At 40.8% G+C, this 72,089-nt stretch overlaps 1 long non-coding RNA gene across 2 annotated transcripts; it reads left to right on the top strand.

Moving 5' to 3' along the window:
* Positions 1-22,659: 22,659 nt before the first annotated feature.
* LOC143663528 (uncharacterized) lies at positions 22,660-67,984 on the top strand. Of its 2 annotated transcripts, none has more exons than XR_013165990.1 (4): positions 22,660-22,744; positions 22,858-22,893; positions 24,131-24,285; positions 67,800-67,984. It is a non-coding gene; the product is annotated as an uncharacterized LOC143663528 (long non-coding RNA). The 2 variants fall into 2 exon arrangements; XR_013165991.1 differs by lacking the exon at positions 67,800-67,984 and adding an exon at positions 37,401-37,669.
* The last annotated feature ends 4,105 nt before the right edge of the window (positions 67,985-72,089 follow it).

Raw genomic sequence — 72,089 nt, 5'->3', positions numbered from 1 at the left:
TCTGTCCCCACTAGGGCAGGCTGCCCCACCCCTCTTAATAGGCCACTGCTTGATGCATAGTCGGTGCTCAGTGAGAATTATTTTCCTCTTTTCCCTTTCTCTTTCTCTCCCTCTGGGCTGGGGATGGCAAATAAGTTTCATACCACTTGAGAACTCTAATTGGTGAGGCTAGCCTGTACTGTTGGGTTGAGAAGGATTCTGGAGCTTAACCTTTGCTCAAAGCTAAGGAGTATCCTGCTGGATTAATGACAGACGTCATTAATCCAGCAGCACATGGGAATGTGGGAGGGAGTGTTTGCCATCCTAAAGTCATGCTCTACAACGTGCAGACAGCAACCAACTATGCTGAGCAACTAGGAACCATGAATCCAAAGCTCCCTCCCACCTAAGACAAGGAAAGAAGGGAAAAGGGAGAGAATTTCTGCCCATCCCATCACTGATCCCCTGCTCCTCTTTCCCACATCTCCTGAATGACCTGAGGCTGTGTACATAGAAGAGGCCTATGTGGCTAGGCAGGGAGGGTACATCTTTGCTTGGGGCCAAAGGCCATGGGCAGATTAATACTCCCTCCCACAGTCCCTTGCCATTTGAAGCCTTTGCATATGGCTTGTCCATAGTGTGACTGGAGACCTCAGCTTGCATGTGCCTTATCGGAAGCAGTGGAAAGGATTGCCTTTTCTTGATTTATATGTGTGTATGGCTGAAGAGCGGGCTACAAAATTGCGCTAAAGGCAAAACTTTCCCCAAAGCAGCTTCTTCTTGAATACAAACCTTCAGTCTCCTTAAACTCCAAATTGAGTAGCACTTGGAATGCTTTCTTGGTTGCTTTATTTTTAAATGATTTTTCCAGCTATAATTTTTCTTCAGTGTGGAATTTTGCTATTTCTCTGTCAAATTTCATTGTAAGTCCAAGTTTAGATGCAGACTTATTATGAGTAGCCCTTGTGTACAGCAGGCATTTGGGTGTGCCCTGTTTTAGTTTTGAAACCTGTCTAGATGACTCTACAATTCCTTGGCATCCCCAGTTTATCCTGCATGAAATTAGAGGTAGTAATAGGAAAGCTAGGAGCAGGTCTTCAGATGGAAGGAGTTGATAAGTTTAATTGTGTTGAAGGTTCAAGAGAAGGAATGCTCATAAAAAGCATTTGGATAGCTTCATGGATATTTAGTAGCTTTGGCAGTACCTTATTTTGTTGAACCAGGGTCTGTGGGTCTATAAATGGCTTCTAAAACTACTTGGCCATTTTTCTGTTGAGGTCTGGTAGAGTAAGGGGCAACCATCTCTCATGCAGCTGAAACCAACAACTAATTTTGTACAGAAGTTAGGATATGAAGGAGAATTTGTCACATTTTGATGATTCACAAATCGCAAATTTGATTTTTCTTAACATAGGGTTTCAAGAAAATGAGGCTAGACTCATAGTTTTGCTTTATGTTTTCAGGCAGATTTGGTGTCATTCATCATGCTTTTCCCTGGTTTCAGGGTCATTTTCTGTTGTGTCCTAACTCCCATCTTCCAGGCCACTTAGTTGGGTCTAATCACCAGATTGTCTGGAGCCACATTAATTCCTACCCTCTGAAACTTTATTCCTCCTTAAACATCTCATTGACTTGTGTCTCCCTCTGTACCTATCCCCTTTTTGGCCTTTTTAGTTCGAGATCCCCATGAGTCTCACATGAGTCGAGTTTTCCTTGACTTCTCCAACACTACATTATTTCTCCTATCTCTGAATTCCTGTTGGCATAGTCGTCCATATTAATATTTGCACTTCACCTCTGATGATCTTCTGCAGTGGTTCAAAGTTTTCCCGAGGGAAGAGGCCATATCTGATACTTTTTCTCTAGTTTCCAAAATGCCTCGCTCATGCTGGGTATATCACAAGCAATACTGGATTGATAAATGACTGGGGAATCTTAACTGGGCCTACAGTTTACGCATCTATAAACATGAAGCTTCCTTTCATCTTTTTGACCAGAGTTTGCCCCCAGCTTTACCTAATTACAGGAAAAATAGCATTCAAAATAGGAACTAGTTCTGTGAATCCACATTTCCTTTGTTGGGCAATGATCTAGCTGCATGTGGGATAACTTTTGCTGACACATACATATTCACTTTTTTTTTCATGCCAGTAAGAGACTATTTCCATTCAAGTCACAAGTGGTGGTTTCTCTGTGACCTTGGGTGAGTCATTTCACTACCTTCAGCTGCAGTTTCCTCTTCTACAATTTTTCCAGCTCTGAGGTGCAGAAATACAATCGTTGTGTGATATTCAACAACTCGTAGCATCTCATCCAACAGATTTGTTTGTATGACAAAAGGACTCTAAGAGCCCCTGCATTCTCTACTCTGGATCTAATTTTGATTGTATGGAGCTTATGAGGTTAATTATCAGTGGTCTTGGGCCTTCTCTCTATATCAACTATAGTTTCTGAGTCATTAACTAAGGCTCAGAATCCACCTTGAGGATGGTGGCCTTAATTTGTCCACCCAGGGACATATAGACTTTCCAAGTTTTGAGAAAATTGTTCTGCTGATCTTTTTCCCTACCACCATGTATGTCCTTGGTTGCATAGAATCTTCCATCTGCAGTTTTGCCACTTGGGTCATGTCAATTTTGTTTTTCCTTCTGTTAGAGACTTTGGAAAACTTGAGACATGTACCAGCAGCTAATAAAAGCTTTATTAAATGTCCTTTCTCTTTCTTTAATGTTGACTATAGCAACAGCCAAACGGTCTACCATTGTTAGCCATGATTTTATGAGTTGTTGCCTTTGGTGACCTGTTTCTCCCATGCCATTTTAGGTGCCACATCTTGAGGACAGATGTCCTGGGTGAGACAACAAGTTGACTTCACTCAGCAAAAGTTCATCCGTGTGCTGGAAGGGGAGTAAGCTTTCAAATGAATGCTTACATCCATATAAAGGGGCTAGCCAGTTTGCTTTCTACCCCAAGAGAAGAGAGACCTAAAGTTAAGGCTAATTAAGAAATACAGATACCTTGGAGATATTGCAGGTTTGGATAAAGAGGAAATCACAATAAAGCAAGTCACACAAGGTTTTTGATTTCCCAGTGCTTATGAAAGTTGTGTTTACACTACACTGCCATCTAAGTGTGCAAGTGTACAATAGTCTCACTGTCAATGTTATATCCTGATACTAATCTGTATAATATTAAGCAATGGTATGGTGTTATTAATCATAGTTTTAATTATTCTTCAAAAAGCTACAGATCAAAGAAACAGCCGAATTCTCAGTTGCAGTGCTCTGCTCTATTACATCTTGTGGAGCAGAGCAGGGCCTCTGCTATGATTTGTTAACATAAAACAGCTGTCTGGTAATTTGTTTCTGAAAATAGCTTCATTGAAAGATACTTATAAAGGTTAAAGTTTATGTTATAAACTTTATTATCTTTAAATTCTGAAGTACTTTTAATCTTTGTATAGCCCAGTAATTCCCTGGAACTTTAGGTGTCTGTGTGAAACCTAAAACTCAAATTTGATTCTCCAGCTCTGAAAGTTAGTATGGGTCCACACAGCAATGATTAAAAAATTAGAAGAAATCAAACTCCAATTAAGGATGTGATGAAATTGATCTTGTCAAAACCAAGGTAAATCAATATACAAGGGAAAAAATAATATTGTCTGTATTTTAAAGATTTAACTTTTGTGTGAGATAAAATGAAAATTTTTATTTTGTCCATAAGTTACACTAACTAATCTGTCTTGTCAGTTAAACAACCTAATTCGGCTTTATTTTGTATGAAACCTGGAATAAGGAACAAAATCTTAATGTTTTATACAAGTTAATGTTTTATACTCAGCATTTCAGAACATTTGGGGCAAAAAATGAAAAAGTGTTTGAAAAGTCTCTTGAAGAACTGGGAAGGACAGAACTAGTAGGAATTCCCCAGGTGGGCAAGGTTAACATTTTTTTTTAAGAAAAAGGAGCTCCCAATTTAATAAACCAAGACCTCAGTTTTAAGGCTTGCCCCTATGAAGCTTATTTTTATAATAGTAAACTAAACCTACTTAAAATTAGTGCCTAGGAGCCATCTCCAAAAAAATCTCTACTGTTGTTCAAATGCGGTCTCTCTCTAAGCCAAACTGTGAGCTTCATAATTTATAGGAGTATAAGCCTGACCCTGGCAGTATAAAACATAACGAACCCTGGCATTGCAAAACATAACTAGCTCTGGCATCACAGAACATAACTGACCCTGGTGCTGTGAAACAAAAGCTCCAAGGATGAGACTGTCCCTGACATCATAGATGAACTGACCAAAAGGGGGAAAAATAGAGTTTCAATGGATAAGAGATTTCAAATCAAGTCGAGATGTTATTCCGGAAGTTCATGCAAGTATAACAGCAAGTGCAAATTCATCCTAGCTAGAAAACTTTCTCTCAGATTTTCTTTTATTTTTCTCCACCCCTTTATGAGCTATTAATTAGGCCCTTAATTATCCTCATGCTAATTTTCCTTCTAGTCTTCTTGTCTCTTACAATGTCCATCTAAGTTTGTTCACAGGTCAATAGCAACCCTGACCAACCAACAAAACTCTGAGAATATGCTTCTGCTACAACAGAAATTTGAAACCTATGTCTGTCACAACAAGAACATCACTACCATCCTGTTCCAACTGAAAATGCCCCAAAACCCAATTAATGATGCCCCTGCCCAGCTCGAAGCAATTTATCCCCTCCCCCAACTACACCCTTTTGTCCACAGGAAGTAGCCAAAGAAAGAACACAACACCCCTGCTCCTTCTAAAAAAATTGCTTCGAGCTAAGCTAAGGCAGTAACTCAAAACCAACCCCCAGCTTCATTCAGTTTTATTAAAATAAAAAGGCAGGAATGTCAGGTCTCAGAAAAGGATCTTTACATATAAAATGGACTCTGTAACCTGGAGGCCTCTCAGTTTCTTTCTTTCAGCTTCTTTCCCTCAGCTTCTTCTGCAAAGCCTGATGTTTGAGAGACAGAGCAGTATGTCAGCAATAGAGCAGTGTATCAGAACCCCAGCAACCAATCAAAGCATAGGTTAACAAGCCCCCATCCAGTCAAGGGATGACACACCACCTAGTAGGCACCCTCACCTCCCGACATCACTGTACCTTTAGAATTCAGCTCACAGAACAAAGGTCTGGAGCCATTTTCTCTTTCCTTTTGCTATCTCCCCAGGCAGGATTCACTTTCAGGCTCCCACCTGCTTTCTCTCTTTTGCTCTCCTACCAACCTTCTCCCTGCTTCCTTACCCCAATAAACCTGTTAAGCTTTGGGGGGTGGGGAAGACTCACACAGAATGGGTGGAGACATGTCTCCATCTAAACAAGTTTAATCATTGAGTCACATCTCCTGGGAGATAACTTAATCAAGTTTCCAACCTACAGTGCTGAATAGGGATTAGAAGAAACCATTGCTCCCACAAAATGGGATTAGGATTATGTAGCAGTTAGGTTCAGGTGTCAAGTTGGCCAGGTGAAGGTGCCTAGTTCTGTTGCTGTGGACATGAGCCAATGGTATGTGAACCTCATCTGTTGCTGATTACATCTGCAGTCGGCTAGGAGGTGTGCCTGCTGCAATGAATGATGTTGGATTTAATTGACTAGTGTTTAAATGAGAGGGTTCAACGTAGCACAGCACAAGCAGCTCAGCATACATCATTTCAGCACTGGCAGCTCCTTTGGAGATGCAGAAAGAAATCGCCCCAGGGAAAGTTGTTGGAAGCCAGAGGCCTGGAGAGAAGGCCAGCAGAGATCGCTCTGTGCCTTTCCACATGAGAAAGAACCTCAGTTGAAAGTTAGCTGCCTTTCCTCTGAAAAACTGTATGTTAACTAAAAGCCTTTTATTAAAAGCAAATCCATCTCTGGTGTGTTGCATTCTGGCAGCTAGCAAACTAGACCAGCTTAAAACATGACTTTTCTGGGATGCATAAATCCTTTCAAACTGGCTCAATGCTTTAATTTGAAAATATTTTATTGCTCAAAAATGAACCATTATCTCAGCCTTCATTGAGTCATAATCTTTTTTTTTTTTTTTTTTTTTGGTGAAGGGTATTGTCATTTCAATAATGTTCACAGCATCTTCACCAGGAGTAGATTCTGTCTCAAGAAACCACTTTCCTTGCTCACCCATAAGAAGTAACTCCTCATCCATTCAAGTTTTATCATAGGATTGCAACAATACAGTCCCCTCTTCATACTCCTCTTCTAGTTCTAGTTCTCTTGCTGCTTCCACTACATCTGCAGTTACTTGCTCCACTGAAGTCTTCATCTCCTCAAAGTCATCCTTGAGGGTTGGAATTAATTTCTTCCAAAGTCATGTTAATGTTGATATTTTTTACCTTCTCCCATGAATCATGAATATTCTTAATGATATCTAGAATGGTGAATCACTTTCAGGAGGTTCTCAATTTATTTTGCCCAAATCTAACATGGAAATCACTATTTATGTCAGCCATAGCCTTAGGAAGACTTTTTCTCTCATTTGAACATGTGGTTATTAATCAGTCTAATTTCAATATTATTGTCTCTCAGGGAATAGGGAGACCTGAGGAGAGGGAGAGAGATGAGGAACAACTAGTTGGTGGAGCTGTCATAACACACACATTTATCTATCAAATTCCCCACCTTATAAGGGTGTCCAAAAACAATTACAATTGTGACATCAAAGATCACTGATTGCGGACCACCATTATGTATATATAATAACAATGAAAAACGTAAAATAGATAGTCAGAATTACCAATATGTGGTACAGAGACACAAAATGAGCATGTGCTGTTGAGAAAAATGATGCTGACACATGATGTTATCAAAAGGAAATATAAGGAATCCCATGATAAAACCTTCCCAGAGATTGAATGAATAAAAGGACAAATCCCACTTGCTTAAAATTTGGAAGATGGTAGAGACTGGAGAAGGACTCCACAAATACTGAAGCAAAGAAAAAAAATACCAGGTAGGAAACTGTTGTCTTGGAAAGCTAGTCCCACACACTACGCTCACTCAGACTTGGGCAGCTTGGGAGCATCTCAGAGACAGAGAGGACAGGATCCCTCCCTCTGACAGACTTTAGAGCTACTCACAGGAGCATGCTCAAACCACATGCATATCTAGGCATTGGATCTCAAGTCTTCAGAGACCCAGGGAAGAACACAACACATTTGAGAATGTTGCATGCATAAGGGTCCAAAGAGTGAAAAAAGAAAGAAAGAAAGAAAGAGAGAGAAGCCATGGCTGGAAAGTGGTACACTCACTCAATCCAGTTTTTGTTGGCTGGACCACCTAAATGCAAAATGGATTTTTCTGGGGTTACCCACCTCTCTGGATTGACCTCATCTGGCTCTGTGGGCAGGATACCCTAGTGAAGAAGAAACCAGAGACAGAAAAACTTCAGGAGGAAAAGAAAAGGAGGGAGGGTTAAATCCAGCTATCATAAGGCAGGAGGTCCCCAGAACTAAAAAGTGCAATGGAAATGGGGCACTGAGTGAGGAATAAAATTTAAACAAATCAAGGGAACTGGGAGAAAGTTTTGCACAAAAGTAAACAGAAAAGATTGAGATCCCCAGAAAAGGAATAGAGGAAAGGAAGCTTTCTCCCTGTAGGTCAAACAATTTCATACAAAAAAATTCTGCCTCAAAAATTGTACCACAAATTAATATTTTAAATTTTTAACTTATGTGTGAGACTAAAGCAAAAAATGTTTATTTGGTACAAAATTTATATTTTGACTAGTGCAGTTCCTAATATAACTTATGTGAACAGCTTAATTGAACACCATAATTACATGGAACCTTGAGTAGGGCATAAGATTTTGTAGGTTTGTCCAAAGTGATGCCCCAATAAATCCCAGAGTGATTTGAGCAGTGAATAAGAAAGTATTTGCAAAGTTCCCTTGGGAGGATGGTGAGAAATGGGGAAAATTCAACTTCCCCAAGTGGAGAATTCTTGATATTATCACAAGCAATGGGGACAACCAAAACAATAGGCTGAGCCCCCAGTCTTGGGGTTTGTTCATATGAAACTTAACCCCACAAAGTATAGGTCAAGCTTACTTAAAATTAGGCCTAAGAGTCACCCCCAAGAGAACCTCTTTTGTTGCTCAGATGTGGCCTCTCTCTCTCTCCAGTCAACACAACAAGCAAACTCACTGCCCTCCCCCTCTCTATGTGGGACATGACTCCTAAGGGTGTGGACCTTCCTAGCAATATGGGACAGAAATCCTAGAATGACCTGGGACTCAGCATCAAGGGATTGATAAAACCTTCTCAACCAAAAGGGAGAAGAGAAAAATGAGACAAAATAAAGTGTCCATGGCTGAGAGATTTCAGACAGAGTCAAGGGGTTATCCTGGAGGTTATTCTTATGCATTAAATAGATATCACCTTATTAGTCAAGATGCAATGGAGAGGCTGGAGGGAACTGCCTGAAAATGTAAAGCTGTGTTCCAGTAGCCATGTTTCTTAAAGATGACTGTATAATGATATAGCTTTCCCAATGTGACAAGATTGTAAAAACCTTGTGCCTGATGCTCCTTTTGTTAACCTTATCAACTGATGAGTAAAATATATGGAATAAAAATAAATAATAGGGGGAACAAATGTTAAAATAAATTTAGATTGAAATGCTAGTGATCAATGAAAGGGAGGGGTAAGAGATATGGTATGTATGAATTTTTTTCTGTTGTCTTTTTATTTCTTTTTCTGAATTGATGCAAATGTTCTAAGAAAGGATCATGATGATAAACATGCAGCTATGTGATGATATTGTGAATTACTGATTATATATGTAGAATGGAATGATCATAAGTTAAGAATGTTTGTATTTGTTTTTTGTTATATTTAAGTTTTTTTTAATTAATAATAAAAAAAAATTGTACCACATATTCAGGGGAAGAATCAGATGAAGAAGAGATGAAAAAAGTATGGCCAGAGGCTATACTATAGGTCTAGAATAAGGCAGATTAAACCTTAAAGAAGATCTTAACAAAAAGCAATCAACAATAAAACACTGGGAAAGAGAGAGAAACTAACCTTCAGGGTAAACTCATCAATATAATTGGATGCCTAGACATCAGCAAAAATTACAAGCCATACCTTGAAATAGGAAGATGTGGCCCAAAGAAGCAAACCAAAACTTCAGAGGAGATACAGAATTTTGAATTTGTTAAAGAAGTTCAAACAAATCTCCTAAATCAATTCAAAGACACGAAGGAAAATATAGCTAAAAAGATAAAGGACATTAGTCAGAAGAAAGAATCAGCATGTTGGAAGATAGGACAACTGTAATCTTACAGGCAGCAAAACAAACAGAGAAAAGAATAGAAAAAATTTAGCAGTGTCTCAGGGATATGAGTGACAGCATGAAGTGCACAAAAATGCATGTCATGGCTGTCCTGGAAGAAGAGAAAGAAAAACAGACAGAGAGAATATTTTAGGAAATAATGGTTGAAAATTTCCCAACTCTTATGAAAGACATAAATATACATATCCAAGAAGCATAACATAATCTAACAGAATAAATCCTAATAGACTTACCTAAGGCACATACTAATCAGAATGCCAAATGCCAAAGACAGAGAGAATTCTGAAAGCAGCAAGACAAAAGCAGTTCATCACATACAAGCTATTCTCAACAAGACTAACTGCTGATTTCTCATCAGAAATCATGGAGGCAAGAAGGCAGTGGTAGGATATATTTAAAGTATTGAAAGAAAAAAACCTATAAGGCATAAATTCTTCATCTGGCAAGACTGCCCTTCTGTAATAAGGCACAGTTTAAAAAATTCACAGATAAACAGAACCTGAGAGATCTTGCCAACAGGAGAACTGCCCTACAAGAAATACTGAAGTGAGTTCTGCAATTTGAAAGGAACAGACAGGAGAGAGTGGCTCGGAGTAGTGTGAAGAAATGAAAATTATCATTAAGGGTAGCTAAGGGGGTAAAAATAGAAACAAAAAGATATGACATATTAAAACCAAAGGGTAATATGGATGAAGTAAATCCTGTCTTTACAGCAATAACACTGAATATTAATGGATTAAACACCCCAATCAAAAGACATAGATTGGCAAGATGGATAAAAAGTCATGATCCAACTACATGTTGTTTACAAAAGATTCATATCAGACCCAATGACACTAATAGGTTGAAAGTGAAAGGCTGGAAAAAGATGTTGCATGCAAATAGTAACCATAAAGGGTTGGGGTAGCCATACTAATATTGGACAAAATAGACTTTAATGCAAAGCTGTATAAGAGAAAAAGAAGAACGCTACATATTAATAAAAGGGGCAACCCATGAAGAAGAAATAAGAATCATAAATATTTATGTACCTAAACATGGTGCCCCCATATACATAGACAAACACTGACAAAACTGAAGGGAGTAATAGATAACGCTACAATAATAGTTGGAGACTTCAGTACACCACTCTCTTCAATAGACAGAACATCTAGACAGAAGATCAATAGGAAACAGAGATGTGATAAATGAACTAGACCTAACAGACATAAGTATGACACTGTACCCTCAAACAGCAGGATATATACTCTTCTCAAGGGTGCACGGATCATTCTCCAGGATGGACCACATATTGGGTCAAAAAACTAGACATGATAAATTTTAAAAGACCAAAATTATACAAAACATTTCCTCTGACTGTAATGAAATGAAACTGAAAATCAATAACAGGCAGAGAACTGGAAAATTTAAAAATATATGGAAGTTAAATGATACACTCTTAAACAATCAGTGAGTCAAAAAAGAAATTGCAAGGGAAATCATTAGATATCTCAAGAATGAATGAAAATGGAAACACAACATATCAAAACATGATGCAGCAAAGGCAGTGTTGGGAGGGAAATTTATAGCCCTAAATGCTTACATTAAGAAGAAAGAAAGAGCTAAACCTAACTGTTTCTGGGAGGAACTAGAAAAAGAGGAGCAAATTAATTTCACCAAGCAGAAGGAAAGAAATAGCAAAGATTAAAGCAGAAATAAATGAAATTAAGAATTATAAAACAATAGAGGGGGTGTGAGGGTAGTTCAGTGGTAGAATTCTCACCTGCCATGCAGGAGACCCAGGTTCGATTCCCGGCCTATGCACTTCCCCAAAACACAAACAAGCAAACAAAAAAAAATTAAACAAGCAAAAGTTCAACAAATGGTGCTGCAGTAACTGGATGCTCACATGGAAAAGGAATGAAACATGACCCCGCCATACAGCATTTAAAAACAAAAACAAAGGGTGGGCCACAGTGGCTCAGCAGGCAAGAATGCTCACCTGCCATGCCAGAGGACCCGGGTTCGATTCCCAGTGCCTGCCCATGTGAAAAAAAAAACAACAGAGAGAATCAACAAAACCAAAATTTGATTCTTTGAGAAGATCAATAAAATTGAAAAGCTTTTAGCTAGACTGATAAAGAAAAAAGAAAGAAGGTGCCATAAACAAAATTAGAAATTTTGAGTGGAAGCATTACTACTGACACCAAAAAAATAAAAAGACTCATGAGGGGATACTATGAACAATTATATATTAACAAAGTAGATAACCTAGATGAAATGGACAAATTCCTAGAAACACACAAACAACTTACAGTGAGAGTAGAAGAAATAGAAGACCACAACCGACTGATCACACATGAAAAGATTGAATCAGTCATCAAAAAACTGCCAACAAAGAAAGCCCAGGACCTGATGGTTTCACAGGTAAATCCTACCAATCATTACAAGAAGAGTTAATGCCAGCCCTGCTCAGAGTCTCCAAATAACTCATTCTATGAGACCAACATCACCCTAATACTAAAGCCAGATAATGATACTACAAGTAAAGAAAATTACAGAATACACAACTTTGTGAAGATTTGTGAGCCGTTGATTGTATAATTTGGATGGACTGTGTTTTGCATGACGGTATCTCAATAAAAAAATTTTAAAACAAAGTATTTTGAACTCAGCTGATCTTTTGGTGTTTGTCTGATAATAAATGAGGTCCAAAAATTAAAAAAAGTAAAGACCAATTTCTGTAATGAATATAGATGCAAAAAATTTTCAACAAAATACTTGCAAAGCAAATTTAACAACACAGTAAAAAATTATACAGCATGATCAAATGGGCTTTATCTCAGTTATGCAAGGGTGATTCAACATAAGAAAATCAATTAATGTAATACACCACATTAAAAACAAAATGAAGGGAAAAAACATATGATCATCTTGATTGACGTAGAAAAGGCATTTGTCAAAATCCAGCATCTTTCTTGATAAATACATTTCTAAATACAGCAATAAAAGACAACTTCCTCCACATGATAAAAGGCATATAAGAAATGATGGTGAAAGACTGAAAGCTTTCTCTCTATATCTGGAACAAGACAAGGATGCCCATTGTTACCAGTGTTATTCAACATTGTATTGTAAGTGCTAGCCAGAACAGTTAGGTGAGAAAAAGATATAAAAGGCATCATATTTGAAAGGAAGAAATAAAACTTTCACTATTTCCAGATGACATGATACTATATATAGAAAGTCCCCCAAAATCTACAACACAGTGACAGACACGGGTTTGATCCCGGCCCATACATTCCCCACTCCCCACCCCCCAAAATCAACAAATGCTGCTGCAATAATGGGATACTCACATGGAAAAGGAATGAAATGTGACCCCCACCATACAGCATAAAAAGCAAAAAAAAAAAAAGAAAGAAAACTACAACAAAGCTATAAGACCAAATAAACGATTTCAGCAAAGTGGTGGGGTACAATATCAGCATGAAAAATCAGTAGTGTTTATATACACTGGTAATAAGCAATCTGAGGAGGAAATCAAGAAAAAAAATCCATTTACAATAGGAAATGAAAGAATCAAATATCTAGAAATAAATTTAACCAAGAATATAAAGAACTTGTACAGACAGAACTACAAAACATTGCTAAAAGAAATCAATGGATTTCTTTGGAAATAAATGGAAGGACATTCTGTATTCATGGATTGGAATACTAAATATCATTAAGATGTCAATTCTACTAAAACTAATTTACATATTCAATGCAATCCCTATAAAAATTCTAACAGCATACTTTGCAGAAATGGAAAAACCAATTATCAAATTTATTTGGAAGTGAAACTGGACACGAATAACCAAAAATATCTTGAAAAAGAAGAATGAAGTTGGAGGACTCACACTTCCTGACTTTAAAGCATATTACAGGGAAGATGGCGGCTTAGTAAGACGCGCGGATCTTAGTTTCTTCTCCAGGACACCTACTAGGGGAGTAGAAACGATACAGAAAGCGCCCAAAGCCACAACAGAGATAAAAAAGACAGCGTACCCCATCCTGGAACGGCTGGCTGGCTGACAGAAGCAGCTCGGGTGAGATCGCCGAGGCGCGCGGGCCTTACCGGGCGGGGTGGCAAGCGGCCGGAGTTACTCCCTTCCCCCTTCCCGGGCCGGCTGGGAGAATTGGAGAGGTGGTCCCCTGAAACCAAGGCGACTGGCGCCCACACCACGCGCAGCCCCCGGACCAACTGAGAGAATTGGATCGGAAACCCCCAGGCCGCGGAGAACGGTGACCCCGTGACTCCCGGGGAACGTGCACTCTCTCGGGCGGGCCGCTGCCGCTGGCGCCCTCCCGCCACGCTTGTTGCCCAGGGCCGACTAGGAAATTCGGACGGGCTCTTTCCCTGGCTGAGGGGACCAGCAACCCTCCCTGCGTTCGGACCCCGGGCCGGCTCAAGCCGCTTCGGCTAGCGAACCCCCAGGACGGCGAGAGTTTTCCAAAGTTTAAGGTCCCACAGCACCTTTTACTGGTGGGACCCGCAGACAAACGTGTGCCACGAGCGCCACCTACTGGGCAGGATAAGAAAAACAGAACCCAGAGATTTCACAGAAAAATATGACAACCTTGCTGGGTCCAACACCAAGAGAAATCTGAATAAATGCCCAGACGCCAGCAGCAGAAGATAACTGTCCACGCTCAAAAGATTGAGAATATGGCTCAGTCAAAGGAACAAACCAATAGCTCAAATGAGACACAAGAGCTGAGACAACTAATGCTGAATATACGAACAGAAATGGAAAACCTCTTCAAAAATGAAATCGATAAATTGAGGGAGGACATGAAGAGGACATGGGCTGAACATAAAGAAGAAATAGAAAAACTGAAAAAACAAATCGCAGAACTTATGGAAGTGAAGGATAAAGTAGCAAACATAGAAAAAATAATGGATAGCTACAATGATAGATTTAAAGAGACAGAAGATAGAATTAGTGATTTGGAGGATGGAACATCTGAATTCCAAAAAGAAACAGAAACTATAGGGAAAAGAATGGAAAAATTTGAACAGGGTATCAGGGAACTCAAGGACAATATGAACCGCACAAATATACGTGTTGTGGGTGTGCCAGAAGGAGAAGAGAAGGGAAAAGGAGGAGAAAAACTAATGGAAGAAATTATCACTGAAAATTTTCCAACTCTTATGAAAGACCTAAAATTACAGATCCAAGAAGTGCAGCGCACCCCAAAGAGATTAGACCCAAATAGGCGTTCTCCAAGACACGTACTAGTTAGAATGTCAGAGGTCAAAGAGAAAGAGAAGATCTTGAAAGCAGCAAGAGAAAAACAATCCATTACATACAAGGGAAACCCAATAAGACTTTGTGTAGATTTCTCAGCAGAAACCATGGAAGCTAGAAGACAGTGGGATGATATATTTAAAATACTAAAAGAGAAAAACTGCCAACCAAGACTCCTATATCCAGCAAAATTATCCTTCAAAAATGAGGGAGAAATTAAAACATTCTCAGACAAAAAGTCACTGAAAGAATTTGTGACCAAGAGACCAGCTCTGCAAGAAATACTAAAGGGAGCACTAGAGTCAGATACAAAAAGACAGAAGAGAGAGATATGGAAAAGAGTGTAGAAAGAAGGAAAATCAGATATGATATATATAATACAAAAGGCAAAATGTTAGAGGAAAATATTATCCAAACAGTAATAACACTAAATGTCAATGGACTGAATTCCCCAATCAAAAGACATAGATTGGCAGAATGGATTAAAAAACAGGATCCTTCTATATGCTGTCTACAGGAAACACATCTTAGACCCAAAGATAAACATAGGTTGAAAGTGAAAGGTTGGGAAAAGATATTTCATGCAAATAACAACCAGAAAAGAGCAGGAGTGGCTATACTAATATCCAACAAATTAGACTTCAAATGTAAAACAGCTAAAAGAGACAAAGAAGGACACTATATACTAATAAAAGGAACAATTAAACAAGAAGACATAACAATCATAAATATTTACGCACCGAATCAGAATGCCCCAAAATACGTGAGGAATATACTGCAAACACTGAAAAGGGAAATAGACTCATATACCATAATAGTTGGAGACTTCAACTCACCACTCTCATCAAGGGACAGAACATCTAGACAGAGGATCAACAAAGAAATAGAGAATCTGAATATTACTATAAATGAACTAGACTTAATAGACATTTATAGGACATTACATCCCACAACAGCAGGATACACCTTTTTCTCAAGTGCTCATGGATCATTCTCAAAGATAGACCATATGCTGGGTCACAAAGCAAGTCTTAACAAATTTAAAAAGATTGAAATCTTACACAACACTTTCTCGGACCATAAAGGAATGAAGTTGGAAATCAATAATAGGCAGAGTGCCAGAAAATTCACAAATACGTGGAGGCTCAACAACACACTCCTAAACAACGACTGGGTCAAAGAAGAAATTGCAAGAGAAATTAGCAAATACCTCGAGGCGAATGAAAATGAAAACACAACATATCAAAACTTATGGGACGCAGCAAAGGCAGTGCTAAGAGGGAAATTTAGTGCTCTAAATGCCTATATCAGAAAAGAAGAAAAGGCAAAAATTCAGGAATTAACTATCCATTTGGAAGAACTGGAGAAAGAACAGCAAGCTAACCCCAAAGCAAGCAAAAGGAAAGAAATAACAAAGATTAGAGCACAAATAAATGAAATTGAAAACATGAAAACAATAGAGAAAATCAATAAGGCCAGAAGTTGGTTCTATGAGAAAATCAATAAGATTGATGGGCCCTTAGCAAGATTGACAAAAAGAAGAAGAGAGAGGATGCAAATAAATAAGATCAGAAATGGAAGAGGAGACATAACTACTGACCTCACAGAAATAAAGGAGGTAATAACAGGATACTACGAACAACTTTACGCTAATAAATACAACAATTTAGAGGAAATGGACGGGTTCCTGGAAAGACATGAACAACCAACTTTGACTCAAGAAGACATAGATGACCTCAACACACCAATCACAAGTAAAGAAATTGAATTAGTCATTCAAAAGCTTCCTAAAAAGAAAAGTCCAGGACCAGATGGCTTCACATGTGAATTCTAAAGCATATTACAAAACTACAATGGTCAAAACAGCATGGTACCAGCATAAAAATAGATACATTGAGCAAAGGAATTAATAAATAGACCCTCATGTCTATGACCTATTGATTTATGGCCAAGTCAACTCAACTGGCAAAGAATAGTCTCAACAAGTGGTGCTGGGAAAATCGGATATCCATGTCTAAAAGAATGAAAGAGAACCCCCATCTCACACCATAAACAAAGAAACGAAAACACTCAAAATGGATCAAAGACATAATTATAAGGACCAGGACTACAAAACTCAGAAGAAAATGTTGGGAAGCTGCTTCAAGATCTTGCAGTAGTAATGGTTTCTTAGATTTTCAACCAAAGCACAAGCAACAAAAGACAAAATAGATAAATAGGATGTCCTCAAAATTAAAGGTTTTTATGCATCAAAGGACTTTTTCACAAAAGTGAAAAGACAATCTAGTCAATGGGAGAAAATATTACCAGTTGCATATCTGGTAAGGGTTTAATATCCTGAATATATAAAGAAATCCCACAACTAAACAATAAAAACGCAAACAACCCAATTTTAAAATGAGCAAAAAAAAACTTGCATAGACATTTCTTCAAATAGGATATACAGATGGCCAAAAAGCACATGAAAAGATGTTCAACATCACTAGCTATTAAGGAAATGCAAATCAAAACCACAATGAGATATTTCACAATCTCTAGAATGGCCACTTTTAAAACACATAAAACTACAAGTATTACAGAGGTTGTGGAGAAATAGGACCACTCAGTCATTGCTGGTGGGAATATGAGATGGTACAACCACTGTGGAAGATATTTTGGCAGTTCCTCAGGAAACTACGTATAGATCCCGCTACTAGGTATACACCCAGAACTGAAAACAGGGATTCAAACAGATATTTGCACACCGATGTTCTTGTTATCATTATTCACAATTGCCAAAAATTGGAAGCAACCCAAGTGTTCACTGGCTGATAAATGGATAAACAAAATGTGGTATATACAGCCAATGGGATATTATTCAACTGTAAAAAGGAGTGAAGTTCTGATGCATGCAACAACATGAATAAACTTTGAGAATCTTATGTTGGGTGGAATAAGCCAGACACAAAAGAGCAAATATTGTATGATCTCATTGTTATAAATTAATTATAATAAACAAACTCATAGAGTTAGAATCTAGAATATGGTTCACCAAGAGATAGACTGGGGTTAGAGAATGAGAAGTTGGTGCTTAACTTATACAGAATTTCTATTTAGGAAATGGCTGGTGGTGATAGTATCACATTATTGTGAGTTTAATCAACAGCACTGAACTACAGAAGTTAATGTGGTTAAAAGGGGAAACTTTAGAATGTATATATCACAAGAACAAAAATTAAAAGATAAAATAGGATTGTAGAACACAGTGAACCCACAATGGACTATAGTTAATTGTACAAGTATAAGAATGTTCTTTCATGAATTGTAACAAATGTACAATATTAATGCAAGCTATTAATAATAGGGTGGTATATGGTAAATTTACCTAATGTAAATTATAGACTATAGATAAAGCACCATTTTAACAATATTTCATCAATTGTAATGAAGATAACCACTGTTCAAAAAATAGTACAATTATAAAAAAGTGTTGTCGTCAATCATAACAATTATTCCTCATGAATGCAAGCTGTTGGTGGTGTGGTGATTTATGGGAATCCCGTATTTTATGCATGATTGTTCTGTAAACTCACAACTTTCCTAATGAAGAAATTTTTTTAAATATGTAAAAAAGAATAAAGTAGGCAAAATAAACCAGAAACAAAAAAGCAAATATTGTATGGTCTCATTTAGAAAATACTTATAAGAAAACAGGGGCCTAGATTGTGAGATCTTATAGCAGTTACATTTAGTCTGGAGTTGTAATTGTTACTTCTGGATTTTGAGAGACTGTTTTTATAAATGTATAATCTGGTATTTAGAGATAAGAATGAAACCTATCAGGTTGGGATTAAGATAAATCAGAATACAGGGATAAGGAAGACATTGTTTATATTTTAGAACCTCATCTACTCTTTGAGACCAAAGAAAGAAAGGATTATTTTGTTCAGAACCTAAATTTTCTGTAGCACATGATCTAGCTCAACCTGTTTGGATAGATCATTTAAACAATCCCAACACAGGAAGCCCAGAATAAGAACATGGGCCCTTAATCCCATATAGCTTAATGTAAAGCCTAGATACATCTCAAAGTATATTAAGCACATAATCAAAAAGTATGGGCAAGGGTGGTACGATGGTGGCTCAGTGGCAGAATTCCCTCCTGCTGTGCTGGAGACCTGGGTTCAAATCCCGCTGCCTGCCCATGTGAAAACAAAAAAGAAAGAAAGAAAGAAAAAGTACTGGCAAAGTCTCTTGAGGGATGGGAGAAGAAATATGGAAATTTACTTTACCACTGGGGAAACCCCTGATATTGTGTCAAACATTAGGGACACCCAAATCAATAGGCCAAGCCCTTGATCTTGTGGCTTGCTCTTATGAAGCTTATGTAGGTAGCGGAGAAGCTTAGTCTACCTATAGGTATACCTAAGAGTTACTTCTGGAGGACCTCTTTGGTTGCTCAGATATGGCCTCACACTCTCTAAGACCCGCTCTGCAAGTGAAATCATTGCCTTCCCCACTACTTGGGACATGACATCCAGGGGTGAAACTCTCCCTGGTGGTGTGGGAGATGACTCCCAGGGATGAAACTGGCCCTGCTACCATGGGATCAACCATGCCATCCTGACCAAAAAGGGAAGAAGAATGTAACAAATAAGGTATCAGTGGCAGAGAGAGTTCAAATAGAGGCTACTCTGTAGGTTACTGTTACACAAACTTCAGTTAGACATTGCTACCTACCATCACTTGCCAACCCCCAACCAAAACCATTCCTTCCAATCCTAAAGAATACCTAAGGTGTTATAGAAGAGTCTACGAAAGTTCCATGCACTGAGGTAACTTTCTAGAAACCTACAACACCCAGATGGGTCCCCTGGATCAGATAAGTCCTGAAATGTAGAGAGGCCAGCCTCTCCAGAACACCAACTAGTTCCATTCCCCTATCCCATATTATTGACAGCCCCTTCCAACATGAAAAAATTAGAATGGGCATAGCCCAAATACTCCTAAAGAGTGGGAGAAAGATCAAAGTTGATGGTGGAGTTATACAGAGAAGGTAGGGTTTAACAAATGAGTGTGATTACTGAATCACTATTTCTTTTAGTCTCCAGTATATTAGAGCAGCTAGAAGTAAAAACCTAAAATTGTGGAATTGTAATCCATACCAAACTCTGAAATCTGTCCTTCAACTAATTGTTGCAATATGCTTTAAAATTTATTGCTTTTTTTTGTATATACGTTATTTTTTCACAAAAAAAAGAAAGAAAAGTCAGTTGTGAAGATAAATGCACAGCTTAAAAAAAAAATGTATATCTTTGACCTTGCTTTCATATGCACAAGTTGTGCACAAGTCAAGGGTACAGGATGGAGAGAAAAAAATAACAATCCCCATCTTGACACCTGTGTCACATTACCTGGCTATGCTGTCTGCAGTGACCTATAAATTAATACTTGAAAATAAATATGTTAATTACTGTGGCACAGTTAAATCGCACCATTGTGTGTGCATGTGTGTTAAGACATAAGCTTATTGAATCTGCTCATATTAAATTTAAAAAATACTGTGCAGAAGAGAAGTATCAAATATTGAGGAAACACCATGTGCCAGATATTTTGTTATTTTTATTCCACTGTCAAATGTCACACGCTGGTGACTTGTTAGGTTTACTTTGCTTAACCTGGATTCTATTGCCTTTTTAGAATGATTTAATTAGTAGCTAGCCTTAGGAGAAAACTTCACATTAAACTTAAGGCCTTCTGCATTCCCTTGAAAACTAGAAGATCTATATACAGCATTTGGGCTTGGGCTAAGAACAGATTGTACCCTTTGCAAGTAGTTTAGTCTCTTCAGTTTACCTCCGTTTGTCATTTCCTATTTTTTCATGTTACCTACCCAGCCCCACTATTTATAAAAATTGAATCTTTCTCTAACATCACCTTTCAAAAATAGAGATAGGTAGGTACGGGTTGTAACATTTAGAGAATTTCCCAACCTATGGAACCAACTGGAGTAAAAAGACAATGGATTTTTTTCCCCTTGCTTTAGAATTTTGGATACTTTCAAGAAAAGGATGTGTGTTGGCTTTGGGACAATGATTAGAGTCCCCACTAACTGGCTTTAAGGAGCCAGTTCTCATATTGGAATTGGGGACTTTTGACTTTTAAGTATGATAAAAAAAAAAATACATTTTTTATGAAAATAAGGGATTCATTCTGTAACCAAGAAATTAGGATTTAAGTGATGATTATGGTTGCTGACTCATTATGTAACTATTCCTTTTTGCTTTCTGGTACACTGGAATAAACAGAGGGAAATGCCTGAAATCTTTGAACGGTAATCCAACTGCCTTGATCTCTGATAATGATTGTATAGACTTTATCTTGTGACCTTGTAATTGTAAAACCTTGTGACTAACCGTCAATTGTACCCATTTATCCAGTTTTTCAAATTTGAGTCTTGGGATCTCTGAAAACAGCTCTTAATATTTATTAATGAAGGGTCTTGGGTCAGCCCAGACCTAACCCACCCCAAGTTACAAGTTATACTGAAAATCGAAGCTGAAGCTAACCAAAATGGGCCAGCCTGACAGGCACAGTAGCTTAGACTTTAACCTATAAGTGACTTTACCTCATTATAATACTAAAAGTCACACCCATCATCATGTTAAGACCGCCATTTCCTTACATAAATATTCTGTAACTAAGCATGGAATCAATCTGTACTTGCTCAATATTTTGATCACCTCTAATTACACCATCTGGAGCCATTGTGCTCATTATCCTAAACTTGCCCATCCTTAATACCATAAAAACTATCAGAATTACTGCAGTTTGGGGAGACAGATTTTTGGGCCAATAGGCCATCTGCTCTCCTGCTTCATATCTAGCAATAAACTCTTTCTCTCTTTGGAAAAAAAGAAATAGAATAAAGTATCACCCTAGGAAAAACAAAGGGAAAAACAAAAACAAAAAACACCACCACCAAAAACAAACCAAAGGTCCCAGGAAACCTGTTCGACACAGAGTTGTCACAAACCTTCAATTTATACATGAATACCTTTTCATGTGTTTTTTGACCATCTGTATATTCAATTTATAAAAAAGCACAATATCAATGAAGCATAATAAAATGAGCTATGACTGTATTATCCAATTGCTTTTACATTTAATAAGCTAGTAAAGGCAGAGAAGTTATTTCATGGAATTGTTTTGCGGATGCGTTTTGCTCTTCTAAAAGATTTGTAGCATTTTGCCCTGAAAAGGCATTGCTCAGTGGAAAGTGACAGTGGGATTATTCCTTCCTTTTTTTTTTTTTAAAGGAAAGACAGAGAGAAGGAAGGAAGGATAGAAGGAAGGAAGAAAGGGAAACATCTTTAAACATTTTCTTGTTTTATTGTATTCTGTTTCTCCGTTTTTGTTACATGGGCTAGGGCCGGGAATCGAACCGAGGTCCTCCGGCATAGCAGGCAAGCACTTTGCCCGCTGAGCCACCGCGGCCCGCCCTATTCCTTCCTTTTAAGCAAATTCAATGTTTGATTTATATGCTTGTATTTCTGTGCCCCCTCAAGGAAGCAATTCTCCTTTGAAATTTACAAAATAATGATTCCAGAAAAAAGAAGAAGAAGGAAGAAGGAAGCAAAGAAAAGAAAATCAAGGTTTCAGAAGAAAGTAAACTGTTTGGATTAGAACTGAAACCATGTGGGGCCCAGAAATCTTGTAATATTCTGCCCATTAAAAGTTCTTCAAAGAAACGTGCACAAGCACAAGTGAGAGAGAGAAAAAAGCCATCCATTTAGATTCAACAGCGTGTCGGCCTAATTATATTAGACAATGGTGAGCTCAATAATTCCACTTTTGATCCATTGCTGCGTGAAGTTCATTATTATCTGTTTCAAATTATTGTTCATTTCAAGAGCTGTACAATCAAAAAGCATGTAAAGACTTTGAAAGAACACTTGGTGCCTTCCCCGAAAGCTTTGTGAAACATTTCTTTGGAAACATTTCTGCTGAGGCTGTGCATTGGTGATGAGTGGGTGCACGGGAGGGGTGTCTGTGCTTCCCCTTTTCAAATTTGTTTACCTTCACCATGTCTCCATGGAAACAGAGTCTGCTTCTGAGCCGATTCTAGGGCTGGCCATAAGAGGAACAAAGGAAAAAACATATATAGCTAAAATTTTCATAAAATCCATAAAAGGTCAGTCAAAGCAAGGGAAATTAAAATCTGTTGAGCGCCTCTTCAGGGACTGATGATTTTAAATTAATTTTCTCATTTAATCCTGAGAGTTTGATGGTATCTGTTTTTTACAGCTGAGGAACTTGAACCTCTGAACATTTACTCAAATAGTAAGTAACAAACCCAGATTTGAACCCAAACTTGTCTGATTCTGATGCCCACGCACCCTTTCTATAAAACCACATGGCGAGTCTTTTCAACGCTTCCCCCCACTTCCCCCAAACATTTTCCAGATTATACAAAAATGGGCCAACCCTAATGTTACCTTCTTTGGGCTAAATAAAGTGCTTGTGAAGAAACAGATGCCTGGATAATCCAAAGACTAAATCATCAGCAGCAGCAGCTTAGACAAATGCCCACCACAGATCCAGATTGCACACTGATCCAGCATAGCCTAAATTTACTAATAATCACTTAAGTGGGAAATCTTTACTTGACAAATTGTTGGCTGTGGTCCCCTTTGAAAAGAAGACAAGGTGATGGACTGAAAAAAGTCCCACAGACCAGAGTTCACTTCTCAACCCCTGTGTTGCTATGTGGTGTGTCATGGAACACAGGGCTCAGGGCCCAATAGGAATTTTCAGCAAATGACTGCTTTATTACTTACGCAGCACGTAGGGTCCAAAAGAGCAGGGGAAGAGATCCCATCGTGGCTGTTCTCCCAGGATGCCCCAAATTGCTCATTCGGTAACTCTGCACCCCCCACTTTGCATCAGTGGATTTACTTATAGCGTGGTATTTATCCACCCTAAGGGGAGAAGGCCCTACCATGGAGAATTGCTGTCTTAATTAGATCTGGGGCTGCTTGTTTAGGATCTGGTTGGGCCTTTTTATTAGGCTTAACATCTTTCCCCAAGTTGTGGAATGGAAACAGCACAATAGAAGGGGGAGTAGGCAAGGGTTGGGAGATGGCTGTTGACCATGTGACTGTGATTTCCCAGTACCCCCAATGGGTTGCCCTGAGTAAGTTCTCTGAGAAGTGTATCTTAAAGGGGTGGTATCTGGCCCAGCTGTCTCCATCTAGTGGTGGTAAATACATTCTTTACACATGCATTTTTATCTCTGAGGTCTGTTTCAGACATATACAAACATTCGGTTTGTAGGGAGGATCAACAAGAACTCAACATCCTGGAAGTGGTCTGGTGTGGAGAGAAAAGTCCAGCAACCAGGCCTGATGCTGGAGAGGAGGTGTGGCTAATACTGGAACTCAATCCCACCCAGCGATTAAAATTTCTTTTCAGAAATGGCATAGCACTTTGGAGCTCAAAGCAGCTGACTGTGGGACACCTTAACTGCCACTGAAATCAAATATAATGCAAAAGGAGCATTCTTTCCTTTTAATTTCAGGACTGACGCTGATCTGTGGAATTGAGGTACTGGGATTTTCAGCTCTGATGGTACCCAAGCAATGACAACAGAGGTGGGACCACCGGCTTGGAGTGGCCCATTCATGGGACATTCAGGGCCTGAGGCCAAAAATCCTCCCTCTCCGAGCCATCCAGGTAAGTATCAGGTAGGATGCATGAATACATCCAAGCAGCCCTGAGTTTCCCCAGAGATATCTGAGGGTGAGAGATGACCCATTATATTTTGGACTTCCTATGGTCAAGGAAATAGGTTTTGGAATCATTGATATTTATGTGGAGATGATAATGTGGTAACTGGTCTACACTCACTGTATTGTAAAACCTAAAGTGCTTTGATACAGGTGACTAAAGGATAAGGGAACTTATCTTCTAGGTGACTGGGATGATAAAGTTCAGTGTCTGGCACATAGTAGGTCTTCAATAAGTGTTAATTATCTTTACCTGCCTGAGACACCAGCAGGGAGTGACAAAGTGGGTAAGTCAAGGGCACTAGGCAGTGCCCAGTGGGGCTGCCCTAGGTCTCAGGGGACATTAAGCCAGAGGGATGAGCTGTCGGGGTGCATTCTGAAAGAAACATCAGACTCAGGGAGAGAAGACAAGGTGTGAGAATCTGGAACAAGGGAGGCCAAGCCATGAGACCCCCAAATGGAAAGGCTGGAGCAGGCAGAAGAAACAGAAAGGTTGAGAAATAGCTAAGTCACAAAGCTCATTCAGGGCAATGACTGGAATAGAGCCTAATGGCTCTATTTCTTCTTTTAGATTTTTATTTTGGTATAATTTCAGACTCACAGAAAAATTACAAGCACAGTACCAAGAATTCACATATGCCTTTCACTAAGACTCCCCAAATGTTAACATTTTGCCACTTCGCTTTATCCTCTATTTCTGTATCTATCAGATGTATATCAGCTATACATCTATAAGTATATATTGTATATAATAGATCCATATTATATATTTTTATGAATTGTTTGAGACATAATGCCCCTTTAAATATTTCAGTGTGTATTTAGTGTGTGTCCTCTTTATTAACTATGGTACAGTACAATGATAAAGTTCAGAAAATTAACGTTGTTTAGCATTATTTAATCAACAGACCTTATTCAGATATCACCAATTGACTCAATAATGCTCTTTAAAGCAAAAGGCCATCCCAGACCATCAATTACATTCAGTTGTCATATCTGCTCAGTTTTTAATCCATAACAGTTCCTCAGTCCTTATCTTTTATAACATTCACGTTTTTGAAGAATATAGGTCAGTTATTTGTAGAAAGTTTTTCAATTGGGGTTTGTCTGATGTTTCCTCATGATTAGATTCAGATTATACATTTTTGGCAGGAAATAAAACTAAAGTGATTTTGTGTTCATATCAGTTGCATATGATGTCAATTTGTCTGGTGACTCTTTTTTTTTTATTTTTTTATTTTTTATTTTTTTATTAACGGAAAGAAAAAAAAAAGAAATTAACACAACATTTAGAAATCATACCGTTCTACATATGCACTCAGTAATTCTTAACATCATCACACAGATGCATGATCATCGTTTCTTAGTACATTTGCATCGGTTTAGAGGAACTAGCAACACAACAGAAAAAGATATAAAATGTTAATATAAAGAAAAGAAATAAAAGTAGTAATAATAGTAAAAAACAACAACAACAAACAAACAAACAAGCAAACAAAAACAAAAAAACCCCTATAGCTCAGATGCAGCTTCATTCAGTGTTTTAACATGATTACTTTACAATTAGGTATTATTGTGCTGTCCATTTTTGAGTTTTTGTATCTAGTCCTGTTGCACAGTCTGTATCCCTTCAGCTTCAATTACCCATTGTCTTACCCTGTTTCTAACTCCTGCTGAACTCTGTTACCAATGACATATTTCAAGTTTATTCTCGAATGTCCGTTCACATCAGTGGGACCATACAGTATTTGTCTGGTGACTCTTAATGTTAACTTAATGTCTGTACAGTGACAGTACAGCGTTGCTGTAATTTCTCCACTGCAGGGTTACAACTTTTCACTTTGTTATTAATGAGAATCTGGACAGGAGATATTTTGAGATAATGTAAATATTTTGTTGCTTCTCAAACTTACCCATTACTTCTTAGCATCCACCAGTGATTCTAGCTTGAATCAGTTACAATTATGATGTTTGCCAAAAGACAACCCAGTCTCTTTATCTCTGTATCAGTTTAATGAGCAAGGAATGTGCACGCCCTTCACATATCCTGCTTATTCCAGTTTTTGTGCTTCCTCTTTCCTGAAATGCCTTCCTCTTCCTTGTCCCTCAATATTTGCCAACAATTGCTTTCAGGACTCAACTCAAGATTTGTCTCCAAGAACTTTTTCCCTGATTCACATATGGTGATTGTTATTCTTGCCCTCCTTTATATTCCTGCCTTGAACTATTTCTTAGTTTCTAGGTATTTATTGAATCCTTGTTTTTTTTTCATTACAACATGATTAGGGTCATGTCATCTTTTATAATATGCTTTTTAAACTATCTATGGTAAAGGACCAGGTTTTTTTTTTTTTTTTGACATTTAAAAATATTAAGGAAGAACATTTTGTCCAACTCTGTGTGATTCACCAACAAGTTCAATGGCATCGAACCTGGTCTATATCCTGTTCAATGAGAAAGATCCTCTGATCATTTCAATGGATGGCATGGGAAAGTCAAGTTGCCTGAAAAGTCTCTAAACCTTCAATTTCCATGCTTAATGTGGGCAGGTAACACTTTGAATAGCATGTTTTAGAACACCTCTTCCCTCCCGTTCCCTAATACCTATCCCCACTCCTAGAGCCAAGAGAGGTGTACAGTGTTAATCAGGTGGGAGAGAAAATCCTTTTCCCCTAATTGCTTCCATTCCATTTGATTTCAATCAAGATTCCCCTTTTCAACATAGTCACTTCCAAAGAGACCCAGGACTTCATGGGTAAAGAAATGATGAACATTGATGCCTAATGAAGAATGAGTTTGAGGGACATGTAATGAACATTAAGATTAATTCCCGATGGCTTAATATTTTTAAAGGAGTCAGCAGGTCAACATTTGTCATTTGAACAACAATCAAATGAGTCCAATAATTAACTTCCATTCTGTTTTCCCTAGTTAAAACAGAGCTTTTCAACTGAGATCCCCAATGTAATAGGAGAATGCTATTTTTAAAATGTTCATTACTCAGGCACTGCAGTAGGCATTGGGGAAGAGGGAGGAAACAAAACAGTCCCTGACCTCATTTAACAGACATTCCAGGTGACAAGCCCTACAAGAGAGGAAAAATAGGAAACCCTGAGATCATAGGAGTAATTTAGGGTCCAAAAAGACCTTCCCAAGGAAGTGACTTTAAGAGTGAGAGCTGAAGGATGAGCAGAGGTGTGAGAGGGGGATGGGAGGGCATGCTTTTCCAGGGGATATGTCAGCATATGCAAAAACGGGGAAGGGAATGTCCACATAATCTAAGAACTACATGCTGTGGCTGGGCACAGGGAAAGGGGAGAAAAGCCCACAGAAGGCTGGACCAATTAGCAAGAGACAGACACACATGCCTGGGGGCTGATGAGTAACTAGGTCTCAGAGCCATGGAACGCTATTGAGAACTTTTGAACAAGATAGTGGTGGAATCAGATTATGTTTCCCTAGGAGATCCCTCTGTTGTAGAGAGAACATGCTGGAGGTGGGTCGAGTGGGCTTAGTGGGACTCGTCAGAAGGCTACTGCAGGAGACAACCATGGCTTGGATTAGGCAGTGGAATCATTTGCTTTTTTCATCTTTGGGGGGCCTGCCAAGAATCAAACTAATTAAATCCTTGGAGGGATGAATGGGCATCTTTCCTAGTTTTCAGATGGGGAGACCACTAGAAGAGACCCTAATAAAGGTATTCCTGCCCTTCGCGGACAGTGAAGAGAATCAATTTCTGGGAAAGACAAGAAACTACAGGTCATATGGAGCCCAGGTGTGTGGGCTGCTGAGAAATGCTTAAGGACTGAACACTCCCCTTGGCGACGGTGAAGAAGCTGTTACTAGCACCATCTGCTCCACCACTGACGTTATTTCCATCAGCAGATCTCAGGGTGGCAGGTCTATAATAGGAAGTTAAAACTGAGTTTTGGCTTAGAACCTGCGAACAACATCATTCCTAAAAAGCTTTGCTGTCTGGGAACAGAGGGGAAGGGCAGGTTAATAAGACAAAACTTTGCCTTACAGAATTTTTTAAAAGAAACACTGTGTTGACTTTCAAGGACAAAGGTGAATTAATTAGGAGCCATACACACAAAATAGTTTTTCCTTTTTCTAATAGACTAATTCTCAATCACATTGAGACTAGTCTAATTCTCAATCACATTGCTATTGCCATTATAAAAGCTATGAGGCATAGTTCTAGTGGCAATAACAATAAAGTTAATAATAAAATATTAATAATAAGGTAGTCAGCATGTGTTGAATATTGACTATGTACCAAGCATATGGGTAAGCTTTTAGCTTGCGTAATCAGATCCAGTCCTAACTACAAACCCTCCATGTTAAGAATTGTGTTATTATACCCATTCTGCAGATAAGAAAACTGAGGCCCAGAGAGGTTGAATAACTTCCCCAAAGGTACACAGCCTCTGAATGAGGGAGTCAGAATAGGACATGAGACTGTCTGACATCTAAGCCTGTAATTTACTCCTAGCAATGGGGAAATCACCAAGAGTTTTGTGTGATTTCCTTCATTGTAAATTAGAGTGAGCTCATGGTTATCCCTGTATGAATGCCACTCTCATTGGATTGGATTCCTTAAGTGGGGGATTGAGGCTCCAGAACATATGTAGAACCCTGGGTGTACCAAAGACATGGGTCCAGCAGGTGAAGGTCATATGCCTCATTAGGAAAAAGGTTGAGAACCAACGGCTGGTAAAAAGATAACTAACACCTAATCTGGGGGTGGGCTTGTCTTGGCACATCCCCATTCAATTTTTGTCCTCCTTTCTCCTACTTAACATCCTGGGGACCTTCCCCAAGGGGCTTGCTCGGTGTTCCCAGGGCCCGCTGTGACTCTGAGGCACTGTGACTCTTTGATTCTGGAAATGCTCAGCATAGATTATCTGAATCCTAGACACAGCCACCAGCTACAGGCCCTAGGCAGGGAGGTTCATTGAGACAGAGAAATCTTATCATCTGAAATAAATTTAGCAGCCTCTAACTTACTTCCCTCTGATCTGGTCTCCCTGAGGGCAGCTGATGGATGTTTCTGAAGGTCAGGCTGATGGTATCACTCACCTTGAGATTCCTCAGCTGCTCTCCTTATCTTTGGTATGTAATTCAAATGCCTCTTGGTTCTGCCCTCTTCTTACTTCTCAGACTCGCCACTTGCACGTGGTCACCTCACTCGATCTTGTCGTCATAATCAGCACTGGCAGTTCCCCGTGGACCCTCTCAGCAACTTGCCTTTACAAGTGTTCAACCTACTGCCTGCAATGTTATTTCTTCCCTTTCTCCCCAAGTTTACCTGGCCTACCCCTCCTCATCCTTAAATCTCAGCTCTGGAATAAACTTTTCTGAGACATGTTTCTTTACTTCCATCCCTGCCCCTGTCTGATTTCGGTATTCTTTTCTCTACCACGGGCATATTTCTATCATAGAATTTCTCATGGTGTTTAAGGGTATGCACATATGTGCATGTTTTCTGCTGTTCTCTCCTATTTTCCTGAGGCCCAAGTGAATCACATGCATATCAAAATCTGAGAAGTCCTGGTCTAGCTCTTTCACCAGGAGGAAAAGCAAGTGGGTTTAGAAAGCAGCTAGCCAGACTCTAGCAGGTTTGTTCAGCAATGTGTCCAAAGTGAGTGACAGAGCTTGCACTTTCAGATTTCAAACCTGTATTTTTCCCTATCACAGGTGCAGTGTAAAGATTAGGAGTCTGGATTCTGAACTTAGGCAAACCTGAGTCCCCATCCAACCTACTAGCTGCTACCTGAATGACTTTGACTAATTTACTTGACCTCTCTGAGTTTAGTTTCTCATCTGCAGAAGGGGGATAATTAACAGTAGAATTTAATGAGATAACCAAAGCAAAGAGAATAATTAAGACCATGCTTGGCATATAACAAATGCTCAAAACATGTCAGTTAATGTTAATATACCTAATACGAAGTCTTAGATCAAGCATGGACGTTCAATCTTTCCAAAGTAGCTATTCAATTACACACACACACACACATATATATAAAGTGCTTTTATTATGTAGAGTATTTGCTAGAGTCTGCAAAAAGAAAAAGACCCAATTCTTCCTAAAGAGTTCACAAAGGATTTGGGGAATGACATGTATCGAATGACTCCAATCCGAAGAATGCGACCCACTCCGAAAAGTGAGGCCCTTGAGGTTTAAACGAAGGGAAAGCTCATCTTCTGTCAAGCGAGCAGGGAGGTCTTTATGGAGTAGGCAGTGTCTGAGAGGGCCTTGAAGTATGGATGCAATTGCCCAGGTTGGAGATTGTGATGGTTAAGTTCATGTGTCAACCCGGCCAAGTTATGATGTCCAGTTATTTGGTCTTGCAGTCACTGGTGTTATTGTTACTATGAGGATATTTCATGGATTTATATCATCAAAAAGTTGATTGCATCTGTGGCTGATCACATCTACAATCAACTGAGGAGACTGCCTTCAACAATGAGAAAAGTCTCATCTGATCAGTTGAAGACTTTAATAGAAGAAGTGATGATTTCAGCAGTCAGAAGGGAGAATTTCCATCTCTACTTTAGCCAGCCAGCTTTTCTTGGGGAATTCATCAAAAACCTTCATCGAAGTTCCCAGATTGTGGCTTGCCCTGTCAAATTTGTACTTGCCCATCCCCACAGCCATATGAGCCGATTCTTATTAAAAAATCTCATTATATATATATATATATATATATATATATATATATATATATATATATATATATCCTGTTGTTTCAGTTTCCCTAAAGAACCCTGACTGATACAGAGGTAGAGAGGGCATTCCTGGCAGAGGAAAGGGAATAGTTTGAGAAAAGGCATAGGAGGTATTCATAAAATAGGAAATTTCCAGGTGACTTTTCATATAGAGTAGGTTTGTGAGAAACTTGGGACATAAGCCTGGAAATAAAAGTTCGGGGTAGAATTTATATTTAACCTAGGAGACAAGTGGAGAAGTATTGGATGCTATTTCTTACCCCACTAATATCAATATATTTCATACATCCAATGTGGTAGGAAAGACCATAAATGGGCCTTGTTAGAGCTTTTCTGACCACTTTAGTGGGTCATGTTGTTGTCCAACCCAGATCCCTTTGATTGGGCCAGTGTACCCATCCCCCAACTGCTGTGAATGTTGGATGCAAAGAGCTGACCCCTACTCTGAGAATGACCCTTGAATTACTCAACCTTCTGCCTCTCCAAGAAGGCTAACTCTTCCACCTTCATTCACTGCCAATGACTGATTTCAATGGGGCCTCAAAAGTCCAGCCCCCTTGCCTCAAAGGAGAAACAATTCTGGTGCAACTCACTCCAGAGCTGCCCACAGGCTCAGGCTGAGTCCACATCCTTGTTTAGCTCCTTCTCCTACCGTCTCCAGGTCCCGCACTTCTTTTCTAAGAGCTCTCCCTCAGTTAATCATGTGCACTGAATTCTCAGCTCAACTGTGCTTCTGGGAAACCAGACCAAAGAGAAACCACTTCTTTCAAGGAGAGCGTTCCCTCTTTTTTGTTTTTCTCAATACTTTCTCTTTTTTTGATTTGTAATTCTCAGCCCGTGATACAACTTCTTTCCTCTTCTGTGCAAGTGATTGCTGAGATGGGGTGATGTCGTCCTGGCACCTGGACCAACAGACTGAAGATGGGTGCGAGTGGGCTGGGGCAAAGGGGCTTAAATAGAGTGTGGCTTGTTCACAGCACATGGTCCTGGAGAGGATAAAACCAGAGAAATGTATGGCTTCTAATTACTTGGGAAAATTTCAGTGGCAAGTGTCCAATCCTCCACCAGTTCCCCCCACCCCCAACCCCCAAAATCAAACAAACAGAAAACAACCATAATGTGGGGGTCATTGGGGCCATTTCTTCTGGAAACTGCTCTGCCCCTTTTGAAGTTAAGTGTGGCCATGCGACTTGCTTTGGCCAATTAAATGTGAGCGGAAGTGGCGTGTACCCCTGAGAAAACCCTGAATCAGTGTATAATTTTTCATGCTGTTTTCCCTTGGGTGTGATGACCAGCAGCATTAGAGAGGGCAGCTGGTTGGTCAGCCTGGGTCTCTGTGTAGCCATGACAAGCATAGCACTTGCTGTGCATAAGTACCAGTAACAATGAAGAAGTGGTTTTTATAAGTCCTTATAACTTTGGGGGTTTTTGTTACTAGAGCTGATATATGTCTTTAAAATAGCAACTAATATGCTAGTTATATGTCAGGCACTGCTCCAAATGCTTCACATATGTTAACTCATTTAAACCTCCTGCAACTCTATGAGGTACAAATTATTATTATCCCATTTTATAGATGAGAATACTGAGGCCTAGAGAGGTCAAGCGGCTGGCTTAAGATTATATACTAGGAAGTGGCAGATTTGGGGTTCAAACCCAGGTGGTCTCATTCTTAATCACTTGTATATCACACAAAAAAGATAATGTGAAGCCCTGGAATGTAAAAGTTCAGTGGTAATGTCCTCCAGGCACAACTGGTCCAGATGCTCAACAGGTATCAAGCAGATTCACCCTCTGTGCTCTGCATTCCTCTGCAGTGGCTTCATCCTCAGATGTTCTTCTGGTGAAGGCATAGAGGCGGCCTCCTCAAGTCCAGGCTTGCCTCTTGATGCTCAGCAACAACAGGAAAGAACTTTTCCTCCCTCTCTCAATTTGCCAGGGCTGCTGCAACAAAGTAGCACAGACTGGCTGGTTTAAACAACAGAAATGTCTTGTCCCACAGTTCTGGAGGCTGGAAGTCCAAAATCAAGGTGTCAGCAGGGCCAGGCTTCCTCTTAAAGAGAAGACCCCATCCCATGCCTCTCCCCTGGCTTTTGGTGTTGGCTGGTAATCCATGGCATTTCCTGGTTTGTAGCATAATTCGATCTCTGTCTCTAGTTCATGGCTGTGTTCTGTCTGTTTGGGTGTCCAAATATCCTCTGCTCATAAGGACACCGGTTAGGAGTAGATTAGGGACTGCTCTAATACAGTTTGACCTCATCTTAACTAATAACATCTTCAGATACCCTATTTATGAATGTTTTCACATTCACAGGAACAGGGGCTAAGATGTGAGCATGCCGTTTAATCCATAATATTCACCATTAGTTCCACCAAAAGCCCTTCCTCTGCTTTCAGCCTGCCTCACCCTGGAGGTTTCTGCACAGAAGAGTGAGTGGATGCTGACCAACCACGGCAGCCAAATGCACCCTATATACATGGGACCACTGAGGTCAGGAATTGCTGAGAGCATTTGTGCAGCTGCCAAAGGGCCTGAGAACCTTATAACCTGCAGTTGCCAGAGTTGTAAAAAATAAATAGCAACCCAAGAAATGAATACCAGTTACATTGTCAAACATTGTCATGGAATTAAAGGGAGCAAAATTCCAGATTGGAAATCTATGGGACTTGCATGCATATGGGACTTGCATGCATAGTGGAAGGATTTCTGGGTTTCATTTCATTTTTATTTTATTTTTTAGCTTCCTGGCCAATTCCTCTCACTCTCCATTCTTCAGATTATGTTCCCACACAGGGGTTTACACACACACACATACACACACATTTCATTTACCTTTATACTTGGAGTGGTAGTGAAACAAGCACTAAATTAGGAATTAGGAGACTGGCCTGTCATTATTTTCCACCCCTTCTGGTCACGGGAGCACCACCAACCCCGCTACTTTGCTCTGGGTCTCAGTTTCCCCACCCAAAAAAAGTGGACTCAGACCAGATGATTCCAGAGGAGCTTTCCAGGTCTCACATGTTACAGATTGTCTCTTTTCCCAGCATCCACCCTTGAACCTGCACCGCTGGCCCAGGGCCCTGGACCCTTCCCTGGCTTCACCACGACTCCTGCTCCAGCCCCAGTGTTTGGCTCCACCACTTCCTCAGCTCACTGAGGACAGCTGGTCCCCCACTCTCCACCAGCAGCTCCTGCAAATTCTCTGGCCAATCCCTACAAAAAGGCAACATCTTCCTGCTAATCAGTTGTGCCCCAAATGGGATCTTTTAAAGGCAAAATGCAGGAAATCATTTAAATAGACACTCAAATAAAATAAAGCATATGAAAGGCAATATGGCATGATTGCCAAAGAAATAACCAAGTGGTGGAGAAGCCTTTGCCAAGGACCACGACACACATTGCACAGCTCACTGCCTTACTGTCTCCTCCCGAGGCAGGTGGTGCAGTGGGTGTTTAGGAGACACCCTGAGCATCAGGCTGGCCCAGGCTCACATCCGAGGTGGCCTGCCCCTTACCTGCTGTGAGGTTTCAAGCTAGGTGCTTAATCTCTGGATGAGCCTCAGTTCCTTACAGTAAAGCAAGGATAGCCATAATAATCCCTATTTACCTCCTGGGGGCTATGTGAGGGTTAAATAAGATCATGGGTGCTAAACACTTAGCAGAGTGCCTGGTCCATGATTGAGACTCACTGAATGCTAGTGACTGGTATTTTCTGCAACAAGAAGCTGTATGGAATACTAGTGGGCAATGAGAGGGAGGGGTAAGGGGTATGGGGATGTATGAGTTTTATCCCAAGTGTTCTAAAAATGATCATGAATGATGAATACACAACTAAGTGATGATATTGTGAGGCTTTGATTGCATACCATATATGGACCATATGTGTGATTTGTCAATAAAAATACTTTTTAATAAAAGCTTTATGGAATTCTAATAGTGGTCAATGAGAAGGAGGGATAAGGGCTGTGGGATGTATGGTGTATTAGGTAGATTTTTTTTTCTTTTGTCTTTTTATATCTTTTTCTGGAGTGATGCAAATGTCCTAAAAATGATCATGATGATGAATACACAACTATGTGATAATATTGGGAACCATTGATTATATACTTTGGATAGACTATGGTGCATGAAGATATCTCAAAAAAATATTTTTAGAAAAGAAGTTGCATGGAATATTATAGCACTATAAAAAGAAAACTATGTACACCAAGGGACCTATAGCTGAGAGGAAAAGCTAAATGAAGCACAGTGTGTGTTGTTTGAAACTTTTGTTTTTAAAAAAATAGATAAAATAAGAATCCATATTTTAAAAATATAAATAAATATAAAACATACCCTGGAAAATTATACCCTGGAAAATTATACAAGAAACTAATGATAATAGTGACCTGTGGAACAAAAGAAACTGAGTGAATCGAGGGCAGGGGTGGTTCTACTGAAAACCTCAATCTACGTGAAAATATAACATTCTAAAAGTGGAATTTAATATATCTTAATAAAATTGCATTAAAAATTGAATTTAAAAAAATGGTAGAAACAAAATAAGAGACACTGCAGTGTATTTACTGAAAAATGTTAGATCTTGGGGCTGGAGCAAGATGGAGTCCTGAACAGGGTTTCATTTTTCACTCTGAGAGACAGTCCAGCAAATGAAGGTAAGGTCACTTCCAGCCACTTTGAAAAGTTAACAAGTCAAGACTTAAAATCTACTGGTGGAACCCAAATCTACTGGTCAAAGATTCAGTGAGCAAGGCAGAGCAAGTATTATCAGTCCAGATACTGGTTTGTGTTTATTTGTTACCATCACCATCATCATCATCATCAATAGTATCTGCTACAGATTGGATTGTGTCCCCCAAATGTATATATATTGATGTCCTAATTCCCAGACCGGAGAGTGTCCTTATTTGGAATTAGTGTTTTAGAGCTGGAATTAAGCAAGTGAAAATGAGTTTATACAGCGTGGGCCTATCATCCATTTTGACTAGTGCCCTTATGAGAAAAGGAAACTTGGACACGGACAGACAGAGGGGAGGACACCATGTGATAACTGAGGCAGAGAATGCCATAGATTGCTGGCAGGGCACTGTCAGAAGCTAGGAGAGAGGCTCAGAACACATTCTCCCCTGCAGGTTTAAGAGGATGCACGGACCTGCCAACACTGGTTTTGGACTTCCAGCCTCCAGAATCATGAGACAATAAATCTCTGTTTTTTAAGCCACTCAGTTTGTGGGACTTTGTTACAGCAGCCCCAGGAAATTAAGACAGTATCAAATGGAATATTTGTCTGTGATACTTTTAAAATTTACAAATTGGTTTCATATGTTATTACCTCATTGAATTTTCCAAACATACCCTGAAGTTGGCATCCTAGTGTTTCTTCTTTTATGGTTTGGAGAAGTCACAGTCAGTGCCCCTCCCTTATCCCCGGGCACTCTCCACTCCTGATGGTTTCTTGCTGTAGACACTGGCGGGGGGGGCGGGGATCCCTTCCTGAAGGCTTTATCACCAGGAGCTAGCTTGGCCTATGCAAGGGACAGGCGAGGAGTGCCAAGAAATTAATGTCCCTGGAAGCAGCCCTGTACCTGTGAGTAGAGGGAGTTGTTGGCTCAGTATCCTGGGTTCCTCACTTCTTGTCTAGGACATCTCTTGACCATACTGGGATCCCCCACTGGGATTAATCTTCAATGATTGGAGTAGATTGAAGCCTGTTTCCCATCAAGACACGTTCAAGTCCTTACCCCTAGTAAAATGAGGCCAAACTGAATCAGCGAGGGTGTTAAGCTAGTATGTCTAGAGTCCTTAAAAACAAAGGAAATTTGAATTTAGAAGTATGAACCACAGAAGGAGACAGAAAGAGATGGAACGTCATGGGATGGAGGCAGCGATTGAGTGTCAGCAAGCCACCATCAGTACATAACAGCCTTTGGAGAAGACATGGCCTGATTTTGGATTTCTAGCCTCCAGACTGTGAGGCAACAAATGCTTATTCTTTAAGCCGAATAGTTTGTGACATTTTGTTATATCAGCCCTGGCAAGCTAAGACAGTTGTCCACTGTGGTCACCTGCTCTTTGAATCATCCTGTGCTAGCTTACTTCCCTTCCCTATCTTGCACCTCCTCTTCCCATGTGGTATGCCCTAAAATCACTGCCAAGATGAACTATGTGCGGTCATATCTCTTATCGCAGGGTCTGTATCTGGGGGAACCCAGCCTGAGTCAAAGGCACATACAGGTGGGTGAAAGAGCAGAGACCTGGACCCAGAGCTGACACCAAAGTTCTTTCTAGGTCTTCACTCTGCCTCTCTCATTAACTCTTCACAGCAGACAAAAGCTGAGATCAAGACAAAGGCAAACATCTCTTCCAAAACCAGGCTGAGAAAAGCTACAGAATCATCACAAGGATCAACGCAGAGTGTTCCAGTATTCAGAATGAAGAGAAACATGATTCTGGAAAATGAGCACCCTGAGCATTTAGACTTGTTTTTCTCAGGAATACTTTTAAATTGTGATTTTTTTTTAACCCCTCATTTCATGTTTGGGAAATTATTGTAAATGTTCCTCAGTGCTTTTTTACAAATGTGCCGTTTAGTTTATTCAGTGACTTCCTTTACTGTCCAAGAATTAAAATGTTTCTTAAAATTGTCCATCTTTTATTATAAAATTGGAAAATCTCTTGAAGGGAGCTGTGTTTTAAGAATGGTAAAGGGGATCCCATGGAAATCTTCAAAAAGAGCTAGCATTTGGGGTGAGACGCTGCAGGATGCAGAGAGGGGTCCACCAGCAGAGAGATGGGGGAAGGCTTTTCAAGGGCAAGGATTGGCCCCACGACACCAGGGACTAGTAGAACAAATGGGTGTGTGTTTGTGTGTGTGTGTCTGTGTGTGACAAAATGAGAAGAAAGAAAGAGGGGCAGATGGTAAAACTTGCCTAGTTTCCTCTAGAGCAAAAGTGAAGCCCTAACCCAGGCAATGTGGGACATATTTCCCGGGGATGAGCTGGGACCCAGCATCGTGGGACTGAGAAAGCCTTCTGGACCAGAAAAGTGGAGAGAGAGAAATGGGACAAAGGAAAGTTTCAATGGCTGAGAGATTATAAACAGAGTGAAGAGTTTATTCTGGAGGTTATTCTTACACATTATATGATAGCCCTTTTTAGTTTATGGTGTATTGGAGTGGCTGGAGGAAAGTACCTGAAGCTGTTGAACTGTATTCCAACAACCTTGATTCTTGAAGAAAACTGTTTAACTATATAGCTTTTACAATGTGACTGTGCAATTGTGAAAACCTTGTGGCTGAAGCTCCCTTTATCCAGGCTATGGACAGATGAGTTAGTAAAAAAAAAAATAATAATAATAAATAAATAAATAAATAAATAATGGGGTGTAAGGGCTAAAAAATTTGGGTAAATTGCAATACTAGTGGTCAATGAGAGGGAGGGGTAAGGGATATGGGATGTATTTTTTCTCTTTACTTCTTTTTCTGGGGTGGTGTAAATGTTCTAAAAATGATTATGGTGATGAATACACAACTATGTGATGATATTGTGAACCACTGATTGTATACTTTGGATGGTGTGTATGGTGCGTGAAGATATCTCAATTAAAATATTTTTTTTTAAGAGTGAGGCCCTGAGAGCAAGCCTGCTTGCTTATGACATCAGAGAGGAGCCCAGTGTTGGTTGTGGACAACCCCAGGACAGTAGAAGCCTTGTTAAAGACCCAGCCTCCCTCTGGAAGATACAACCTAAGGAGGTGGGGGCTCTGAGAACACCTTTTTTAACAGGTTCGGGGATTCATTCCAGGGAATAAGAAGGACAATCAGGGGTGTGTGCGGTATTTATAAACTAGCTTATATTCTCAAAATTTTAATGATAGACATGCATGCCCCCCCAAATTTTAAGTCTGTGTTCTATGACAGCTCTTATCACCTGTGATATAACCAATCAGCATGCATTTGTCTCCTGCGACAGGGATTCCTTCAGGCCAGGGACTATGTTACTTGCATATTAGAAGTTCCACTACCCAGTACGGTGCCAGGTATGCAGCAGGAGCTCAGTTAATGGGTATTAAACACAGACTGTGCAACAGGACTAGATACAAAAACTCAAAAATGGACAGCACAATAATACCTAATTGTAAAGTAATCATGTTAAAACACTGAATGAAGCTGCATCTGAGCTATAGGTTTTTTTTTGTTTTTTTTTTACTATTATTATTACTTTTATTTTTTTTCTCTATATTAACATTCTATATCTTTTTCTGTTGTGTTGCTAGTTCTTCTAAACCGATGCAGATGTACTAGGAAACGATGATCATGCATCTATGTGATGATGTTAAGAATTACTGATTGCATATGTAGAATGGTATGATTTCTAAATGTTGGGTTAATTTCTTTTTTTCCGTTAATTAATAAAAAAAAATAAAAAATAAAAAATAATGGGTATTAACCAGAGTGCATAGGGAGGCATTCTGAGTTTCAGCATCTTCCCTGAGAGTAAGTTTGATCCAGAAAGGAGAAAAGATTAATTTTCCTTAAGTCCTTACAGATGAGTCAGATCAACCTTTGATGTATGGTGAATGGTTCTGCCTGAGATCCTGCAGCTGTATCCCTCCCAAACACTTCAACACAACTGCACTTGCAGTGGGTTCACTAGAGTTGTGACTATAAAAGGATTCATTTCATATAGCTTAGAAGCTACGGCTGACTGGTTATCAGTGTCTGAAGGCTATACACTCAGTGATTTTTCTTTTTAACTTGACGTTGTCCTCTTCTCCTGAGATGAAGGAAAAGCTGCCTTAGCAACCTTCCCTGCTGTCATGTACCTCCTAAGGTGCCCATTATGGACCGAATTGTGTCTTCCCCAAAAGACATGTTCACGTCCCAATCTTCCATCCCTCGAATGTGACCTTATTTGGAAATAGGGCCTTTGCGCATGTGATTAGCTAAAATGAGGCCAAACTGGACTAGGATGTGCCCTAAACCAATGTGACTGGTGTCCTTATAAGGAGAGGAGATTTGGTCACAGAGGAGAGAATGCCATGTGATAAAAAAAAGGCAGAGAATACCACGGTTGCTGGCAAGCCACCACCAGAAGCCAGGAGAGGCATGGAATAGATTCTTCCCTACAGACTTCGGACTTTGAAGGAAATCTGGCTGTGAGACACCTTGATTTTGGATTTCTAGCATTCAAATTCATGAGACAATAAATTTCTCTTGTTTTGAGTCACCTGTCTTTGGAGCTTTGCTACAACATTTCTAGGAACCAAAACAGTGCTTCAGTAGTGGCTAGAATTAGTCTAGAACTTTGACTGTAAGGAATGAAAATATTAGAGCCTAACTTTAGGGTGGAAAATGTACTTATGGAACAATAAGCATAAGAATGAAATGAGCCTGACTTTGCCCTCACTTTCTTCTCTGTGCCTCTCTCCACTTCCTGCTTCCATTCTCTCTCGGCTCACTTTAAGCTTGCTCTGGCAAGGCTTGTTGGTTTACCTAGGTATGCCCCAGAGCTTACCCTTGCTGGCTGTGTGATTGTGGGCCAATTGCTCAACTTTCTGTGCCTCATTTTCCTCATCTGTGCAATGTGGGTGATGAGAATGATAGCATCTTCTTCATAGGACTGTTGTGAGGATTAAATAAACTGTAAAGAGCTTAGGGAACTGTATACATGATGAGGACCACTCCAGTATTAGTTAATGTTATTCCCTGATAGAATGAATTCAGGAAGACGATAATAATGAGATTAAAAATATATATTTTTCAAGATAAAATGCTGCCCTTGAAAAGATAGCCAAAGCTTCTGGGGTCTCCCAAGAGAATGAAGCTATTGGGAAAATTGATGGCCTTGCTGGGGGACATGGCCAAGGTGCTAATAACTTTTCTTGTTCTAACTTAGTTTGTGCCTTGACCTTGTTCTACATGACCTTGGGCAGACCAATTAATCTGCCAGGGCCTTAATTCTTTTGTCTGCCAAAATAGAGGGAGGGAGAGAGAAGGGGAGGTAAAAGAAAACAACAATACTGGCTTATCTTACACAGCAACCTGGTTCTTAAGGAAGAATCGGCGGTGGAAAAAGCATTAGGTGATTTTTTAAAGTGTGCTGGATGGGAGCAGGTTCATCTACTGTCTTTAAAACTCCGAGTGTCCAGGACGAGCTCATTGATAGATGAGACAGAAATGAGCTCTCTCTGGTTATGCTTCTAACAACTGTGAATTAATTTAAGGTAAAAATAGAAAACTATTACCTGGTAGTTGTGATTGTCAGCATCTTCCCTATCCCTTTTCTGACCACAAAGGAAAGGAGACAACTTATCTGAGACTCTGAATTCCTTGGTTTGTGCTATCCTCACAACTCTGAAAAACACTGTCTGTGAAACATAAATGGCAACACAGAGTTGACCCAATGGTTATTTTTCAGTTGTAAATATAGGTGAAAAAGGAATAGAAATCAATCACATTTGGTTATAGATTTCTTAAAAGCACTGTATTTAAAAATACAAAACACCACAGAGGATAGGTCAAGTCTACTTAAAATTTAGGCCTAAGAGTCACTCCCAAGAGAGCCTCTTTTGTTGCTCAGATGTGGCCTCTCTCTCCAGCCAACATGACGAGCAGTCTCACCACCCTCCCCCTCTCTGCGTGGGACATGACTCCCAGGGGTGTGGACCTTCCTGGCAACGTGGGACAGAGATCCTGGAATGAGCTGAGACTCAGCATCAAGGGACTGAGAAAAACCCTAGAATGAGCTGAGAATTAACATCAAGGGATTGAGAGAAAAGGGGGAGAGTGAAATGAGACAAAGTGTCAATGGCTGAGAGATTCCAAACAGAGTTGAGAGGTTATCCTGGAGGTTATTCTTATGCATTAAGTAGATATCACCTTGTTGTTCAAGATGTAGCAGAGAGGCTGGAGGGAACTGCCTGAAAATGTAGAGCTGTGTACCAGTAGCCATGTTTCTTGATGATGATTGAACAATGATATAGCTTTCACAATGAGACTCTGTGAATGTGAAAACTTTATGTCTGATGTTCCTTTTAGCTACTATATCAACAGAAGAGTAGAACATATGGAATAAAAATAAATAATAGGGGGAACAAATGTTAAAATAAATTTAGTTTGAAATGCTAGTGGTAAATGAAAGCGAGGGGTAAGAGGTATGGTATGTATAATCTTTTTTTTTCTCTGTTATCATATTATTTCTTTTTCTGTTGTCTTTTTATTTCTTTTTCTAAATCGATGCAAATGTTCTAAGAAATGATGAATATGCAACTATGTGATGATATTAAGAATTACTGATTGTATATGTAGACTGGAATGATATCTTAATGTTTTGTTTGTTAATTTTTTTAATTAATAAAAAAAGTTAAAAAATAAAAAAAAATTTTAAAAAATACAAAACACAGAAACCACAGCAATAGGAGATTGGGACTTCCCTGGAATATCTGGATGAAGTGTCACAGACAAGTGTTGATCTCTCCAGCGTTGGTATTTACTTTCCCAGGTGTTTTGGTTTCCTAAAGTTGCCAAAATGCAATGCACCAGAAATGGAAATGGACTGGCTTTTAACAATGGGGATTCATTAGTTTACAAGTTATAAATCTAAGGCCATGAAAATGTCCAAATTAAAGCGTTAACAGGAGTTACCTTCTCTGAAGAAAGGCTGCTAGCATCTGGGACACCTCTGTCCCATAGGAAGTCATGTGTCTGTTGGTCCTTCTCCTCTGGGTTTTGTTCTGACTTCAGTGGCTATTTCAGCTTCTGTCTGTCCTTATTTGCTTCTCCGGGGCTTTTCTCTCTAACCTCACTTGTTTTTTTCTGTCCTTTATCCTCTCAAAAAGGACTCCAATAAAAGAATGAAGACCAATGTTGACTGAGGGAAGTCACATCTAATTGAATAGACTAAAACCAAAGTGAAATAACCAAACCAAAAGGTACCACTCACACCAAGTCTGCACTCGCAGGAATGAATTAAAGGACACGGTCTTTTGCAAGATATTTAACAGTTTCAAATCAGCACACAGGACACCCTGATTTCCATCTGTGGACATATTGGCTCAAGGGATGTTAACTCCACCCCTGGCCTTAGGGACGAGCATGATTTTGACCACAGTGAAGGGGTGAACATTGGGTAAATGGCCTAACCCAGTCCAAGTAAAGTGAAGTCCAGGGCTCTTGCTTGGAAGTCTGATACAGAGGTATTCTCTCTCTTCCTCAGAAGATGTGTGGCTTGTGATTGGGAGGAACGGAGTGGCTGTGGTCATTTTCATTACCTGGAACATAGCTGGCCTGAACAATAACCCACATACAGAAGAGGTCATTGCTGTGCATCTGTTGGCAAACAGAGTGGGGCCTGCTAATATTTGGATCCTCTGGAACAAATTGTGCTTGCTGACTGCACTTGATCTGGACTCTTGGATTTCATGAGCCAATACATTGATTCTATCATCTGAGGGGAAGTCTTAAAATGAGAAACCATGCTGTATCTTTCAGGCAGGGGAATTGATAGAAGGATTTCTTATGTTATAAATGATCAAAAGGGAGATGCTGACATAACCCAGAGATTAATAACTTTTAGGGCCAGCAGAAAAATGGGAAGAGGGTGGTTACTAGAACCTAGGACCTTGAAAGGGGGTCTTGCAGGACTGGTGCTGGGTCCCTGGAAGGAAAATGCATAGCTTGTGTTCAGACCCCTGAAGTGCTTCGACCACTGAAGGGGGGCAAGATTTGATGGATGCTCAGAGTAGTGAGAAAGGGGGTGCTCTGCCACCAAGGTGTGTGTCCCAGTGGGCAAGGAAGCAGGTGCAGATGGTTTGCCCTTGCTGCTGGGACCTTTGCAGGGACATTGTGGGGGTACACTGGAGATGCCAAAAGAAGGTGGTGGTGAAGACTGTTGCCTGCTCCTGCTTAAGAGATGGTGCCAGGAATGATTGGAAGATAGAAGTGAAGCTCTTCTAGTCTTTCCTCCCCCCCAATCTCCCTTCAGTGCTTCCTATTGGCAGATCCTCACAGGGAGACAGTGGGCACAAGAGATCATAAAATGTGGCTTGCAGAGAACCAGCCCCCAGCATCACAGAGCACAGTCCAGAAGAGCAGGCTTGGAGCTGAGAGATAAGAAGTAAAGAGCAGGCATTATAGTGTAGCCAGTTTGAGTTTGGAATTTTGTTACTTTCATCCTATTCATATATGTGCTTGATTATGATACCCTAATGATAGTCTTTTTCCTTGGACTATAATATGGAAACTATCCTGATAATACTAAATTCTATTGTTTACTTTTAAATGCTCTTGATTGTTGGAGTGTTCACCTTCCATTTTCTCTGGTGAGAAAACCAAGCACGAGAGATCAGTTACTAAGGTTCTCGAAACTGACCAGAGACCTTTTGGGTATATAATTCTTGGCTGGGAAGTGTTTCTCTTTCAGGATCTTGAATATATCATACTACTTCTTTCTTGCCTCCAGGGTGTTGGTTAAGTAATCTGAACTCAGTCTTTTTTGGTTTCCCTTGTATATAGTAGATTGTTTTTCTCTTGCTGCTTTTAGGATTTTCCGCTTCTTTTCAACATTTCACAGGCTGATTAGTATGTGTCTTGGGGAAGGCCTATTTGAATTTATTCTGTTTGGAGTTCGTTGGGCTTCTTTGATTTTTATCCTTTATGAGGGTTGGGAAGTTTCCCCCCATTATATCCTGAACTACTCTTCCTAGCGCTTTACTCTTCTTTTCTCCTTCTGGGACACCAGTGATTCTTGTATTTGTTCACTTTGCTTTGTCTATCACTTCCTTGAGATCCAATTCAAATTTTTTCATCTTTTTTGCCATTTACTGTTTTGAATCTTCAAAGTCAGTTATCCTATCCTCTATATCACTTATTCTACTTCTGTCTCTTCAACTCTGCTATTGTGTGTCTCTAGTATGTTTTTCCTTTCTTTTTTTGGGGGGAGGTGCATGGTCTGGTAATCAAAGTTGGGTCTCCCACATGAAAGGCGAGCATTCTACCACTGAACCATGTATGCACCCCTCTAGTATGTTTTTTATTTGACCAACAGAGTCTTTAATCTCTGTGATATCTGCTGTTTTTCTATTTATTCTTTCAAATTCCTCTTTACGCTCTTCTACTATCTTTTTTTTTTTTTTTTTGCATGGGCAGGCACCGGAATGGAACCCAGGTCTCTGGCATGGCAGGCGAGAACTCTGCCTGCTGAGCCACTGTGGCCCGCCCTCTACTGTCTTCTTGATCTCCTTTATGTCATTTTCTATCCCATTTATCAAGTAGAGTTGTATGAACATCTTTGATTAGTTGTTCCAATATCTGTGTCTCCTCCAGTGTTTTAATCTGGTCGTTAGGCAGGGCTAGATCTGTCTGCATTGTGATACACTTAATGATCTTCTGCTGTCTTCATCGCATGTAAATATCTTGACTGATTTACTTTCGGATTTGATTTCTTTCAGTAGTCTAAGGCCTTGTGTTTGCAGGACGGTTGTAAAGTAGGGAGCAGGGTACAGGATGGGGCATTCAGTGAGGTGATTTGTTTCAGACAGGTTTAGGCACAGGTTGGGGATGTTACACTGATGCTTGTGAATGTGGGTACCCAGTGGCCAAGGAGGATGTAGCTATGGGGGGTGTAACATTGGTGTGCACTGGTCTAAGGCACAGGGTCCTTTGTGTGCATTAATAGAGCTGTGAGAGCAGGTTGGCGTTATGTCTCCATAGACTAGGGGCTGACGTGACCCAGTTGCACAGGTCAGCACTTTCTCAGAGCTGGGAAGTGTGACTGAGGGCTGTGCACATGTGTGGTTCTATAAACTGAGGTTCCCAGAGCTGAATGACATGATTGGGGCCCATGCCCCCTGCGTGGGCCTAGGAGTGCCATAAACTGATGTGAAAAGGTCAGGGGAGGTGGGGTGAGGCTGTGTGACACTATGGGCAGGGGGGCAGGAGGGCAGGGGTAGCCTGGGTATGGAGATTAGTGCCTGCAGCCTTTATGTGCTGGCTATAGCCTGCAGGGAACAGGGAGGGGGAGGTAGTGCTCAAAAGGGGTGCAGGAGAGGTAGGTTGGGCTGCACTTGGGGTGGGAGTGTGGGGCAGGTATGTGCACTGGGGGTTGGTGGAGTGGGGACGACTGGAGTGCAGGGAATGGGAGTGGGTGACAGGGTTCAGGTGCGTGGGGTGTGAGGTGAGTTGCTGGTGAGGGGGCTGTGCTGGTGAGGGTAGCGTGCCTAAGGAACATGGCTGGGCTTACTTCCTAGTCTCCGGCTCCCATCCGTGCACTCGCACGGGCTCTGCGCTTCTGTGCCAGGCTCCAGCTTTCTGCTTCTCAGTTCCTCAGTCTCTGCAACTAAGGCTGCCCTATATGATGCAGAAGGCTCTCCCAGGTCAGCCACCTCCTGAATTGCCACCTCAGTCACCCTCCTGTCCCTTCTCTAACTTTACCGTGCATCAGGGCCAGTCTCGAGCTACTCTATTTGGCCAACTTCCCGGAAGTCTCCTACCAGAGACCTTTTGGAAAAGCTCCTCGTGCGTGGAGTGACACCAGTGCCCATTGCAAGGAGAAAACCTGAGGCTTTTATCGGGGGTGGGAATTGAAGGAAGATTGTTTTGGCTGCAAGGGAGAGAAAACCCTGGCTCAACTGAGTTTTAACATATCTTGCATTATTGGAAGTTTGGAGTAAGCAGCTTCTAGGAAGGCTAATTCATCTACTCAACTCCATCAGTATCTTATTTTCCTAGTACTGCTGTATACAACAAAGTGTCACAAACTGGTTGGCTTAAAATGACAGAAATGTGTTGTCTCATAGTTCTAGAGAACAAAATTCCAAAATCAGTGTGTCAGCAGGGCATGTGCCCTCTGGAACTCAAAGAGAGAATCCTTTCTTGCTTCTTCTAGCTTCAGGTGTGTTCCTGGAAATCCCTGTCATTTCTTGACTCACAGTTTTTACTGCAGCACTTCAATCTCTGCCTCTTTTGTCACATGGCCTTCTTTTTGTCTCCGTCTTCACTTGGCATTCTCCCCTTCTCCTCAAAATACCAGTTATATTGGGGTAGGAGCCCATTATATTCCAGAATGGCCTCATCTTAATTTAACCAATTCCATCTGTGATGATACCCTATTTCCAATCAAGATCATGTTCTGAAGTACTTGAGGTTAGGACTTCAATATATTTTTTGAGGTGACATAATTCAACCTATGACAATTATCAAGGACACAGGCTCTGTGTTGGTTCGAAACTATTATGTACCCCCAGAAAATCCATGTCCTTTAATCTTCATTCAATATCGTTGGATGGGACCTTTTTGATTGTTTCCATGGAGATGTGACCCACCCAATTGTGGATGGTAACTTTTGATTAGATGATTTCCATGGAGATGCATTGCCTCCATTCAAGGTGGGGTTGCTTACTGGAGCCCTTTAAGAGGGAACCATTTTGGAAAAAGCTTTCGAGCTGTCAGAACCAACAGAGCCCACCGAGCCAGATACCTTTGGAGATGAAGAAGGAGAATGCCCTTGGAGGAGCTTCATGAAATAAGAAGATGGGAGAGAAAGATAGCAGATGTGACCATGTGCCCTTTCAACTGAGAGAGAAACCCCTAACTTCATTGGCCTTTCTTGAGTGAAGGTAACTTCTTGGTGCCTTAATTTGGACATTTTCACGGCCTTAGAACTGTAAATGTGCAACTTCATAAATTTCCTTTTTAAAAGCCTTCCATTTCTGGTATATTGCAATCTGGCACCTTGCAAACTAGAACAGGCTCTTTCCATCTTCTCTCTCAATCTTGGTCCTCAGCTCAGTCCTCAGGGTAACATCCTTCATGGTTATCGCATGGCTGCCTTGGAATTCAAGCATGATATCCAGCTGCAACAGTGTCCAGTGGAAGTACAGCACTGTCTGTTCTTTGTGTCTCTTTAGAGGTGCAAGGAAGTCGTTTCCACAAGCCCTCTACTAGATGTCCCATCAATGGCTAGAGTGATATCATTCACTCGACTGGGAACACCATAATTGCCTCAGAACAATCAGAATTTACATCTGAACTGAGGATCTTGCATCTATGTCAATCAAGGTTCAATGGGAGAGGCAGAACATTGGGAAGTGATTTTACATAGGGATTTGTAGCCTTGTTCAATTGTGGAAGCTGGTTAAATAGTCTCTAAAGGGGTGCTGTCTTCACATCTGCTGCTACTGCTTGAAGTCCTTGGGGGCAGACAGAGGGGAAAGGAAGATGGATGTAAAATGGAGGACAGCAACGACAACCTAAAATCCACAGGCAAGAACTAGAACTCACAAGAATGGACTGGAGCCCATGTCAGTTATCACTGCCTCCAACCTCGAGATCCTGCAGTAGAAACTTGAGTTTTCCGTCATTATCAACACAGAGCTGGCTGAGGAGTTGAGAAGCTGAAGGCGGAGCCAGGTGAAAGTGAAGCAGTTGTGGGCTCAGCTGCCACTCCTTGCCAATGAACTGGGCCTGGTGGCCTTGCCTTTGACCTTCCAAGTTTCTCACCTTCCCACCAAATCACAGGTGGAAGTATTTCTTGATACCCAACTGGAAGTATACAGTGAAGGGGATTCTGGGAACCCAAGCTCAGCCAAGTCAAGCTGACACATTACAAAGCCATCAGCAGAGCTGACCCTGAGGAGTGGCTGTAGGACAAAATTAGGGTGGTGTAAGCAAGGGAGAAGAGGGAAACAGATCTGGGGGAAGCAACCAAAAGGGAGTGTGCTCCAACGGGAGAAATCTTTCAACTGCCTCATGCTGGGGGGTCCATGTTGGGAGTGGTTTATGGGTGGAAATACACACGAAGGTGGATTTAACAACTCTGCATAAATAAAATGCTGCCTCTTGCTGCCTCTCTCTCCTTCTCTCTTTTCTTTTTTCCCCAAGGGATAATTATCATAGGCCAATCCCTGGCAAAAACACTGAAGAAAAATAAACTCATGCCTTGAGCATTTGGTGCAGAGCCTGCCCTACCTCTGAGTCACCATCATGCTGTTTGTTCACTTCCCTTGCTCGGAATCCCTGCATGGAATCCCTGCTCGCCACTTCCTGTTCTCATTCAGTAAGCATGCGTTGAGCACTTACTGTTTTCTTACCGTGGGTGCAGGGGATACAAGACGATGAAAGGAAGCCAAGCTTCCACTCAGTGGGGAAACTCCTTCCTGTGCCCCACAACTCCCTACTTTCTAAAAACCTTTCCACATGCAGGATAAGTCACCCCAGCACCCCAACAAAATCCCACAGCCCCAGTGCACGTCTCTGCACGGCTGCAAGTGATTATCTACAAGCATGTCTGTATATGGACACGTCAGTTTTGTTTTCAATGAAAGCTTTGTTTTTGTTGGTCGCATCTTCCCCCTGGAGCATATAAGAACTTTGAAGATCAGGTTTCTCTTTCATTGCTCACAACTGCATGCCTGGGGTGGAGCGGCTGTGCTCAGAAGGGAGGAAGCCAACCACGGTTTCCAAAGATAACAAGTGGCATTTCCATGGTCCCTCGGAAAATGCCAAATGCGTTTTGCATGTATCAACTCGTCTGTCCCTCACACTCCCTTGGTGAGGTCAGTCCTCTTATTGCCCCCATTTTGCTGACAAGGAAATTAAGGCTCAGGGTAGTTTGTGGCTTATTGAAGTGCTCAGAGGTGAAAAGCTACAGAAGCAGGGCTCTAGCCCAGGCCTCCTGCCTGTGAAGTCTGCACTCAGATCCAAGCTGATCTGTGGGGCCATTGCTTTGCACAATCCTAGCTGTAGGTGTTATTACTGCCCCATTTTCAGCAAGGAAGGGGAGGCTTAAGGAGTGACATGGAAATGGCTGAGTTGGAGCTCAAACCTAGTTCTTTCTAATATCAAAATGCATGTTTTAACCACTAGGCAACCGTACCTTAACTGCGATTTTAAATGATGTGAGTGAACTTCCAGAATTCACTTTTCTAACACCTAACTAAGTGGGCTCTGGGGTTAGACCACCAGGGCTTAAATCCCAGCTGAAGGGCCTTCGGAAAAGATATGTCATCTCTTTGAACCTGTTTCTTCTTCTGTACAATGAAGAATTAAAAAATTTAAAAAGTGCCAACTTCATAGGCTTGTTGTGAGGATAAAAAAAAAAAAAGATAAGCATGCATGCTTGCCACAATGTCTGTCATGAGGCAAGGACCTAATAAATGTTAGCTTTTATTCTTTTAAGGGCATTAATTTTTATTATTAGCCTCATCCAATCAGTCTGGACAGCAGCTTCCCCGGCAAACCTATTTTTTTTCAGGCATCATTCGCACTGAAAAGCCTGAATTGTGCAACTGCTCGGAATCCCCCAGAAGCTTCTACTAGCACCATCCCCTGCAGCTGCCTAGGAGATCCTGCACATGTAACCGGGCTGCAAAACCCAGGGCTTATTGATGTCCTGTCACAGCCGGCCCCGCTCAGCTGCTCCACACATGTTCCATAAATGAGAGTTATTAGCGAGCCTCATAAACACTCCCTCTTAACCACATTGGGTAGCTTGTGCTGGCTGTGTGGCAATTGTTTGGTCAAGCCCATCGGCCCAGAAATGAAACAGCCTTCGGCATGTGTAAAAACCAGAATGCCCTCAAAAGAGCCTTCCAGGGGCCAGTGTGGGTGGGGACAGCTTCTCCTTGAACAAACTCTGCTTTCACTCATCTCCTCACAAAGGACCAGTTAGTTCAGATGAAAAATTACAGGGATCTGGCTCAGGCTTCTCCACGGGGACAGTGGAAAGTGATGATCATCTTAGCATTTAATAAAACTTCTTTATTTGGTTCCCCATACCCCCAAATTAATTGAGGGAGCAGCTTCACTGCCCTGGGTGGCTAGTTTTGGTTTTGCAAAGCTGAAACAATTCCATTGCAAGCACGTACAAATGCATCGCGATGTTCATAGGGCTGGCAAGGAAAGTTTAAGGAACGTGGAGCTGTGTCAAAACAGATAATTTTACTTGCCCATAACTGGTTCTAGTGGGGCTTGGGATACGGAAAGATCCAATGCAAGGATCAGCCTCATGCTAAATTGGGTGAGGGAAGGGCAGAGGAAAGTTGAGGAAGCTGGTGTCTCCAGGAGGGGCTGGATGTGATCTTTCCTGAGAAGATGGAATTAGATGCATTCAGCAAGTGGCTCCTTAAGTACAATTATGGTAGCAGAAGTTCTGGAGAGCAGTTACTTGTGTCTCAGAGCCTCAGTTTCCTATTTGCAAAATGGAAATAAATAGAAGACAGGGGTTGGAGGAGTCCGAGGTCCAGGCTGGGGTTATATTTGGAGTTGGCACAAAAAAAGACATGGTTATTGTCTCACCCTCCACGGAATACCCATGAGGGTGTTTCTGGGAAAAAGTCCACGAGGTCTAAAGTGTGATGAGGGGCCTTTGGGGAAGCTACTGCCCAGCAGGAACCACTCTTGAGCTGGAACTCTAACTCCTGGTTATGCCCCAGCTCTCTGCTAAAGGGAGTGCAAAGGAGAAGGGGAATCCAACGGAGGCAGAAAGAGGAAGAGAAAGAAAGAGGGGTGGGAAGAAGGGGAAGCAGAGAGGTGGCAATGAGGCCAGCTGGGGAGAGTGGAGAAGAGGAGAGGTGGGACAGGAGGGTATGCAGGGCAAGGGGGTTGGCAGGGCAGCTTCCTCAGCAGCAGAAACCATGGGTGCTTTGGTGCAGCCCAGTCCCTGCAGGAGTATCTGCAAAAAATGCGTGGTGGCTTGTTCTCCCTCTGAGACAGATGAGGCGCCCCAGGCACAGGGAGCGTAAGACTCCTTTCTGCTTGCCGCTTATATGGCCAGAGCTGGGGAAACAGAGCACCAGGCTCACTGGAGTGTCCCCAGAAGCTGGCCAGCTGCCGCTAATTAAGGCTGGGTCGCCGTCCTCCGAGAGAGCCTATTACTGAATTAGTCAGTACCACCGGCTGTCACCCAGGATTTCAGGGGCTGGAGAAGGCCTTCCAAGCTTCTTCTTTCCTCCTACTCCTCCAAGCCTTTCAACCTTGCAGGGAAACAAATGTCACGTCTCCATCTTAGGACTTTGCTAAAATGCAGCTTCCTGCAAGTTCTCAAACCCTTTCTGGGAGAGCTTTTTGGTGCAGTGGCAGAGGAGATAAGATGAAGGACATATGGGAGGGAAGAGGGTGCTCTGGACAGAGAAGTGGGGAGGGGACAACCACCATGGTCACTTGGCCCGTTTTGAATCCTAGAGGGCTAATGACAGGTATGACAGGCATGAAGCTCCAGATTGGACGCAGACACCAATTCAGGCAGGTTGATTCCTACAGCAGGGATGAAACCAGTAACAGGTCTCAGCCCCTGAGCCCTGTGCTTCCCCCTGGCTGGCTTCCTGGACTGCCTCCCTGCTGCTCCCATCCCCTGCCCACATTCAGAAAGTCTCCTAGTTTGACAAAGACCCAAAGCAGGACTCGTACCTCTCTCTGCAGAGGGAAAGTCCTTATGTGGCCTCAGAGCCCCTTTAAGAAGTGTCTGCATCTCTCCACCTAGATGACACCGTATTCTAGTTCTGGCAAGTCCTTGGCAACACTGGTTCGTATTTCTCCATCTTTCATGCCCCTAAAACATATCTAAGAGGATTTGCCGTTCTTCCTGAGCCTTTATTAGTTTGCTGTTAGTCTGCCCTGCCCTACCTTTGTGTTAAATGTAAATAACTAGACAGAAATCCAAAGTGTATGTATGGGAGGGGTGGAGAGAAGGGTGGGGGTTGCTAGGCTGTCAGGCTGTCATCTCCTGAAAATACAGATGGAAATTTTCCCCTCCCCGGCACCTCCAACCTGCAAACCTCCAACATTTCTAAAGTTTGTTTCATTCCCTTCATCACACCACTCATCCCTCTGGCTTTATGTTTTGTTTATTATCCCTTTAAATTACATACCCCCTTTAGAGAGAAAAAGAAAGCCCGGGTCGGAGAACAAAGAAAGTTAAGGCCTTCTAAAGTACTTTTATGGAGGCTTTTCATGAACTTTACAAACGGAGTTAAAAAGAAGTGCGAAAGGATTTTTCAAGGAAAGAACATGCCTTTGCAATTTGCTGGAAGTTTTCCCTTGTGTTCCAGAAAAGCAGCCTCCCCATTACTCACCAGGGAGGCACGTAGACCAGGGAGGAAGGGGACCCGGTGAATCAAAACAGGCCTTCCCCCTGTCCATGTGCAAACGGCACTTAATAACCAAATTGAAAAAACACACAAATGAAATTAAAACGTTTTCCAAATGGGTTGCAGCCCTGAGGCCAGACTTCGTGGGGCCACAGCCGGACAAATTTGTGTCTTTGACTTAATTGGGCTCCAGGCAAAGCAGCTGGTGGGAAAGCCAAGAGTTTACTGTCAATACAAGGGTAGGACACAGAGGGAGAGCAGAGGCAGGGAGCCTGGCTGAAGCCAGTGAGGCTCCAGCACCCGGGCCCTTCTGCTCTCTCCTCTCCCTGCTCCCTCTTGGGGCAATGTTGCCCATTGTTTGGGATTCCTGTCCATTTATGAACATGCTCAGTCTCTTTAATATGGCAGAGAACCCTCCCATGATTCAGTCCCTGCCTTCACTCACTCACCCAGCTGCCCACCACCCACTCAGTCCCATCAGCTAATGGCTGTGGTGTCATTTCTCCAACTTTAAACAAGAAATAAACACAAAAATCCAAACACTTCTCTTGACCCCTCCTTTCTCCTCCAGTTTCAGTCATCTGGGCTCTCCAATCTGTCCAATCACTCTCTTCCAAATCTCTCCCACACCCGACTGGGTAGGGCTTTTGCCCTCCCCACTCCACCAAAACTGCCCTGCCAAGGTCAGCCGTGACTCCACCTGGATCGGCACAGCTTTTAGGCCTCAGCTTCCTTGACCCCCCCCAGCAGCAAGGAACCAAGTGGACACCCTCATCCTAGAGATGCTTTTCTTGCTCGACTTCTGGGCACCTCCTTCCCTTCCCTTGGACCTTCTCCATTCTGCCTAAGCCTCCAGATCACCTCCTTTTCTCCTGACCTCTTACATTACAGTGCCCAAGGGCTCACTTCTTGGATCTTATCTCTCCTCTATCCTCATTCCGTTATTATCTCATCCAGTCTCGTGGCTTTTGAAACCATCTATTATGCTCATGACTCCCAACTTTTTATCTACTTTCCTGGCTTCTCTGAATTTCAGACTTGTGTACCCAACCACCTTCTCAGCATCTCCACCTGGATGTCCAATAAAGATCTTAAATTTAACATACTGAAAATTGAATCAAGTCCAAAGTCCTTTAATAGTATCCAAGACCTTATGAATTCTATCCCTTCTCCCGGTTTACTCACTCCCCTCTAGCATACTGACCACCTAGCAATTCCAGGGTCCTCCCTCAGGGTCTTTGCACCAACTGTTTTCTCTTCCTGGAAAGCTCTTGACGCAGATGTCCCCACAGTTAACTTTATAGTTTTTCTAGTTTTTCTTGATCCATGATCTTGTGAGTATATTTTTGTGGTTCAGTATCTTTAACATTTTTTTATCTAGAACGTTCCATCACTTTTTTTTCTTGGTGACATTGATTTTTTTTTAAGAGACCATCTTGATTGTCTTGTTGAATGTTCCTTATTCTGCAATGGTCTGGTTGTTTCCTCTTGATGTCAATTAATTTATTCTTCTACCCTCTGTATTGCTTGTAAGTGGGCTTCTTCTCAGGTTGTACCACTTGGCAGCACTTGACATTCCTTTCTGTTGCTGTATGTTCTTTGCTGATTTTCTGCCTATTCTTTTGCAGCCCCTTCATTGCTGGACTCCTTAAGGGTTGTTCTCTTTCCTCACTCATGTAGCTACCTTAAATGCTGGTGCTCCCCAAGGTTTCCTACCTGGCTACCTTCTTTTTTCACTCTCCCTGGGCAATCTCCTTGACTTCCATTTCTAAAGAAAACCCCCTTTAAGCTACTAGGCCCCAAATTTACAATTCAAATCCCTTCTGGGTTCTAGATTATCTGCTGGAATCTCCAGTTGGATGTTACTCATTCTTCTGTTCTCTCAGTCTCTCCTCTCTGTATCTAGAACCAACTATGTGCCAGGCACTGTGGATGAAGGTGGAACAAGACAGATATGCTCCTTTTCCCCATGGAGCTCTCAGACTATCAGAAAAGACAGACTATAAACAAATAGTTCCACAAATAATTAAAATTGATTATTATATATGATCACCATAATAGACATTATAATGATTATAGTTAATACTAATTATATTAATGCATTATAGAAGAATGCATATGGAAGACTAAGAGAGCAATAACTGGGGGACCTGCCCTTCTTTTATGATGGGTGTGTGGAACAAGGGGAATTACGAAATTTGAACTGAGTTCTGAAGAATGAGCGGAGTTACGAAGAGAAAGGGATCAGGGAAAGAGGAAGAGTTTTGTTGAGAATGGGGACAGCTTAGAGCAAGGAAGAGTTGAGTATGACCTAGGAAGTTTTATGAGAGCATTGCGACCGGAGTGCAGTGGTTAAGGAGCAGTGTCAGGAGACAAGGCTGGAGGGTAAGCAGGGAAAAAGAAGACACGGTCCCATAGGCCACATTAAGAACTTTGGACTACAGCTAAGAGCAAGGAGAAGACACTGATCAGACCTGATCAGTTTTGCTCTCAAAGCAATCACTAAAATGATGATACAAAAAACAGACTGGAGGGGACAAGGGTGGACATGTGTGGCGAGGTAGGAAACAGGTAAGGGTTGATGATGTCAAACCAAACTCAACATAACCCAAACTGGTCATTATCTTTTCCTAATACCTGCTCCATATTTTCCCTTCCAACCACCCAGTTATCTAGGCCTAAAGCCAAGAACCACAGGTCCTCACAATTCCTGTAGTGGTTTTCTTCATCATAGTCCAGTATCTCCCCACATGCCCATTCTATCTTTACTCCTCTCTTGCTCTTCTGACACCCCCCCCGCCAAAGTCATGGCCTCTTTGGCTAATGGAATTGAGTGTTGTCAAAATGTACCTCAAGAAGACACTATACCATGCATAGGTGCTGGATTCTGCTAGCCAATTTCCCTTTCACCTGTGGACATTTATTTATTTTTAGACATTCCAGTCTCAGAACAGGCTTTCATCTTAACTTTTTAATTTCTCATTCTCAACCTGCAAGACTCCAAGTCCCTTTTATATCCCAACCCAGCAGTTGGTCTGCAGAGTGATTGACAAACTAAGGAGGGGATGGGAAGAGTAGGAAGAAGAAAGTAAAAGCTCAGAGGTTGTGAAGTAGAGGAGATATGCTCCATGAAGATGTTCTCAGGTGCTCTTTGTTGGTTGATGGATAGCTATGGGGGCAGCCCCAAGATTTTAGAAGCTAATATGATATGGGGATGAGTTGAGCGGTCCAAGAAGTCCACTTGAAAATCCTTGATATCCTCTGAACGTTAAGTAGCCTTTGAATTTTAGTAGGAAGTAACTAAGCCCTCTTCAAATGTATGCATATTTGTGTTTATGTGCATATGTGTTTCTCTGGCTAAGAGAGGTGGCAGGCGGACCTTATCCACCTCTCAAATGTGAGCAGGTGCCTGGATTCTTCCAGTGTGGGACATGGAAGTTTTGTTAAATAAGCAAATGAATGAATAAACAAATAGATACTGCACCATGATGTTTGGAACACATCACCTAAGACAAGTGAGAGATATTTTCTCCTTTCTGAGACCCAACATCATAGGCAAGAAAAAGACTGAGAGCACACACTAGGATTTTTTTAAATTAATTTAAAAATTAAAAAAAAAATAACAACAAACAAACACAAACATTCTTAACTTATGATATTCTGTTCTACATACATAATCAATAATTCACAATATTATCACATAGTTGCATATTCATCATCATGATCATTTCTTAGAATATTTACATCAATTCAGAAAAAGAAATAAAAAGACAACAAAAAATTATACATACCATACCCCTTTCATTGATCACTAGCATTTCAATCTAAATTTATTTTAACATTTGTTCCCCAATTATTTATTTTTATTCCATATGTTTTACTCATCTGTTGATAAGGTAGATAAAAGGATCATCAGACACAAGGTTTTCACAGTCACACAGTCACACTGGGAAAGCTGTATCATTATACAATCATCTTCAAGAAACATGGCTACTGGAACACAGCTCTACATTTTTGGGCAGTTCCCTCCAGCCTCTCCATCACAACTTGACTAACAAGGTGATATCTATTTAATGCATGAGAATAACTTCCAGGATAACCTCTCAACTTTGTTTGGAATCTCTCAGCCATTGACACTTTATTTTGTCTCATTTCATTCTTCCCTCTTTTGGTGGAGAAGGTTTTCTCAATCCCTTGATGCTGAGTCTCAGCTCATTCTAGGATTTCTGTCTCATGTTGCCAGGAAGGTCCACACCCCTGGGAGTCATGTCCCATGTAGACAGGGGGAGGGCAGTGATTTCACTTGTTGACACACTAGGATATTTGTGAAGAAAAGGTAGAGCTGGTGGGGAGAGAATGAAGCCAGAGGAAGGGCGAAGAGGAGGGTGGGCAGGGGTTAAGAGCTGTCATTTAGATTTCCCTTGGCTCTCCCATAAGTATTAATGTGTTGCCTATAGCACACTCTTAGAAAAACTGAGAAAATGCTTTTTAATTTTGAAATTAAGAGCTCGTTCCATGAGAAAGCCTTCTTCACCAAAAAGAAGAGAGAAATGAGACAAAATAAAGTCTCAGAGACTGAGATATTTCAGTTGAGAGGTTACCCTGGAGGTTATTCATATGCATGATATAGATATACCTTATTAGTTTATGGTGTATTGGAATGCCTAGAGGCAAGTACCTGAAATTGCTGAGCTGTGTTTCAGTAGCCTAGATTCTTGAAGAGGACTATATGACGATATAGCTTTCACAATGTAACTGTGTGATTTTGAAAACCTTGTGTCTGATGCTCCTTTTATGAAGGATATGGACAGATAAGTAAAGAATATATATGTATAAGGGTAAAAAATAAGTAAATAATAGGGGGAGATAAAGGGTAAAAATTGGGTAGATTGGAATATTGTGGGTCAATGAGAGAGAAGGGCAAGGAATACAGGATGTACGCATTTTTCTTTTCTTTTCATTTATATTTCTGGAATGATGCATTGTTCTAAAAATGATCATGGTGAAGAAAACACAGCTATGTGATGTTATAGTGAGTTATTGACTGTATAATATGGTTGGACTGTATGTGTGTGAATATTCCGCAATAAAAATTTATATATATAAAAGAGTTCATTGCCGGAGGAGTCACAGCAGAAAGAGAATATCAGAGAAGAATTGATGGATCATATTGGACTGACTGTATGTGTGTGGTTGGTATGGGATCCTGGGTTGGACAGAACACTGAGCAGGGAAGGTAGTGGAGGAGTTAGCAGTGGCCACATAGCAGTCCCAGGTCAAGATGGAGGGGAATATTAATTCTACATACACATAATAAGAACCAGAAAGATCTGAGTTGCACACCTAGGCCCTGGGTTGGCTCTGTTGTCAATGAAAGAGGAATTGGGAATGGAGAAAAATATAGCACATTTCTACAATAACAAAATCTTTAAAAAGAAGTATATACGCATGTGAAGATTGTGGTGATGGTTGGGGAAATGAAAATTAGAATATTCCCAAAAAGTTTGGGCAAATATATCCATAGGAATAGCATGGCATAAAGAACCTTCCTCTCTCACATTTGCAAACCCATGAGGAGAATCTCAATTACAATGGTGGAATTGGCAACTTTCTGGAAATGCTAGTTGACTTGAGGAGCAAAGGAATAAAGTTATTGTGGTAGTTTAAAGTTGTATCATGTTCAGAAAAGATCATGTTCAGAAAAAGATCAGCTAATCCATTTCTGCAGTATAGACCTATTGGGGGTGGGAATGGTTTGCTAAGTTATTTCAATTCAGATGTGACCCACCTCATTCAAGGTGGATCTTATCCTCTTATTGGAGTCCTTTATAAGAGGATAAAAACAGAAAACACAGAAAAAAGCCCTGAGAAGCTGAGAGAAGACATACAGAAAACAGAGAGGAAATCACTGAAACCAGAAGCGAAAGCAATGAAAACTAGTAGAGAAGGGCCAGCAAACATAACCATATGGCTTCCCATATGACAGAGGTATCCTGTATTACCAGCAGCCTTTCTTTAGAGAGAATGTATCATCCTGTTGATGCCTTAATTTGGACGTTTTCACAGCTTTAGAACTCTAAATGTGTAAGCAATAAATCCTCACAGGTAAAAGCTAGTCCATTTCTGGTATACTGTATTTCATGAACACCAAAACAGTCATGAAAGACATGAAGCATAAAAATAAGTAATAAAAGTACATTGATTAAAAAAAAAAAAAGAACTCAGCTCATTCCAACTTTTAAGCTCACTCCACTCCCCAGGTCTTCAATCTTGGGTATTCCCACCCCCAATAGGTCTATACTGCAGAAATGGATTAGCTGATCTTTTTTGAACATGATCTTTTCTGAACATGATACAACTTTAAACGACCACAATAACTTTATTCCTTTACTCCTCAAGTCAACTAGCATTTCCAGAAAGTTGCCAATTCCACCATTGTAATTGAGATGTAAAGGATGATTCTGCCTAATTGAAGATATATATGAAAACTCAGTTGACTTGAACCTTCCCATCAAAACTGGGTTGGTGGACGAGTCATGAGATGGAAAGGGGGCTGCATTTGATAGTGCTTAACCATGGTTAGTCACCTCTTCAATGACCCCAAGGAAGTAAGGACCCTGTGGCAGCCAGAAAGTTCTCCTAAAGCCAGTTCTCCTGTTGGATCATTTCCCTGGAGCCAATGAACAATAAAAGTCAACAGTGATTAATATTTCTTGAATCTCCACAGAGATTGGGACTGAAGAACCCAGAGGCAGTCCTCAAACTATTTGTTCTCAACTATTTAGTTACAGAGCTCTTACAGTGGACTAGGATAATATCAAGAGGAGAAAGATGACCAAAGTAAGCCTTTAAAATATATGTATATATCTTTTTACTAAATTACAGATTAAGAAGGGAGGCAGAGAGCTAGACAAATTATTGTATTAAGAAATTCAAAAATCTAATACTCGTTCTGACTAAGACAGAATAGAACTTGGCCACTTCTTGATAAAATCAGGGAAAGGAACTTTTGAGGTGGCTCTTATTGAGTGAATAGGATTCTTCAGAAAGAGGAGAGTACCTCTGGGTTGACTCTGTAGCCGGAAGGAATGTATAAAAAGAAATGGAAATAGGAAAAGTTGTGGTGCACTTACAGAAAGGGAACCCAATGGTGTAGCTGAAACCTTAGTGGTTGGATGAGTGATGAGAGACTGGCAAGGTAAACTTAGTTGAGGTAATGAAAAGTTTTACAATGAAATAGGTGGAACTTTATCTTGGTGTAATGTAAAGTTAGCAGAGAATTAAGGCAGGGAAGTAACATGATGTTTTAAGGTTTTAAACTTCTTAACATGAGACAAGAGACCAGTAATGGAGGAGGACGATTAGTAGGCTACTGAAGTAATCGGTGTAAGATTTCATTTGATGGTATTGAGAAAGCCTTCTTGAACAAAAAGGGGAAGAGAGAAATGAGACAAAATAAAGTTTCAGTGGCTGAGAGATTTTGGAATCAAGAGGTTATCCTGGAAATTATTCTTATGCATTATATAGATATACCTTTTTAGTTTATGGGTATCGGAGTGGCCAAAAGGAGGTGTGTTCCAGTAGCCTCGATTTTTGAATACTATATGTTATTATATAGCTTTTGCCATGCAACCATGTGATTGACACTACCTTCATCCAGGGTGTGGATACAGGCAAAAATAAATAATAGGGAGAATAAGGGGTTAAAAAATTGGGTAAATTGAAATACTAGTGGTCAATGAGAGGGAGTGGTAAGTGTATGATGTGAAGGGGGTTTTTCTTTTTTTTATTTCTGTCTTTTTCTGGAGTGATGCAAATATTCTAAAAATAATCATGGTGATGAACACACAAATACATGATGATATTGTGAGCCATTGATTGTATATTTTGAATGGACTGTATGGTGCATGAAGCTATCTCAATAAAAATATATTTTTAAAAAGTATGGTCACAACAACAAATAAGTAACTTTGGATAAAGTGTCATTTTCTGAAATAAGAATAATTTATGGCTGAGGTAAATTGATACCTTAGCTTGGAAAAACAAACAAAATAAAAATCTGTGTTCCCTGTATTTATTTTTTTACCTACTTATCCCTCCAAGTGCCCCCCCCCCTTTTTTTGGTAGCTCCTTTTCCCCCCATGTTTCTCCAGAACTTCTTTACTTCAAATAGCATTTGCTTTGTTTGTTTGTTGTGGGGTATAATTTACATATGGGAAAATTCACTCTTTTTACAATACAGTTCTTCTGAGTTTCAACAAATGCATACATATATGTAACTACCACCACATTCAAGATGGAGAATTTCCATCATCCCCCAAATTCCCTCCGAAGTCAACCCCTTCCCCTTATCCCTTGCTTCTGACAACTACTCATGTATTTTCAGTCACTATAGATATGCCTTTTCCAGAATGTCATATAAATGGAATCATGTAGTAAGTAGCCTTTGAGTCTGACTTCTTTACCTTGGCACAAGATTTCTCAACCTCAACACTGTTGAGATTGTGAGCTGGATAATTTATTGTTGTGGAGGGCTGTCCTGGGCATTGTAAGGATGTTGAGTAGCATCTCTGGTCTCTACCCACTAGATCCCAGCAGCACCTCCCTACACAGTTGTCACAGCCAAAACTGTCTTTGAACATTGCCAGATGGTTCTTGGGGGACAAAATCACTCCCTGACATAGCATAATGCATGTGAGATCCATCCATGTTGCTGCATGTGTCAGTAGTTTTTTACATATACAACTGTAACTATTACTACATATTGTCTGTGCAAAATATGATGATTTAGGAGCAACCCAAAGGAACTGAAAGGACATAGAGCATAAGCACAGTAGAAATAGGCCTCTCTGGGATGGAGAATAAGCTAGTAGGAGGAAGAAGGAGGCTCATTTTCCTCTGAAATCAATTCTTCCTCTAGACAGAGACTTGCATTATAGAGTCAACCATTCCCAATCTGAGTAGGAAATTCTGGCCAAAGTATCTATTCTTTACAAACTTCCTATAAAGTAGCCAGGCTCAGGTGTCTGACAACTTAGCAGGTAGCAAAATGTTTGTATCATGACAGCAGTGCCCCTCACTCATAGGCGGGTTGATATTTTCAGTCTATATCTTGTTGTCTCATGTATAAAGCATGGATTATAACATTAACTGGATGTTTAGCATTGCTGGGAAGTACTACGGAATGAAGAAAGAATGGAAGTTCAACCTTCTGCAAGTATTCAGGGGCCCGGGCATGAGAGAGGGTGGGCCCTGGTATTCTGGTTTGCTAGCTGCCAGAATGCAATATACCAGAAATGGAATGGCTTTTTAAAAGGGGAATTTAATAAGGTGCTAGTTTACAGTCGTAAGGTTGAGAAAATGTCCCAATTAAAGCAAATCTATAGAAATGTCCAATCTAAGGCATCCAGGGAAAGATACCTTGGTTCAAGAAAGCCGATGAAGTTCACGGTTTCTCTCTCAAGTGAAAGGGCACATGGTGAATACAGTCAGAGTTTCTCTTTCATCTGGAAAGTCACATGGCAAACACAGCATCATCTGCTAGCTTGTTCTCCTGGCTTCCTGTTTCATGAAGCTCCCCCGAGAGGCATTTTCCTTCTTCATTTCCAAAGGTCGCCGGCTGGTGGAGTCCGCTTCTCGTGGCTATGTCATTCTGCTCTGCTCTCTCTGAATCTCCCATTCTCCAAAATGTCCCCCCTTCTATAGGACCCCAATAAACCAATCAAGACCCACCCAAATGGGTGGAGACATGTCATTACCTAATCCAGTTTAACAGCCACTCTTGACTAAGTCACATCATTCAGGGAGATGATCTGATTACAGTTTCAAACATACAGTATTGCATAGGGATTTTTCTACCCCCACGAAATGGGATCTTGATCAAAACATGGCCCTTCTAGGGGGCATACTTGCTTTCAAATCAGCACACCTGGCATCTCACCACTCTGGGGATTCCACTGTTTTCTTGTTGGATTGTTGTGCATACTTCATGCTGTCAGTCCACTCATGGCCTCCACCGACTTAACTGCATGTGACCGCACATCTCGTGTGGGTGGTGAGCAGCAGTTAATATTCTTAAGGCTGGAAGAGGCTTTCTGCAGGGAAATGCTCTCCAGAGTTCTGGAGCAGGCGATGGGGAGCTAAAATGCCTGTGCTCGGCCAGACATAGTGCATCTGGGATTTGCGCTGATTGAATGGGGCACTGAAGTTTCTACTTCAAACAAAACACTTCCAGGGAAAGCACTAGAGGAGCAGGACTTTTCATTTTCTTTTGGAGAAATACTGTTTATAATAATAGCAATCACATGCTTTTTGCAAAGCTGCATTTGTTGACTGATTGAGTAAATAAGTGAATAAATTTAGTACATAGCTGGCCCAAGGCAAAGCTTAGAAAGAGCTAAAGCTAGTCATGGGTGCTTCCAGACTCTATTTTCAGTGGCTCTTCCTTAGGTTTTAACTAACTTAGCAAATATTCAGTGGGCAACTCCTATCCCTGTGCTGTGTGGTAGGAGTACAGGATGATAAAATACAGTCTTCACCTTCAAGTAGCTCACAGTTGGGTTATGCACGACAGATGAAGACAGCTGGATTGCTGTGTGAAGAACTAACAATAGAGACTCAAAGGCAGTCCAAGCTCTTCATTATTATGCTCTTCTTTTTCAAGTTACATGGACAAGATTCTCAACTATTCAAAGCTAAGAGTAAAGCTAGATCCCAGATTAACTCATTCAACAAACACAACATGCCAGGCGCCATTGGAAGCACTGAGTATATAGCAGTGGTCAGTATATATATATAAATCTCTGTCTTATAGTTTCATGGGAGAGGCCTACAATACAGAAATAAATAAGTAAATTATGCAGTAGATCACATGGAGAAAAATATGGCAGGTAAAGGGTCTAGGAAGTGCAGGGAACTGGGCTGCAGTATTTAACTAGAGTGTTCAGGGAAGGCCTCACAGTTAACAAATACCTGAAAGAGTTGAAAGATCAGATATCTCTGGAAAGAACATTCTAGGCAGAGAAATCAGTACATTCAAAGGTCCTGTGGTAGAAACATAACATTTGAGGAACAGCAAGGAGGCCAGCACAGTTAAGTAGAGCAAGCTAGGAGAGCAGTACACAAGGTCTAGGTATGGTGTGTATTAAGGATTGAATCACGTCCTGCATGACAAGTGCTAACCTTTGGTTTTGTATAAGCTCATTTGTAAATAAGACTTTCAAAGATACTTTTTGGATGAGGCCAAATTGAGTCAGTGTGGACCTTAATCCAATATGACTGAAGTCCTTAGAAGTAGAGGAAATTCAGATGCAATGTATTAGAAAAAGCCAAAGAATGAGACAGATTGTCATGTGACTGAGGCAGAGATGCAAGCCAAGAAATACCAAGGATTACCAGCAAGACACCACCAGAGTGCTGCAGACTCCAAGCCGTCCTGATACCTTGATTTGGAATTTAAGCCTCTAAAACTGTGAGCCAATAAATCCCTGTTATTTAAGCCAACCAGTATGTGGTATTTGTCATAGCAGCCCTGACAAACTGAGACAGTGTCAGATGTGGAGGCCCATGCAGGCTATCATGAGGACATTGGCTTGCATTCTGTGAACAATAGTATGCTACTGGAATATTTTGAGCAAAGGAATGACATGATATGACTTCTGGTAACAGGAACTTGCCCTGGTTGGCTGCTGCAATAAATTGTGGAGATGAAGCTGAATGAAGTTAGGATGCACTTGTAATTCAACTGTAATAAGATGGACCCTTTGACCAGTAGAGGGGATCTGTAATAAGATAAACCTTTGATTGGATTTTAAATGGCTTTAGGTAAGGCCAATAGGATTTATTGACAGATTGGATGTAAGGTGGGAAAGAAAGAGAAGAATAAAAGATTATATTAGGAGCATTAATCTGAGCAACTGAAAAGATAGCATTCCATTTACTGAAATGGAGAAGACAATAGGATAAAAAGTTGGAGGGGAAGGCTAGGAGTTTCATTTTTGGACACATTGAGGTTGTGATGTCCATCAGTGATCCACATTGTGATGTCAAATGGGCAATTGGTAATAAGTCTTCAGTTTAGAGGAAAGTTCTTCATCTGAGCTACTGAGGAAGATGTAGAAGTCCCTGGGGTATACAGATAGCAGGAGCCTAAAAGAGATTGCAAGAGAATTAGTGGAGATAGAAGAAAGATGAGTTCTATGGATTCATCTCTGGAACACACCAACAATTGGAGTTTGAGAAACTGAGAAGGAGCAGTCAATGATATGAAATGAAAAGCAATAGAATTTTCCTGGAATCCAAGAGAAGAAAGTGATTTAAGAAAGAGGGAGTGAATAGTGATGTCAAATGTTGTTCATAGGTCAAGCAAGATGAAATCTGAAAATTGACTAGTGAACTTAGCATCATAAACATCATTGGGGATCTTAACAAGAACAGTTTGTGGAACTGTGGGGAAAAAAGCCTGAGTGGAGTAGGGTCAAGAGATAAGAGGGGAAGAAGAATGGGGGATGGTGAGTGGGAGGTAGACAATACTTGAGAGAAGTTTTATTATAAAAGGAAGTCGAGATATGGGATGGAAATGAGAAGGAGATGTATATAGAGAATTTTGTTTAAGAGCTGGAAGAAATAACTGCACATTGTACATTGACAAGATAATTCATGGAGGAATTGTCTTGATGATACAGGAGTTGAATTTTAAAGCTTTGACTTTGAGATATAATGCGAAACGATTGCATAGTTTAGGTAGCAACACAGAAATACTTATGATATAATATTAGATGGAAAAAATACAAGAAACAAAATGGGATGTGCCTATACTTGTAAATGGATAAAATTGTACATGCACTTCAGCAAGGATGTGAGGGAAATGCACAGGATAATAATAATTACTTCAAAAGTAGTGATTATGCAATCTCAGATACAGATAAATAAATTTCCTTTCCTTCAATTTCTAATCATTCTTTAATATTATTTTCTTTACATTGTTTTCTTGATATTATCAGAAATATTTTATGGTAAAATGTGTTGACATTTATAACCTTGCCCTATATTAGCACAGTAATAGGAGGAAAGACTTTGTACAGATGATATTTACAATAGATTTTTTAAATGAATAGTTTGGTTTGTTCGTTCATTCAACAAGTGTCTATTGACCACCTATCATGCACAGTTGCCTGGGACAAAGTGGTGAAAAAGGCAGCTGAGACCCAGCTCTCAGACCCTGCAAGTCTGGTTATGGGGGTGGGGTGGGGGGGCAGGTAGCCAAGTTAGACTTGCAGGGTGAGGCTTGGATAGCCCGGAGGACAATCATTCTCTGGAAACAACATTCTTCATTTCCAACAGCTGTGCTGCTTACTCTTCCTGTCAGGTTCAGGAAGCCTTGAACTAGAATTGGAGGGTCATCACCCATTACCTCTCACAGGAATCATTGCAATGACGGATGTGTCTGCCTTTCCTTTCCTCTCCCTACCTCTCAAATCTAAGTTACTACTAAGATTTAACAAGGCCAGCCCAAATTGGCTGATTGAGTCTTGTGCTGGTGTCACCCACGCTTCTAGCTACAATACAACTTTGTATGCACATGGAAAATTCCTTACTCAAGGCTATGCAAGGTGCCAAAGTTTTTATTCTCAGCTACAATGTCAAATTACCTCTAAATCCTTAGGCTATACTATCAGCAGGGGCTATCCACCAGTATGCCCAATTTTAAAAGCAACCAAACAAAAAATCCTTAAAAACATAGGAGCATGAAGTAGTATTTATGATTGTTTGGGGGTAGTGCCTAAACTCAAATCTAGAGACCACTTGACAGGAGATGGTGCTTTTTGGCATTTGATGGTACTAGAAGCTTCGGAAATAACCACTTATTCAAGTCTGGTATGGAAAACAAGGAAAAGTGCCAAGACAAAAATAAAATGCCATTCATATAGGTTGAGAGGCAATATGGAAGGGGCTGGGCATAGACTTAGATATTATATGGACCTGAATTAATAGCTTCACTTCTTTGCTTATTAGTTATGCAACTTAGGATCAACATCTCTATGTACCTCAGTGCTCTTAACTGTAAATGAGAATAATGATGCCCACTTGTAGGAGGTCATCAGGATGAAAGGAGTTAAGTATAAAGTACTTAACACATTGGATTTGCTTAATCATTTATAACTTTTTATTACTTCTTGTACATTCTTGCAGAGTTTGTGGTAGTTAACAGTGAGAGCACATGATTGTACATGTGTGGGTGAGTGTATGCCCATGGTGATGGTCTCTGCTTGAACCCTTCTGGGGTTCATCCAGCATTCCTGACCCAGTCTGGTAAAAGGGTGGTTGAACCTCCAGGAGTGAATTTGCAGGAAGGTGTGTTGGTAGAAGGTAAATGAAGGGATGGTTTGAGCTGATGTTTCTAGGTGGGGAAAGGAAGAATCAGTCTTGGATACCATTAGGGAGTGAATCCTGTCTCCCACCAGACATGTTCAATTCTTGATCTGAGTTCCTACATGTATGAAGATGTTAATGATAGATAATGTGTGGACACATTTATGAATAGAATCTTTGAAGAATTATGGTGGATCTTAATCCATATGACTAGAGTTCTTATTAGCAATGGAAATTCTTTCTCTTTTTTCTTTTCTTTTTTTTTTTAGCAATGGAAATTCTGATGTAGTCAGTCAGTAGAAGCCAGAAGTAGAAGCCAGAGGCAGATCACCGTGTAATGGAGGACTGCCATCTCCAAAATGCTACAGACTTTGGAGGAAGCATGGCCTTGCCAACACCTTGATTTTGGAATTCTAGTCTCCAAAACTGTGAGCCAATAAATTCCTGTTGCAAAGACCACCATAGAGTGTGGTCTTTGTCGTAGCAGCCTTAGAAAACTAAGGGAGATTTTGTTTGCTGACCTAGTCCCAGAGATGGGTACCTGAGGAGGAGCTGTAAGAAGAAGCTAAACGATTTAATTTTATAGAGGGCCATGGGGGAGAAAACCACAGAAGCCCATAGTGGAAGGGGTTTCTCCCTACTTCTGAGATGACCAGTGAAGTCTAACTCATGCAAATTTATGAATATACATTAACACATCAGTATATCAAGGGTTTGCAGTCCCAGGTGCAAAAGACAGCATTGCCGGCAGGGCAGTATTCTCAGGGGTGGAGGTACTTCATTTCAGTTCCCTTGGGAATACAGAACTCAGTGAGGAGGTTTGGACAGTTTTTCTTGAGTACACATGAGATATCTCCAGGGACACCCAGAAATTACCATTGGGATATTAAGGAGTACTGGATGTCTTGCTTTACATTTTGGGGCAATATGAAGATTAAGATTATTAATGTAACTATGCTTTCTGTGCTGGGCCTTGGCCTTCTTTGCCCTTGGATCCATTTTTCCCTCTTCTCCTGCTCTGCTCTCTTATAGAGGGACTGCTCCTTGCAGCCTGTGTTTTTGAAGCCCTATAGCAATGGGCTTCTGGCTAAGTTCTGTCAACACTGGCAAAAGATGGGGCATTGAGAGGAAGGGAAAAGCCAAGCTTCTGCTCTCCATCCCTCTGTGCCTTGAGTAGCTGTCTCTAACAGTGACTCTGTCTCCTCCATACATCCAACTTTCACCAATAGGCCCATCATGTTCTAGTTTCCACTAAGTGATGCAGGAGCCTGAGCTTTATATTCTGCCTCCTCTCTCTCTGCCTTCCCAGCCCTGGGGCAGCAGTGGCCACCAGCTGCTGCTAATCTCTGAATTGCCACACCAGCCCCTATTTAACTCTTGGCTCTTACATCACTAGTATAACCAATTCCTGCTGTCGTGGAAACTAGAAGTAGTTCTGTTTTCCCGTTTAGACTCTATGGCTAAAGAGCCATCTTTCTTATTGTCTGGGAAGCCTGGAGAATATCAGGCTTTATCTAAATGAATATATGTAAATAAAGGAGGGAAAAGAAGGAAAAGGGGACTGTTATAAAATTTTATGAGGTGCTACAAATGACTTCCACTGGAGTTATTCAAGTACTACTAATCCAAGGGCCTTCCTACCTCAATATCTCCAGGAAATAAGACTTGTTCTAAAAACTCCACAAGATGATTCTCTGGTCTTCCTTCCCTCAGCTTGAGCTCACACTCTGATTCATATAGGTTTGCATCCCACTGAAGTTAGAGTACTCAATTCCATTTCAGATTTACTTCCTTCTTGTGGGTAGACAGAGCAATAATGCCCAACAGATCATGCATCCTTGTATCCATGCCAAATTGACTTTGAGCTTGGCCATGTGACTTACAATGGTTAATGAAACAGCAAATGTGACACAAGCAGAGACTTGAAAAGCATGTGTGTATTCAACCTTTCCCTGTCACTTGCTATATTTGGAACCCAGTCATTATGTGAAGAAGCCGAGGCTGGACTTGAGAAAACTGGCCCAACTAACAGTCAACATCAATTGCTAGAAAAGTGAGTGAGGCCATCTTGGATCCAGCACCATTTTGACCTGCCAAATGACTGCAGCCAGATGAATGATCCTGGGTGAGATCAGCAGAAGAATCACCCAGCTGAGCCCAGACAAATTGGCTGACCCACAGAACTAAGGGTAAATAAAATGGCTACAATTTTTAGCCACTGAGTTTTGGGGTGATTTGTTATACAGCAAAGGCTAACTCACACAATTCTTTTTCTATTTTTTGTCCTTTTCCACCAGTTACCAGCATATTCTGCCTGTTAACCAATCCTTCTGGCAGACAGTGCTCTCTGCCCTCACAGGCAGATTAGCTGACCTTTTACCAAAGAAAAACTCATCCTTTACCAGGTAACATAAGTTCTATCAGATAAAAAAGAAAAGGAAACAAAGCAAAGCAAAAACCATGGCTGTCTTGGACTACTTACCCTCAAGAGTTAAGCCCTGACTTCATCGCATGCAAAGTTTCCTTTAAGATCTTTTTTTGGGGGAAAAATGTGGTGTTTCTTCCAAATGATGTTCCAAAATTCTCTGGCTCACCAAGGAGTAATCCCTCAGCTGGAAAATGCAGCACTGCTGCTATTTTAGTATGGCACCAGCATTGCTAATCCTTCTTATGGAAAACTAAAACAACTGCTTAAGACATGGAGACTTGTACCAAAATATGCCAAGCAGGAATATTTCAGAAAGGAAAGGTCCTTTGCCTTCTTTCTGTTCTTCTCTTTTCTACCCATCCCTTCATTCCACCAGTCAAAGACGGACCATCCTCTGGAGCAACTGAACTTCTAACCTGTGGAAGCAGAGGCCCTCTGTGTTCCTGACCCTTTGGCCTGCTCCCACACTTGGCCTAATTGTTCTCTGATGAAGGCTGCATGTAAGTCTATGCAACACTCCAAAAATGCACGGCTGGCCGACTGAACATTATAAGAAAAACAACTATGAAAAAAACAATATGCCTGTTTGCTCAGCCTCCTTTTCTGCCAGCAGACTAATTTTGGAAACTTTCCCACACCCGAGGCAAGAGGTGCTTGCTAATTCTGCCAAGTGTCAAAATGGATGGAGTTTGAACAGCTTCCTCAGGTTATGGTTGTTTTTCGAACTATGCCTTGGCAGAAACACCTGTGGATTCTGTAGAGCCCTTCTCCCCTGGACCTAATAAAAAGGGGCATTTGAGAAGGGGTCACTTCTTATGATAATTGTTGACTTCTATCAAACATTACTTTTTCCAAAAGAAGATCCAATGAGCAAAAGTCACTTTGGAGAAGGCAGACCCAGGGAGGCTGTCTCGAGTACTGGAGATATCTCATTTACAACAAGGAAAGGGACTGAGACTCGGGAGTGAGATCTGCAAATTCAGTGATGCAGATCGAGGCACTATATGTCAGCTGAGATCACATCTTGGGAAGTGCAATCAGGATCCAAGATTCCTAGGCACAGCAACCAGGATAAAGAAAGCTAATGAAGACAGTGACAGACCTGGCTGCTCTTGCTTCTCTCTCTCTCCTTTGTGGTTCCAACAGTTCTCCCTTCTTCATGGAAGCCTTTCTTTTCACACTCCTAGCTATATCAATCCTTATATTCCATTTCTCCATTCCTATAGCATACCCTACCCTCCTATCTGTAACACTCATTGCCCCCATCATAATTTGGTCACTTCTCCATCAGACTAGATGACCCAATAGGGTAGAGAATGAGTCTGCCAGTTCACAGCTCCTGGAAGGTGCTCTATAAATAATAAGCAAATGCATGATTACCTCTGTCCCCATTAGAAACTGAGAGGACCCCATTCCCCTTTTGTCCCTCTGGACTATATTTTTTAGCCATCCCCCAAATTATCTCACATGTGCTCACAGGTCCAGTCTTCTCAACCACCTCAAAATCACTGCTGTTTTTCTCCTCTCTAGTTCTATCTTGTGATGTCCTCAAAGCTGGTATTTGGTGTAGACAGAAGGAAATACCTGAAATCTCTGAACTGTAATGCAACTGCGTTGATCTCTGATAATGATTGTATAGCCTCTGTCTTGTGCCCTTGTGATTGTAAGATCCTTATGACTGACCCCCACTTGTACCTATTTTATCTGGTTTTTCAACTTTGGAATCTTGGATTCACTACAGACAACCCCTAAGGTTTATTAATGAAGGGTCTTGGGTCAGCCCAGAATGAACCCATCCCAATTCCACAGTTATCTCGATAACCAAAACTGGATCTAACCAAAATGGGCCCACCTGACATGTACAGTAGCTTAGATTTTAACCTATAAGTGACCTATACATTATTATAGTACTAAAAATCATGCCCATCATTATATTAAGATTGTCATTTTCTTATGTACATTCTGTGACTAAACATGTAATCAATCTGTGCATGCTTAATAATTAGATCATCTCTAATCACACCATCTGGAGTCATTGATCCTCACCCTAGCCCTGTGCATCACCCTAGCCCTGTGCACTAAAACCTGCTCATCTTTTGATACTATCAAACTATCACAATTATTGCAGTTT

Source organism: Tamandua tetradactyla, chromosome 19 (genome assembly GCF_023851605.1).
Source record: "Tamandua tetradactyla isolate mTamTet1 chromosome 19, mTamTet1.pri, whole genome shotgun sequence".
Taxonomy (NCBI): Eukaryota; Metazoa; Chordata; class Mammalia; order Pilosa; family Myrmecophagidae; genus Tamandua; species Tamandua tetradactyla.
The sequence above is the reverse complement of the archived record's forward strand: the minus strand, read 5'-3'. Positions and strand labels throughout refer to the sequence as shown.